The sequence below is a fragment of the Haliotis cracherodii genome, unplaced genomic scaffold (assembly GCF_022045235.1).
Source record: "Haliotis cracherodii isolate W230 unplaced genomic scaffold, xgHalCrac1.p SCAF_7, whole genome shotgun sequence".
Taxonomy (NCBI): domain Eukaryota; kingdom Metazoa; phylum Mollusca; class Gastropoda; order Lepetellida; family Haliotidae; genus Haliotis; species Haliotis cracherodii.
In genome coordinates this window covers 3,933,462-4,005,550 of record NW_027266330.1, presented here as the reverse complement: position 1 = coordinate 4,005,550, position 72,089 = coordinate 3,933,462, and the positions used below count along the sequence as shown (strand labels likewise).

The following is a 72,089-nucleotide window of genomic DNA, read 5'->3' as shown; positions in this document are numbered from 1 at the left end:
GATTGATTGATTGATTGATTGATTGATTGGTTGGTTGGTTGGTTGGTTGGTTGGTTGGTTGGTTGGTTGGTTGATTGGTTGGTTGATTGATTGATGAGGAAAGACCCTTAAGACTTCATGCTTGTCGCAAGAGATGCTTTCAGCCACGATTCTGATCCTCCTCACTCGTGTATTCACACGAACCTTGCTACGTATTGATGGAAAAAGTAGTGACGTTATCTCAAAGGCGTTAACATTTGTTCTGGAGAGTTTAGAGTCATTGTAACAATAAAAACAACACCCATAGTGGATACCTGATAAAATATTAATGTTGACATTGCCCAAGTCTTTATTGAGTTGGTGTTCTGCTGACGTTTAAAATCGGTACGCTCAAGGATTGTTTCTTCGTTATGCCGCGTCAGCAGTTCTGGGATTGTCTATGTTTCAGCAGCTGCTGCGTCACGACTGTTCCAGTGGAAATCACTCGGTGAAATCAAAACACGAATATTGCGCAAAACCGTCTTGTGCTCTGGTCTCCTGTGTAGTCTGTTCGTTGATGGATGTGGTGCGATGTCGTTTGTTTGCGGATGGGTGGAATAAGGAGCATTCAAAAGAATACGAAATCGCTTTGGGAGTAGTATTTTTGCAGCTGTTAAATTTAAGCCAATACTTAAAAAGGCTCCTTTGTTTGTCCTCTTAAAACCAAACACCCACTCACCCCTGTATGTTTGACAGTTAGGGTTCTGTGATCAACAAAACTCACTCTTGTATGTTTGACAGTGTGATTAGGGTTCTGTGATCAACAAAACTCTCTCTTGTATGTTTGACAGTGTGATTAGGGTTCTGTGTTCAACAAAACTCACTCTTGTATGTTTGACAGTGTGATTAGAGTTCTGTGATCAACAAAACTCACTCTTGTATGTTTGACAGTGTGATTAGGGTTCTGTGATCAACAAAACTCACTCTTGTATGTTTGACAGTGTGGTTAGGGTTCTGTGATCAACAAAACTCTCTCTTGTATGTTTGACAGTGTGATTAGGGTTCTGTTTTCAACAAAACTCACTCTTGTATGTTTGACAGTGTGATTAGAGTTCTGTGATCAACAAAACTCACTCTTGTATGTTTGACAGTATGGTTAGGGTTCTGTGATCAACAAAACTCACTCTTGTATGTTTGGCAGTGTGGTTAGGGTTCTGTGATCAACAAAACTCACTCTTGTATGTGTGTCAGTATTTTTAAGGCTCTGTGATCAAATATACTCACTCTTGTATGTTTGACAGTGTGGTTAAGGCTCTGTGATACACAGAGTCTACTCCTAGGCCTGTATGTTTGACAATGTGGTTAGGGGTATGTTTGACAGTGTGGTTATAGCTCCTTGATCAACGCAACTCGCTCACTCAATCTCGAAAGTTTGACAGTATGTTTCGGGGTCTGTGATCAACGCAACTCGCTCACTCACTCTTGTAAGTTTGACAGTATGTTTCGGGGTCTGTGATCAACGCATCTTGCTCACTCACTCTTGTAAGTTTGACAGTATGTTTCGGGGTCTGTGATCAACGCAACTCGCTCACTCACTCTCGAAAGTTTGACAGTATGTTTCGGGGTCTGTGATCAACACAACTCGCTCACTCACTCTTGTAAGTTTGACAGTATGTTGCGGGGTCTGTGATCAACGCAACTCGCTCACAGACTCTTGTAAGTTTGACAGTGTGTATGGAGCTGACACCCTTTTATGTTTGACAGTGTGGATGGAGCTCACACTCTTGTATGTTTGACAGTGTGTATGGAGCTGACACCCTTTTATGTTTGACAGTGTGGATGGAGCTCACACTCTTGTATGTTTGACAGTGTGTATGGAGCTCATACCCTTGTCTGTTTGACAGTGTGAATGGGGCTCACACTCTTGTATGTTTGACAGTGTGGGTGGAGCTCACACTCTTGTATATTTGACAGTGTGGATGGAGCTCACATTCATGTATGTTTGACAGTGTGGGTGGAGCTCACACTCTTGTATGTTTGACAGCGTGGATGGAGCTCACACCCTTGTATGTTTGACAGTGTGGGTGGAGCTCACACTCTTGTATGTTTGACAGTGTGGATGGAGCTCACATTCATGTATGTTTGACAGTGTGGATGGAGCTCACACTCTTGTATGTTTGACAGTGTGGATGGAGCTCACACTCTTGTATGTTTGACAGTGTGGATGGAGCTCACACCCTTGTATGTTTGACAGCGTGGATGGAGCTCACGCTCTTGTATGTTTGACAGTGTGGATAGAGCTCACACCCTTGTATGTTTGACAGTGTGGATGGAGCTCACGCTCTTGTATGTTTGACAGTGTGGATGGAGCTCACACCCTTGTATGTTTGACAGTGGTTATGGAGCTCACATTCATGTATGTTTGACAGTTTGAATGGAGCTCACATTCATGTATGTTTGACAGTTTGGATGGAACTCACATTCATGTATGTTTGACAGTGTGGATGTTAGTAGGGCTCACTTCCTTGTATATTTGACAGTCTCGTTAATACTAACACGCTTGTGTGTTTGACAGTGTCGTTAATACTAACACGCTTGTGTGTTTGACAGTGTCGTTAATACTAACACGCTTGTGTGTTTGACAGTCTCGTTAATACTAACACGCTTGTGTGTTTGACAGTGTCGTTAATACTAACACGCTTGTGTGTTTGACAGTGTCGTTAATACTAACACGCTTGTGTGTTTGACAGTGTCGTTAATACTAACACGCTTGTGTGTTTGACAGTCTCGTTAATACTAACACGCTTGTGTGTTTGACAGTGTCGTTAATACTAACACGCTTGTGTGTTTGACAGTGTCGTTAATACTAACACGCTTATGTGTTTGACAGTGTCGTTAATACTAACACGCTTGTGTGTTTGACAGTCTCGTTAATACTAACACGCTTGTGTGTTTGACAGTGTCGTTAATACTAACACGCTTATGTGTTTACCAGCATGGATAGGGCTCCGTGATCTCCACCACTCCAACAGGTTCCAGTGGGTGGACGGTTCGCCCCTGGCGTACACTGCCTGGGAGGAGGGACAACCGTCGCATTCCTACAAGGGCGGGAGGGAAGACTGTGTCAAGTTCTCCCTACTTCACCAAACCGAGAACCTGTGGAACGATGGAAGGTGCAAATACCCTAGCCCATTCGTGTGCGAGGTCTGCTTGAATGTATTGAAATAACAGCATGAACTGGAAGCGGCATGTTTGTTATATGCCACTATTACATGTATATTACTGACTCACTGACTTACTCTTTGTTCTGACACTATTACATGTATATTACTGACTGACTGACTTACTCTTTGTTATATGCCACTATTACATGTATATTACTGACTCACTGACTTACTCTTTGTTATATGACACTATTACATGTATATTACTGACTCACTGACTTACTCTTGGTTAAATGACACTATTACATGTATATTACTGACTCACTGACTTACTCTTGGTTAAATGACACTATTACATGTATATTACTGACTGACTGACTTACTCTTTGTTATATGCCACTATTACATGTATATTACTGACTCACTGACTTACTCTTTGTTATATGACACTATTACATGTATATTACTGACTCACTGACTTACTCTTTGTTATATGACACTATTACATGTATATTACTGACTCACTGACTTACTCTTGGTTAAATGACACTATTACATGTATATTACTGACTCACTGACTTACTCTTGGTTAAATGACACTATTACATGTATATTACTGACTCACTGACTTACTCTTTGTTATATGACACTATTACATATATATTACTGACTCACTGACTTACTCTTTGTTATATGACACTATTACATGTATATTACTGACTCACTGACTTACTCTTGGTTAAATGACACTATTACATGTATATTACTGACTCACTGACTTACTCTTTGTTATATGACACTATTACATATATATTACTGACTCACTGACTTACTCTTTGTTATATGACACTATTACATGTATATTACTGACTCACTGACTTACTCTTTGTTATATGACACTATTACATGTATATTACTGACTCACTGACTTACTCTTTGTTATATGACACTATTACATGTATATTACTGACTCACTGACTTACTCTTTGTTATATGACACTATTACATGTATATTACTGACTCACTGACTTACTCTTTGTTATATGACACTATTACATATATATTACTGACTCACTGACTTACTCTTGGTTATATGACACTATCACATGTATATTACTGACTCACTGACTTACTCTTTGTTATATGACACTATTACATGTATATTACTGACTCACTGACTTACTCTTTGTTCTGACACTATTACATGTATATTACTGACTCACTGACTTAATCTTTGTTATATGACACTATTACATGTATATTACTGACTCACTGACTTACTCTTTGTTCTGACACTATTACATGTATATTACTGACTCACTGACTTACTCTTTGTTATATGACACTATTACATGTATATTACTGACTCACTGACTTACTCTTTGTTCTGACACTATTACATGTATATTACTGACTCACTGACTTACTCTTTGTTCTGACACTATTACATGTATATTACTGACTCACTGACTTACTCTTTGTTATATGACACTATTACATGTACATTACTGACTCACTGACTTACTCTTTGTTATATGACACTATTACATGTATATTACTGACTCACTGACTTACTCTTTGTTATATGACACTATTACATGTATATTACTGACTCACTGACTTACTCTTAGTTATATGCCACTATTACATGTATATTACTGACTCACTGACTTACTCTTTGTTATATGCCACTATTACATGTATATTACTGACTCACTGACTTACTCTTTGTTATATGCCACTATTACATGTATATTACTGACTCACTGACTTACTCTTTGTTATATGACACTATTACATATATATTACTGACTCACTGACTTACTCTTAGTTATATGCCACTATTACATGTATATTACTGACTCACTGACTTACTCTTTGTTCTGACACTATCACATGTATATTACTGACTTACTGACTTACTCTTGGTTAAATGACACTATTACATGTATATTACTGACTCACTGACTTACTCTTTGTTATATGACACTATCACATGTATATTACTGACTCGCTGACTTACTCTTTGTTATATGACACTATTACATGTATATTACTGACTCAATGACTTACTCTTTGTTATATGCCACTATTACATGTATATTACTGACTCACTGACTTACTCTTTGTTATATGCCACTATTACATGTATATTACTGACTCAATGACTTACTCTTTGTTCTGACACTATTACATGTATATTACTGACTCACTGACTTACTCTTTGTTATATGACACTATTACATGTATATTACTGACTCACTGACTTACTCTTTGTTATATGACACTATTACATATATATTACTGACTCACTGACTTACTCTTTGTTATATGACACTATTACATGTATATTACTGACTCACTGACTTACTCTTTGTTATATGCCACTATTACATGTATATTACTGACTCACTGACTTACTCTTTGTTATATGCCACTATTACATGTATATTACTGACTCACTGACTTACTCTTTGTTATATGCCACTATTACATGTATATTACTGACTCACTGACTTACTCTTTGTTATATGCCACTATTACATGTATATTACTGACTCACTGACTTACTCTTTGTTATATGACACTATCACATGTATATTACTGACTCACTGACTTACTCTTGTTATATGACACTATTACATGTATATTACTGACTCACTGACTTACTCTTTGTTATATGACACTATTACATGTATATTACTGACTCACTGACTTACTCTTTGTTATATGCCACTATTACATGTATATTACTGACTCACTGACTTACTCTTTGTTATATGACACTATTACATGTATATTACTGACTCACTGACTTACTCTTTGTTATATGACACTATTACATGTACAATGTATATGTAATGTATACTGACTTCGCCGGTCAACATGTTTACAACCCTTTTGTGTACATAACAGGCTTCTCCACTCCAGTGTAAGTACATCTGATATCTACTCTCCTGTTTAACACTGACTCCTCTTGTCTGTATACTTGTCAGCCATACTCTGTATACCACTTGCTTGATAACAGTGTTAGAACCTACAATCGGAATAAAGAAGTTGTTCATCCAAATATCTTATCCTTACTTAGTACTCCAACTTCTAAATGGATCTCAAAGAAGCATGGATGTTATGTCTCAACTATATACAATCATTGTATGAGTGTGCGTGACGTTTTGTTTAATTCAAGAAAAAAAGCTTAACATGAGTTTGACAGTATGAGATCATCCACGGCTAGATACTGAAAGAAATGAAATAGTTAATGACAACCGCAAACTCCCTTTTAACATTAATGACATTATTGGAATTAAAGAAGAAAGTAAGCGGTTTTGTCAATCTTTATTAAAATAGAATTTGTTGTAGGTCTCTATGGAAAAAAATAATGGGTAAGGAATATTAAGAAACTGCTTGGGTAAATGTAACTATCATGGAATATAGATGCACCACAAGTGGAAATATGAGATGGTTTTCGTACGAAATAATACAAAATATCATAGCGAATGCGTTTTTATACAAGAAAACATATACTGACTCTCTACTCTCTGCTCCTTTTGTTAAAGAACTGGTGAAACAATTGTACGTTTGTTATGTGCATGCAAATGTGGTGGCAAGATATGGAAAGATGTGTCAGTATGGCTTAATATCATTAATGAAGGAAAAAACACGTTTTACTCAGGAAAGTATAACATATTCAGATAAAAATATTTTTAAAAATAATCCTTTTTAATTGCGAAACATAAAATAGAAATTATACAAAATGTGTAAAAAAAAGAAAACACTCATTTGACAAATTTAACGCGAAATATTTCATTTCTACTTAATACAAATGATTTTTAAATTGCTACCTAGCCAGTTCTTTTTCACATTGGTAATCTTTTTCTACTCTACAAGTACGAAAGATTTTTCTTGTTTGATTTTCCCAGTATTTTGTGTGTAGTATCCCTATGTCTAATAAAAAAAAAAATTAAATGTTTGTACACCTTTTAATTATGTGTACCACTTAGATATGTTCAACTGCCAGTGATAATAAATGTTTGTAAGATCATTCTCAAAATGATACAACCCTGTACATGCATGTAAACACTGTTGGTAAGAACGCTGTGTGACGTGCAATACATTGTAATTAATGTAAGTGTACATGAATACAGAAAAGTCAAGGGGAAACAGTGGATGTTGTGTGTCAGGAGCATAAAGGGAAGTACCGCCTCACTTAGACTGGGATGGAGGTATACGATGGAGAAATGCCCTCACACAAAGCTCGCTGTCAGGTGCGTGGGTGTATCACAGTTATTATTGCAATACTGATGAGGTATATCTCAGTCATTACCAGCACGGACAACTATGATGTCGTTTTGAAAACATAGCATGGAATGTAAAAGTGGGACGTTTCGTTTTATAATCTTTATTTTATTTTGAAAAACAAGCTAAAAACACACACACAAAATATAATGTTTCTTAAACAGGCAATTACAAGGTAACATGATGTATTATGCATTGGCTGAGCAATAAAAGGGCTTCGCCCTTGCAAGAACAGATAAAAAAATGCATATTTAACATGCCTGTGACATCTTGGTACTTCTATTCAGAGAAATCCTAGTATTCTCTCCAAACAACTGGCTGTGGTACAAAAGAATACAGAAAATAAGCTCGTACACATTAACATATTAACAAGATGACAACAAGTCAAGCATGGATATATCATATCTTTTCGGTTTTTGTTTTCTCACTGCTTTAAATGGATGAATGTCGATAGGTTCTTAGGATCTCTTGCATTTTGACTGGACAATAACCTTTCTATGTTTCTTAATATGCGTGTCTAAATATTTCTTTTGTGCTCTAGATTGTTCTCGGGAAAGCGTTCTATTTTCAATAGTGTTAGTATTCTTAAATTTCGTTTTAGCCATGCGGAAGTAGTTCCTTTGTTTTTTAATTTCGTGACCGAACGAAGGTTTTTACTTTCTCTTGGAGGGAGCATCCGCACCGCGCCCGTAGCAAGGTATCACCCCGAATATCGCACGTGCAGCCTCGTTATGTCGGTGTGCGAATTCGTTAGCTTTCTCCTTTATAGTGCTTCGGTCAACGACTCCCCAACGCGATGAGCATGCTAGTTTGACAAGACAGCCAACAAGGTGTCTGTCAATATTATCATAACATATCTGCCTTTTAGTATTCTCAGATCCTTTGGGCTTAAGTTCAATACCTGAGTAATTTTCCCTCGTTTCTGCTGTGCGGGTTTTGATTTGTAAACATTTTGATTGATCTATGGAAAACGTTATTGGGCAGTGTACATTTGAAAACAATGAGCAGAAAATTTTTATTTCAATTTTTTTAAATAAAGGAACACACATTGTCGATGAAATTACATAATCGATAGCACTAGACAGGTATTGTAGTGTTCTTTCACACTATATCTTGCCCAATACGTCCATTGCATAAAAAAAATTCTGATTCTGGTATAGCTCTATCAATTTTGCACCGGAGGTATTAACTCTTGATATATCTTTTGACGACCTTATCCTTGGAAGAGAAAGATCATCGAGTACTGCTTCAAGTTCGATTTCAGATGATCTATGTTTATATCCAACTCTTCAAGTATGGAACAATAGTGACGCGGGTTACTAGTTTAAGCGTTGACATCGCCCATCAATTCAATATATTCACTCCAGGATAGTTTGCCGTTATATGGGTTGTTTATATCTAGGACTCATCCTCTGTAAAATATTTCGAGTTTTCGGGTGGTTGATCTACTAGTACTATTCCTAAAGACAGATCTTGCTCGATATTTAAAAGCTCTTTTGACATTTGAACCAAGTGAATATACTCACACATTTCTTTAATGGGGTGGGCATATCTAGCATAGTTTTCTTTTATTGCAAAGCCGATACCCCCTGATGTTCTCAAAGTTCCTACGTTGAAAACCTCAATAGGGATAGCATCCTATGCATCAACTGTTTGTTTCTTGGAGGCCTTGTACATCACTGTTATCAAGTAGATCGGAGTATTCGCATTGTTTACTGTAGTGCTTGGGGTTGGGACGCGGGTGGGTATGGGCGTGGAGGATGGGTTGCAATGAGTTAATGTCCATAAAAAACATGTTCTAATCGCACCCATTTCACAAAAATGTGTGAACCGGGATTGGTGAATAAGTAAAGACTTATTTTAATGCTGCTCCAGCTGAAACAAGCTCCATGCTATTTGATCTGCATGCCAAAGAAGATGGTTTTAGTATTGTGTCACATAATGAATATTTTACAGGTATTACATTAAAACATTTTTCAAAATAATATACCATATTCAGCCGTGCAGCCTATGAGCAGTGGGATAGCCTAGTGGTAAAAGCGTTCGCTCGTCACGTCAAAGGCCCGTGTTCGATTCCCGACATGGCTACAATAGTGTCCCCCGCCTTGGTATTGCTGGAATATTGCTAAAAGAGACGTAAAACCATGTATCATCCTCACTCACTCACTTGTGCTGCCTACGAGACCGCTTATACACATGTTCGTAAAACAGATACATGTAATGATCTACATAAAACATTCAATACAGAAAATCAGGATTGACCCTTCTTCATCTTGGATAGCAATGACATTTACCAACACTAACATACCCGATTAAGCAAACGGCCTGGTCTAAAGGGGACATAAAAATAATAAGGTTATTTCTACAGGGCAAAATTCCACAACACAAAGGGACACGCTCAATTCGCAAACACCACATCTGTACATAGATGTATGTACAACAGAGAGGGGACGGTAAGATCAAAAATATACACATTCAGTTGTAGCGTTCAAAAAGGTAGTTTTGAGTCCAGACATACACACAGTGAAACAAAGAGAACTTTCGAGGGTGAAGGGGGGGGGGGGGGGGGAGATCTATAGAGAGGCACCGGCATGAGAGAAGGATTCAGCACTGAAGGACTTAAGTCTGTATTTTGGTACAGACAGGAGAAGTTGGTTATTTGGTCGGATATTTCTGGTAGATTTGTGTTATGAAGATACTGGTAGACAAGAGAGAGTTTGTTAAAATCCAGGCAAAATGTGCTTAATACGTGAAAGGTAAAATGAATGAGTATAGTTTTACGCCGCTTTTAGCAATATTCCAGCAATATAACGGCGGAGGACACCAGCAATGGGCTTCACACATTGTACCCATGTCGGGCATCGAACCCGGATCTTCGGTGTGACGAGCGAACGCTTTAACCACTAGGCTACCCGACCGCCCCAAAAAGTAACGTAATTCCCGCATCAAAAAATAAAACATGAAAACAATAATTTTGTTGTTAAGTATGCTAACCACGCGAGTTCCAACGTCAGATCACTTCACAGAACTGAGTGCTGCCATAACCTCTGAATGTGCCTTTGTTCTTCATGTCGAGTAAATTCATGTAAAGTCATCATCGGAACAATAGCATCTCACCATGAATATGATGTTAAGCGCATGACAATCAATCAGTATGCCATGCAGGTCAGTTGCAATAGGTTTAACACAGTGAGTGAGTGAGTTGGGTTTTACGCCGCTTTTAACAGTATTCCAGTTATATCACGGCGTGTCAGCTTAATGTGGGAGGAAAGCCCGAAGTGATGCAGGTCTCAGACGTTTACCACTTCGGTGAAACCAACGAGCACGGGTATGGTGCTGACAAACCTAGAAACTGGGGCGAACCGGGATTCGAACCCACAATCATAGGGTTCTGGCGTGACCAAGGGACGCAACTCTGCATAGCGAATCGCTGCGCCTTAGACGACTGGGCCACCCGTGCCCCCGGTTTAACACAGTGTGTTACCCTCGGTGGCTAAGTGGGTTACATCGCTGACTTTGTATTCTTGCTGTTAGGTGCCCTACCCTGTGAGTGTGGGTTCGAATCCCGAATGGTGCAAGAATTTGAACCTTACTAAGATAATGTAATCCCAAATATAACATGTGTTATGTCAAAGACAGATTATCTTTAAATTGACGTGCAATTACGGGACTAACTGGACAAGAGGCGAAGAGTACTGGCATATCAACAAAGGTTTGTCCTTACTGCAAAGTTGGACTCGCGGGAGCAGTGGTTACGAAAATTAGACCGAAAATTAATACATTTAACACATGTAAAATATGCATTTGGCAGAATAATGAGGACGTGGTGGAACAAAATGCATCAAGACATATTCAAATGTCACAACGCTTTCAAAACATTTACCAATATTTGACCAATATGTAGCTATGAGGTCACGTGTAGCACAAACATGGATTGTCTAGGGGCTTGGCGAGCGACTCCCATCTTCCCGGGGCAAGGGAGCTAACTGACTGTAAATTTAAGTCCAGTTTCCACAGTTAACTCCCTTGCCTCGGGACGATGAGCGACTCGGGATGTGTCTATTATTTTACAGTCTTAAGCTGACATTATACTCCTTTTTTAAAGTTTTAAGCTGACATTATATATTTTTTAACGTCTTAAGCTGACATTAGACTCTTCTTTTTTTTAAATCTGTCATCAGCCTTCTTTTTACAGTCTTAAGCTGCCAATTCTATTTTATTCTAAAAGTCTTTAGCTGACATTGTATTTCCTTTTTTAAAATTCTTAAGCTGACATTAGACTTCTTTTTAAAGTCTTAAGCTGACGTTATACTTCCTTTTTTTAAAGTCTTATGTTGACATTATACTTCTTTTTGTTTAAGTCTTAAACTGACCTTTTATTTTATTATTTTTATTTTTTTTAAATGTAAACTTTTATGCTCAAGTCTTTGCCACGGTTGGTAAGTGTGGGATATCTGCTTTGACCCTTTGCAAGACAAATGATAAAAATAGTCTAGTTATGTTCGACGATATTAGGATTTGAATTAATTTGTACACAGAGTTGTTGTGTATCATCCTAATCACAGCGAAGCTGAGATTCGAACGAGACAATTAAGCGGATCCTGACACGTCCAAGGGACGCAACTTTGCGGATCCTTCGACCAATGGGCCACCATGCAGTACCTTGATTAGGTGTCAACCCTGGTCTGTCATCACTAATCGACTTACAGGGCTATACTATACATCATAAATCATGTGTTTAGATCCTAAGAAGAAACTTAAACACGTTCCTTTCTCCCATAATTTTGACATGGTTGTTGTTTAACAGCTAAACGTGTTTGTGGTCTAAATGTGGGGAAAAACGCGTATACCCTCCTGAAACCTTGATGTGTATACCGTCATTGCTGGTGGGAAATTTATAAAAGGACCCCCTCCGTGGTCTAGTTGAAGAGCAGAAAGACGGGGGTTCGATCCCCGCCTCCATCATACCAGGACATTAAAATATGGTATCTGTTGTTACCCGGCCCGGTGCTCGGGGCTAAAGCAAGGACTAGTCGTCTCGATCTAAACATGTCTTGTACATGTTTACATTCTAGACACATGTTTGGTGTAGCAGGGGCCGTCCCAATCTTGACACCCTTCGATAAGTTTCACTCATCGACATAAAAGAGTGTCCGGTTATGATCTGAAAACCAGTTTTCGACGCGAATGCAATTCGAAATAATTCTATTTTACAGTATAAACATCACACACATGTGTACTTCAACTTTTTTACAGTTTTCAGTATAAATAGCAAGTCAGGGGATACTGCATCCAACTATTCGAAAGCACATTTCTCTGTTGTAAATGGATCGCTCACTAAAGTACTTTATTCCCGCCAATACAATGCTGCGGATGACACAGCTTCAACTCTGTCCGGCCTCGTGCCTTGTCACGGTCAGGCGCCTCTCTGTGTTGAACGTGAAGGTCCAGATCTACATTTGGTTCATATTCTAAAAAAATCACACACTAGTTCTCTACCGGCTCACAGTCTAGTTCTCTACCGCCTCACAGTTTATAGTTCTCTACCGGCTCACAGCTTAGTTCTCTACCGGCTCACAGTCTAGTTCTCTACCGGCTCACAGTCTAGTTCTCTACTGGCTCACAGCTTAGTTCTCTACCGGCTCACAGTCTAGTTCTCTACCGGCTCACAGTCTAGTTCTCTACCGGCTCACAGTTTAGTTCTCTACCGCCTCACAGTCTAGTTCTCTACTGGCTCACAGTCTAGTTCTCTCCCGGCTCACAGTCTAGTTTTCTACCGGCTCACAGTCTATAGTTCTCTACCGGCTCACAGTCTAGTTCTCTACCGGCTCACAGTTTATAGTTCTCTACCGGCTCACAGTTTAGTTCTCTACCGGCTCACAGTCTAGTTCTCTACCAGCTCACAGTTTATAGTTCTCTACCGGCTCACAGTCTAGTTCTCTACCGGCTCACAGTCTAGTTCTCTACCGGCTCACAGTCTAGTTCTCTACCGGCTCACAGTTTATAGTTCTCTACCGGCTCACAGTCTAGTTCTCTACCGGCTCACAGTCTAGTTCTCTACCGGCTCACAGTTTAGTTCTCTACCGGCTCACAGTCTAGTTCTCTACTGGCTCACAGTCTAGTTCTCTACCGGCTCACAGTTTATAGTTCTCCTCCGGCTCACAGTCTAGTTCTCTACCGGCTCACAGTCTAGTTCTCTACTGGCTCACAGTCTAGTTCTCTACTGGCTCACAGTCTAGTTCTCTACTGGCTCACAGTCTATAGTTCTCTACTGGCTCACAGTCGTGTTTCTAACATAATTATTTGACGAAGAGAACGTTGTATATGTACCTGTTTGTTTTGTTTGTTGTTTAACGCCGCACTCAGCAATATTCCAGCTATGTGACGGCGGCCTGTAAATAATCGAGTCTGGATCAGACAGTCCAGTGATTGACATCACGCAAATGGGATACGATGACATGCATCAACAAAGTCAGCGAGCCTGACCACCCGATCCCGTTAGTCGCCTCTTACGACAAGCATAGTCACCTCTTACGGCAAGCATGGGTTGCTGAAGACCTATTGTACCCCGGATCTTCACGGGTCTTATATGTACCTGGTATATGTACCTGTAAAGTCCGCTTATTCCAATCCTTGCCAACCTTGGTTATTGCTGAACGTCTCATTAATATTATTTTTAAATAAGACACTGATCGTGGTAATTCCAGTTAGAATTAAGTCTTCATGCAGCAACCTCTTACATTAGAGAGGATTTAATGGAACCGTTGGTCAGGGTCGCAGATTTGATTGACTGCGCGTCGTCGTTCCCGAAGGTTTGGACCGGTGCTCATTATTGGCTGGAGCTTTGAACTCGTACCACGTACGCGTCTCATCAGGCCATAACTGAATAACGGACATGAAGTAGTAACATATAGTTACGTGTCGTCATATATATATATATATATATATATATATATATATATATATATATATATATATGATAGCTTGTCTAGATCACTAAACATAGAGCTTATTGATTTGAACATTTTATTGACACGTCAGTCTGGATTGGGGAAACGCACATCTTGTTAACTCTCTAGAAATACATCATACCAATATATAATTATCATCATAAACATATAAAATAGAAAATGCATTTGTAAATGTAACATAACATGTGAAAAAATATATTTTGTTAATACAATCGTTTATATCATGAAAATAATGGAATATCTTTCGCTTGCAATAATATTAAATATCTATATATGCCTTTTTTAAAATAAGACGTGTCTTAATAAATACACGTGGTTAACAAACAAAACATATACAATTCACTGCTCTAAAAAAAACTTCCTCTATATTTTCCGAACCATTTTTTACACCACTTTTTGAAAATGAAAACGGAATTTGGTATAGACCTACCTACCTTCCGCACATTCAACAAAAGATAATTCAAAGCATTGTCACTTTCTCAACCACAATCGCATGGCTGTGAGTATGATTGACACGAAACAGATCAGATTTCAGCGAATGTCGTACATGCGTGTAGCTAGTATGAAGTATATCCCTAATTTTAATTCGTTATAACCGTAGTTCGTTATATACAAAATCGATCTATACAGCATTTTTTTAAATGACCGGGACTAAAAATTAAGTTCGTAATATCCGTCAGCTCGTTACAAGCGTGTTCGTCATAAACGTATTTTACTGAGTGTACTTTTCAGTCACTCTGAAATTATAATATTATTGTCGATAGAATCAAATATTTTATCACATCACATTTAACAAAATAACATTCACGGGCTTTTTCGCTGTGTTCTGATATTTGAGTGGAAATAGGTCATCATAAGACGCATGTTGACATGTGTTTATCTTTTGTTATCAGATTCATGCACCTCCATCATGACTGGGCGTTTCCGGGCGGTCACGTGAATCAAAATAAAACCATGTGACAGACAGGCGACAGTTTCCTACAATGATTCCTCCCTGCAGGGATCAGTCATTAGTTTGTTGACAGTCGCGAAGAATGGCGATACCTGACAGGTGGCGTGGATATCTTGTGATTGTGGGCGGGGTGCTCGTGCATCTAACTCTCGGCACAGTGTATACGTTTGGTAAGATTATTTATAGCATGTTTAATATGCTCCGGTAATTGTCGTTAAAATATCTAGACTAAGTGTGTCTGTCACTGGTGAGGTGAAAAACATGTTGCGTGACTTCATACCGCACCAGAGTAGCGGACATAACAGCAATTTCTTTTCTAAACATATGTTTACATCGACAGAAGTATTCCATGTCTTAACGCGGTCGGCAGGCAGATGTGGAGCAATAAATACTATGATATTAAACAGATAGGCCAAGGTCAGGGTTTTCTTATCTGGAAATATCAAACTTTTCCCTTATTGATGAGGCCTAAATCGACAACGGTGTTTTTCTTCCGAGGAATAAGTTGCACAACTATGTTTTGTATCAAGACTAGTATTATTATGCGACTGAAATAATACATTCACATGTGTTTTGAATCAAGAAAAGTAATAAAAATATATTCACTGAATATTAAATAAAAAGTTTCATTTGCCCAAAGTTCCAGACTGTCATTAACACACCAAGAAAAGGGGTATCACTGGGCTTATAAACTCATGAAAAAATAGATGCAGAAAGATAGATATTGTGCAAATTGGTACTTACAGAATATCACAGACACATTCATAACAGTGTGACTAATAAACCTATCAGTTAAAGGGGCACTGATCTGAGCAATTCCCCGGGACTGGTTGTTGCCTTTGTTATTGTTTTTTTCCCGTGAGTACCCAGATGACATAGGTCTAGCAGATATCTAGACTAGGTCACGACCTGTGCTGCACAATTTGTAAGCGCATTTGTCACTTTTTGATAGTATAAGGGCGTATGGTAACATTGATCAACAAAATGAAAAACAGTTTTGGAAATAATAAGGAAGTGTAGGTATCTTTGTGGGTAGTATCGGTAATGGTGACAAAGTTTTGATAAGTCACTTGCTTGGTAATTGTGCGATTTTCGTTTACACTATTTTGACTTGCAACACAAAATAAATATTTCACCTGAGCATTAGGAAATATATTAAACACCAAAATATTCATATATTTTACAAATTGACTGAAAAATATGTCCATTGCCTGAGTGAATCACATTTTAAACACACTCACAAAGGCAAAGACTTGTGAAAACGCGCATCCAAGAACTTCCCAACGAAGATGTCGAGGAACAAGAATAATTCTGTTCAATGCTACAGCAAATGAATGAAAGCAAAGTGCAAATATCATAATTACAACCTACCAAAGTAATGTGTATAATTTTAGGCAGCTTCCTTTTTTGAGAAATGTATCCGTGAATATCCACTTAAAGGAACAGTATCCCACACATCTGCAGCTGTAAAATGAAATTTATTCGATGTCACATGTCTCTGTAACATCATTCGGGATATTACAACCCGTGTTCGTTCCTCAACTGATCACGGAGTTTGTTTCAGGTGTTTCACATAGGTGTCAAATCTCAAAAGTCGGCTGAGAAAGCCCATGTGACAACTATTTTCATAATGTCCACTGTTCTTTAAAAAATCCATTGAGTTAGATAACAATGAGCAATCAATCAACGTATTATCGGTTACCGTATTCAACGTAATAAGCACGCCGCTCTAATTAGCGCCCACAGCGATATTTGCTAATATATTGGCAAGAGAACAATCCCAATTAGCACCTCTTCTGATTGATCAATGTGCACAAGACCTATTTAATTCGTGTATAATACGCACTCGTGTGTTAAGTGCACTCTTAATTATGGGCAATTAAATTCTTGAAAAATTTATCTGTCGTATATAAACAATCAGGCCGTCAGCATAAACCACAAAATTTATCTTTCAACTCTGTTTTTTCCACCAAAATAATATTCTAATAAGTGCCCCCTATTTCTAATTTTTAGAGCGCCCTGGGCGCTTATTACGTCAAATACGGTAATCCAAAGTGTGTTGTTTTTACTTCGGCACTTCACGCCATGATATGAGTGTATTCCCTTTGCTATAGTAAACCTTTACATATAAACAAATACTTTTGACATATCCACTGTGCAAGATAACAGTGATTAATCAATCAATGTTTTTTCGGTTGATCCTTTGATTGCTAGGAATTATCCATTGATTTACAAAAGGTAAATCAACTGATCATTCATCTCTTGCTGGGCTGCCATGTGCATATAACATAACACACATTTCACCTCACTTTAAACCTGGACTTCAATTGAATAATTACCCCAGACACAACAACTGCTGAATGGGAACCTTTATCAGGTTACCTGAGTGGTGCTACCACTAATTATACCTGTAATAGATTCATTATCTGAGCATCAAGTGAATGACGACAAATACACAAGTGTAGGGTTATACCAGAAAATACGAATGACAACAATGGAGTAGTAATCATATTATCCATGTAATCTGAAAAAGCTTTCACTGCATGGATATTTTTTATTATTATTAAACTATAACAATCAGGGGTATTTCCACATATCAACATCCAATGAGCTTCCACCATTCTTTTTGTCAGATTGTTTAGGCTGAAGAAATTAATTAGGGTGCTCCCTTTGTCAAAATCTTCACAGATCACGGGTAACCAATCAGTGTTCAAAAATGAGTAAAAATTATATTGCCTCCAAGTATATTTAGCTGTCCTTGTAGACAGTAGCCCAGTCTCTTACAGTCACGCTCAGTTGAGTTAGCGAGCAAATCGACTCTCGGCGGCTAGTGAGTCTTAGCAGCCAGTTTCAGACAGCTGAGAAAAAGCCAGAGATTAGTGCCCTTTAAAACCTAATAATATGAAAATTTATGTGACAGGACCAGTACATATGTTTCCAATACAAAGCTTTCATGTAAACACAAACGTTAACAATTAAACACATGATGCACGAAATGTGAATGTTTATTATAACTAAAATAGATAGAATTATAAAAATACCTGTATGTTATCAGAAATCTACGAGCCACTGTAACTTGATAGCAGTCTGCTTTCCCCTAATGACAGGCTGCTATCTATTCTTTTGCTATGTGACGTCATGGCGTCACTTCTCTTGTTTCGTCCTATATTATTTTCTATGACGTTACTATTTGTAAAACTGTGTCCTCCATTGTGAGCTTTTATCACAACTTATTTTTTAATAAAGTCACAAACATGGTTTCTTTAGAATTAATGGCCTTGTACATCACAATTAATGGCAATGAAATTTGTTTAATAACAAATTTCTGTACTAGAATTTTCAAGTGAAATATGTGAGAATGGTGTTGGAACATCCAAGATGGCTGTTACTCACGGTATACGGTCTCATATCAGGTCAGTAACAACCATCTTGGATTTTTACTGACGGTATACAGGCTCATTTGGGGTTAGTAGTTCTGCTCTCTGATTGGTCAATCTCACTTTGAGGCATAATAAATAAATATATGTTTTTTTTCAGACAAATGTAATCAAATAGCCTACATTTCATAAGAAGTTGTTTGAAGTAGGAGATTGGTACATGTATGGTGATGCATATGTAGGTAGTACAGAGCTCCAGATAAGCTGAGTATCTGCGTGAAATACGCATCAGAAATGCAGAAATACACAGTAAAATATAATCCAAGCGTATCAAATACGCAACGAACATTACAGATACGCTACAAAAATAAAACTTGTGCATATCATCAAAATATTGTGAAGTAACCCTGCGTATTCGATTAGCAAATCAGCAACTTATTTTGAAATTATAAAGGGGCATTCCGTCAACCTTGCCAAACTCAACGATGACAGTTACATCATGATCATTTGCCATCACACTTTCTTGTGGAAGTATCGTGGTATTTTCGAGTCCTATAAAGCTCTCGAACCCACACGACACCAGTTTGCAGGGACTAGATGAATAGTTTTTTTAAATATTTAACTTAAATACCCACATGTGTAAAAACTAGTGGGTAACAGAAATTTTAATACGCAGGTAGAATTACTGATACCCAATGATTTTAAAATGCATGGGTAAAATACGCACAACACCAAAAGCTTATCTGGAGCTCTGGTAGTCGATGCTTTTAATGATATGATAAACAAACTATCATACATTCATTAGATAATATTCATAAAGTAATGTATTGTATATCTCATCTGCTGACTCTGTACTTAACGGATGACATTTTTGTAATGTGCAAATCTGCAGCTGCACAATGTTGTGATGAATTATCTGGTACACGTGACATTTTGTTAGCTGCTGCTTGATGTATAGATATATATATGTGTGTGACGTCCGTGATGTGAGGGAGCAGATGTTGTGAGCTCCAGGACTTCGGTGTTCCCCATCAGTATCAGCACGTGTCTGTATTTCCAGTAGGGATATTGGAAGTATTATGTAGGCCTGTGTAATAACTCCTCAAATTATTTTTAAATAGAGTTTGCCAACTCTATTATATATTTTTTACTGTTCATGAAAAACAAATACCACACAGGAAACTACAGCTCCTCAATAGTTTGAGGAATTAAAATTATAATTGCTTACCATATTTCCTGGATTAAATGCCCTGGCGTATATTTCTTTCAGACTATCTGTACCCCTGGCGTTTAATCGAGGCCTGGCGTTAATAATTTCAATATCCAACTAATGATTCGCTAAAACCCATCTTCGTTACTGTTGTTTTAGTAGTTCTCTAAAATGCTTCTGTTTAGCAGGGCAATGTGTTGTATGCATGCAGTAGTTGAAATGAATTACGGAATGCATTGGGGAACTCCCACTGTTCCTCATATGAAGAAGATAGGTGGAAACTCAGACTGTCATTGAGAGAGGATCAGGTCTGATACAGGTCCGTTCACTCTGAACTTAAACTACATGTAGTATGGAAACTAGCACTAACTTATCCTTATCTTAGGTATTGTATCCAATATTCCCTTAAGATAGCTTCCCGACCCATTACATCACGGGAATGTTCTAAATGTGGCAGACATGCCTGTGATAATGACAGACATGTACTTCTACACTGTGGATATTTTATAAATGATCGAAATGAATTCTTCTCCACCCTCATTGACAAACTGGATGTCGAAAGTTATGTTCAAATTGAATTTCAGGAAGAGAATGAGATGCTCACACTCTTCTGGGGCTCAGTAAACATACCATCTGGAATTATGAACCAATGTTAATGAGAAAACATATCATTTGTATTCTGTGAATATGTCTTAAATTTCAGAAATGTATTACCTGGTAGATTACGCCTAATTTAATCTGTTGTAAGAGGCAAGAGAGTTAACTGACTTTAAAAGTCCAGTTTCCACCCTTGCCGAACTAGGCTGGTATTATGGAGTTACATTTTGGCTTGGCTAACGGGTCTATGCATAGTCCAATCAAAATCGTAAATTATTGATCAGATCGTCCTGACTGGGTGCCACCATTTTGTGTGAAGCAAACACAATTGATATGAGAGGGGAAATCTGATTGGTCCATAGGAGAGGTTTAGAAGGGCCATAACTGGTAATAGCCACTGGTGGCGCTACGATCGAGCCCAGTAATTCCAGCCTAGTTCGGGAAGGGTGGAAACTGGACTTTTAAAGTCAGTTAACTCTCTCGCCTCGTGAAGATGCCCCAGAACAGCTGTCTTTGGAAACTACATGCACAGTGTGGTTTGAGCGTACTTTCAGAGGTGCATCTTGTATTCATAAATACATAGGTTATCTCCACATTTGTGTTGCTTATTTTTGTGTAAGGAGTACACAGTTCATGAATTTAACCACTAGTCCCTAGCCTGAGTCTAGTAAGACGTATTGTGGCCTTGTAAGCTTTACAATAAAGTCCAAGCATTAACACTAATATCTACTGAAAATGATGTCCGGTGTCAAGTAGACTCAAAAGTTTATGGCAAAGACTGACAGAACATTAGTCCGTCATACAGTCCCTGAAACGAATGTATCCAATACAGCCCATGCAAGTCTGTAATGTTTGGCAAGTCTAGAATCTAAAAGTAAAAATGAAGAGAGTCCCTTGGCTCCTTCTTATTATATTTTCATTAAGATAATTTAACGACTGTTTCTGTAAGATATATTCAATGTTAGTCTAACAGTTCATGTACAACACAAGCATATGTTCTCCAACATCTAACAGTACATGTACAACACAAGCATACGTTTTCCAACATCTAACAGTTCATGTACAACACAAGCATACGTTTTCCAACATCTAACAGAACATGTACAACACAAGCTTAGTTCTCCAACATCTAACAGTACATGTATAACGCAAGCATACATTCTCCAACATCTAACAGTACATGTACAACACAAGCATACGTTCTCCAACATCTAACAGTATATGTACAACACAAGCATACGTTCTCCAACATCTAACAGTACATGTACAACACAAGCATACGTTCTCCAACATCTAACAGTTCATGTACAACACAAGCATACGTTCTCCAACATCTAACAGTACATGTACAACACAAGCATACGTTCTCCAACATCTAACAGTACATGTACAACACAAGCATACGTTCTCCAACATCTAACAGTTCATGTACAACACAAGCATACGTTCTCCAACATCTAACAGTTCATGTACAACACAAGCATACGTTCTCCAACATCTAACAGTACATGTACAACACAAGCATACGTTCTCCAACATCTAACAGTACATGTACAACACAAGCATACGTTCTCCAACATCTAACAGTTCATGTACAACACAAGCATACGTTCTCCAACATCTATCAGTACATGTACAACACAAGCATACGTTCTCCAACATATTTGCAGGCTTTTGAAAAATATGATGTGTATTAGGATTGTATGGCTGGTTGGTGGATGTTTATTGCCAATTACTTTTCAAATAGATCCAATAACAAATAGGCAGATGTGAGCAGCTGATATCACAGTGGCTGCCCTTTGTCATTGGAAATTCATCTACACACCATTTAATATTTGTACATGAATGCTTTTTGATAAGCTTTAATGCTTCCATTATAATTTATATAATTATTTAAGATCCAACAGTCAAATGAAAAAGTGGTCATATTGCTTGTGAGTTTTGGGATGGTAAATATCCTGTATTAGGAATATACATTACATTATACGAGTCTTGACAAGCTAAATACATAATGTTTATCCTAATACAGAATATTAATCATCCTAAAATACTCAAAAGCATGATAACCTCTTTATCATATGGTGTCATTTAAAATTCTCTCACAAACAGAGCCTAAACATTGCAAGTTTTCCTATAATGTGAACTTTAATATATTATGTCACAAGCTCAGAGTCAGTCAGACAGTGGACCTGTTATGAAACAGACACATATACCTACAACTTATTTTCTCAAAGTATGTGCTAGTATTTTTCGTTGTCAAGTGCACCCTCCTTTTCCCAGAAGCTGTGCACCCTCCCTGTTCCGAATGTCTGCTCCTGTGTTACTGCCAGTTAACACACACAGGGATTTAAAGATTTCTATTATACTCCCAACTTTCAAGTAAGACAAATAAAACCTGGTCATAGAAATGGTATAGATGAAAATCACCAAGAAGACATGTCCAGACTCTATCCATTGCAAAGTAAGGCCACACTTTTTTAATTTCATGTTTCATAGATTTATTCCAGCTTTTCCACACAAGGTTGGTTGAAATTAAAAAGTATATAGCTATTTATTTATTTGTATGAAAGTCATTTTGCCGTTGAGTTGAAACTGCAGCTGACTTCTTGAATCACTGATGGTAATCTATCTATGTGTTGAAAACAAGCTATATTGCACCATGATCTAATGAATAAGTAGAGAATACTACACTCATTCTCATTGGTAGAAATAGGCACAAGTCCTGCAGTCCTCGCCAAATTGTCCAGTAGTTTAGGTATCATTAAAGGACTAGTAGAAATTTGCCATTTTTAAGTTTTTGCTATACGTTTTCATTATAAGGAACAGTGAACTTAAATGTTAGTTTCTATCGCTGTTAGATACGATTTTCATGAAACGAGAGGACTTTCTGTGGTATCTGACCAGTAAAAGGAGAGGTCAGATGCCATAAAAAGTTTGCAGGTTTCGTAAAATTGGTATCGAACGAGAATGAGTGTGGTATTCTTTTTAATTAGTACCCATTTAATTAGTAAATATGTAATTAAGTGTAAATACACTACAATGTTCTTTCATTAACCCTGATCTCCCCACAGATGATCGCGAAGAAGATGTTAACATGTTGGTAATTTAGGATGTATATTCTTACACAGAATGGCTGATGTGATGTGATGACTGTTGTAGGCAACCTGAACCCGTACCTGACGTCCTACATTCGGAAGTACAGCAGCCCAAGTGACCTGCAGTATGCCGAGAGTGTGTGGATCTTCTCAATGTCAGCCATGGGCCAGGGGCTGTCCATGTTCCTGGGGGGCGTCATCAACCGATTCATCGGACCCCGACTCACCACGCTTCTCGGCTCATTGCTAATGAGGTGCCACTTTTTGTTGTCTTGTATCTGTTTAGAATGGTTAGACAAGGACACTACCAGAAGTTATGAGATCCGACTTTTATAGTCACCTCAAGGGAATTAACTGACTATAAAAGTGGAACTAGGCTGGGATTTCAGAGTTCTGGTTTGGCTGGACTAACTAGTTTATGCATAGTCCAATCAAAATTGGACCTGTGAAGATCCGGGGTAGAATAGGTCTTCAGCAACCCATGCTTCCCGTAAAAGGCGACCATATGCTTGTCATATGAGGCAACTAACGGGATCGGGTGGTCAGGCTTACTGACTTGGTTGATGCATGTCATCGATCCCAATTGCGTAGATCGATGCTCATGATATTTATCATTGGATTGTCTGGTCCAGACTCGTTTATTTACAGACCGCCGTCATACAGCTGGAATATAGCTGAGTACGGTGTTAAACAGCAAACCAACCAACCAATCAAAATTGCGTAATAAAATCAACATCCTGTTCGTAAGCTGCCGTTGCAAGTTTCTTTGATTGCAAGATTTGCAAAGCATGTGTACCGTCAACTGGGCATAGATAGATGTTTTCCAAATCTTTTCATGTTTTTAATCAAGGCGCTCAAGTAATTTCATGCACTTTGTGAGGTAAGACCAGTTTTTTAACAATATAGGTCTTGATTATCGATCAGATTGTTTTGTTTGAAGCAAATGCAAGTATAATAATAAGTGGAATCTGAATGATTAATAGGTGGGACATAGAAGGGACATAACACGTAATAGTCAATGGTGGCCTATTTTGGCAAGGGTGGAAACTGGACTTTTATAGTCAGTTAATTCCCTTGCCTCAGGAAGATGCTTTAAGTTGTCTTGTATCTGTTTAGAATAGTTAGACATGGACAGTACCAGAAGTACATGAAGGTTAACTTTACTTCACTGTCTTACTCACTCTTTGTGTCTGGTATTCATGTTTTTATGGGTGACCACATTCACCGTATTAAGCTCCTGTCTAGTGATCTCCCCTGACCAGGTTCTAGACCTATAAGCAAGTAATCTTTAAAAGCACCCCTTACTAGCTGATCCTGAGTGTTAACATGATGACAGTCTGTATTTTTTTGTGAAAAAAATTGTATAAATAACTTGTATAAATGTTGTCAGGGATTATTTGATGAAAGGAAAAGGTGAATGTAAAACTCATGACCTAAGAATGCAGGAGGTTATTATGAGAATATATTTTGGTGTTCCAGTGCCGGAGTCCTGTTGACATTCATAGCAGTCCAGCACTCCTTCATTGCAGTTGTTTTCACTTACGGACTGATGTTTGGACTGGGCGTCGGTATAGCTTATGCAATACCCATAGCCTGTGCCATGAAGGTAGGTCCCCTGCAATACCCATAGCCTGTGCCATGAATGTAGGTTTCTTGCAATACCCATAGCCTGTGCCATAAAGGTAGGTCCCCTGCAATACCCATAGCCTGTGCCATGAAGGTTATGTCCCCTGCGATACCAATAGCCTGTGCCATGAAGGTAGGTCCCCTGCGATACCAATAGCCTGTGCCATGAAGGTAGGTCCACTGCGATACCCATAGCCTGTGCCATGAAGGTAGGTCCCCTGCAGTACCCATAGCCTGTGCCATGAAGGTAGGTCTCCTGCAATACCCATAGCCTGTGCCATGAAGGTAGGTCCCCTGCAATACCCATAGCCTGTGCCATCAGTGAGTATGGTTTTACACCGCTTTTAGCAATATTCAAGCAATATCACAGCGGGCTGCACACATTGCTCCCATGTGTGGAATCGAACTAGGGCCTTCGGTGTGACGAGCAAACACTTCAACCTCTAGGCTACCCCAACGCCCCGCCTGTGCAAAAAAGCTAGGTGCCCTACACTTCCCACAGTCTGTGCCATTGAGGTAGGTTCCCCACACCTTGCACTGTTATCAAGCTTGTTGGAGATTTTCATGCATGTATTACTAGAAGTGAAATATGTCCCATGTACCTTTGCCTTTGAAACTAGAACTAGATGTGGAAATGTGGGGGTATGATTTTTCATCAAACCGTTGATGTATGCGATGTTTACAAGTGTGGACTATGTATGTGTTCATTGAAGTTCATAAAATAGATAAATTAGGAATAATCAACACCTTTACTGTCATTGTTGTTGCAAATGGTGTGACCTCTTAAAAGTACATAGCTGTCTTTAAATACAACAAACATCCCTATTTAATTTTGACGAGTATATAAAAGTTATGTTATGTTTGTTTGATGTTAAACACCACACTCAGCAACATTCCAGCACTGTGACGATGGTCTGCAGATACTTGTCATGGGATTCACAATTGCTAGACACACACGTGTATGTTGACCTTGGTGCTTCCAGTGGTTACCCCAGAAGAAGGGGCTGGTCAGTGGCTGTGTGGTGGCCGGCTTCGGGGGCGGCGCCTTCATCTTTGACCAGGTTCAGACAGCGTACATCAACCACAACAACTTGAAACCGCAAGCAGAAGAAGTTGGTGGAGAAAGGTACTGTGAGTTTAGTCCTTTGTAAGCTTTCATCTCCCTGGGGGATAAGAATTGAACCGGGGCAGATTTCTCAAAACGATTAGCTTTGCAAGGCTGTGCAGACTCTTCGACTGTAAGACATCAGGCCATGTGGGTATGCGCATCCTCTGACACTTTTCCTTTTTCTTGACAGTTATTTCACTCAGCCTGAGGTGTTGGACAAAGTGCCCAAGATGTTCCTGATACTGGGAGCGTGCTATATTGTGATGCAGATCATCGGCATCCTCTTCATCTCAGACCCGCCTCCTGTTGAGGTGAGACACATCTCTGTGGCCCGAGAGAATATTATCAGTATTAGTGTCATATGTTTGTTTGCTTGTTTGTTCTTTAACAACGTTTGTTCTTTAGCAATATTCCAGATATATGATGGCGGTATGTAAATAATCAAGTCTTGACCAGACAATCCAGTGATTGACATCACGCAATTGGGATACGATGACATGCATTAACTAACTCAGCGAGCCTGACCACCAGATCCCTTTAGTCATCTCTTGCAACATGGATAGTCGCCTGTGATGGCAAGCATGGGTTGCTGGAGACCTATTCTCTACCCGGATCTTAACATATGTAATGAGTGTGTCTGTCTTGCTGATTTTTACAAAATGAGTTTCAGAATACATGTATTTTGTGAGGGCACGGAAGATACATGGAGTTTCACACTAGTTTCATAAGTCAGTAGGATTTACACTCATGTTAGTTTTGCTTATGTTTGTACTGCCTCTGTCTTCATCTCCTGAGAAAATAAGTTTGGTTAATGTTCAAATACTTCCTGAAAATCTTTCAAATCAGCCTTGTTTATACATTTAGTGTTGTTGCAGTTCAAGTTTTTGAAATGAACATGTCAAGTCATTTGTAGAAAACATTCATAATAATTTCTGAAAGTTAAGCGTGTACAATGTCTATAATAAATTACGGTATACAGATTCACTGGAACAGATACGGACCATGTCATACCTTGCCCTTGGAGCCATTTTTTAAACCCATTTAAGTTTAGGAGAAGTGTCTGTGTGAACAGGTGAATGCAGAATACTTTAATGATAATAATAATAATATTTAGAAGAAGAAGAAAATCCGTAATTTAAGTTTCCAGTGGGTGAAAAATAACTCTAGTGTCATGATCACACCTCATCCTCAGCCCAGTCGTCTAAGGCCCCGCGATTCGCTGTGCAGAGTTGCGTCCCTTGGGCACGCCAGAAACCTATGATTGTGGGTTCGAATCACGGTTCGCCCCGATTATGTTTCTAGGTTTGTCAGCACCATACCCGTGCTCGTGGGTTTCACCGAAGTGGTAAACGTCTGAGACCTGCATCACTTCGGGCTTTCCTCCCACATTAAGCTGACACGCCGTGATATAACTGTAATACTGTTAAAAGCGGCGTTAAACCCAACTCACTCACTCACACTCTTCCTCAGCTATACAGAATTGTTAGTTTATTATAAACCTGAGTCATCAGCATTGAAGTCTGCTGGTGAAGTAGCATTCACACTTCTATGGTTTCACCAGGACAGTGGAGGTGATACAGCCATCACCATGGCCAAGGTAGGATTGTAGGAGGTGATGGAAGTTTTGTGGAATGAGAGTAGCTTAGTGGTACATGTGCTCCTCTGTTAACCTGGTTCTCTTACTTTTCAAGCTGTTCTGCTGACGGGGCTCAGGCTGAGGTAATCCACTCACTTGTGAGGCTGCTGTAGCAGCAAGTCTTGCATGGTGTGCATGTCTGTGTTGTTACTAGATAGAACTGAATGAGTGTCTGCCTTCAAAATGTGTAGCAAAATGTTCTCTTTAAATTTAAAACCTGTGTTTGACCCCCTAACATTTCGAAATGAAAATGAGGCAATCCTTGCAAATTATAAAACAACACACAGTTATTGTGAGATCACATCCATCAAATGTGTATATATTAAAGAAGCCATATGTTTCCTGTGGTAAAACCCTGTGTGAGGTCAGTGATCATGAGGAAGAGTGCTGACACAGCATGGGTGGTCATCTGGCTGAACTAGGATTTTAACCCACAACAATCTTATGCACTCAGTATGATTGTCATACAATGTTTGAAAAACTTGAGATGATGGGTTGTGAGTTGAGGTCCCGATGAGCTACAGAGCCTTCCGTCATGATTGAGCTGACTGCGCCTGACATATTGCAACTTTGTTTCACACTTTTCTATTTAAATTTTCCCAATAGGTAAGGACAACATATGTGCCACAGCCTAAGGGAAATGGATCAGAAGAGCCAGAAGATGTAACATTTCCAGCTTTGTTTTTCACTTATATTCTGACCTGACTAACAATGCCCTGATATCGTGTTCTAACATCGATCATAGCAGCTTCTGCCTGGGTCTCTGTTGCATCCTCTTGTGTGTGGCGGTGGCCGTGATGGCAGATGATGAACAGACAGGATTGATTGGGTCATCAATGGATGGATGGTTGACAGGATGGATGGCATGAATGGAAGGATGGTTGACAGGAGGGATGGCATGCATGGAAGGATGGTTGACAGGAGGGATGGCATGAATGGAAGGATGGTTGACAGAAGGGATGGCATGCACGGAAGGATGGTTGACAGGATGGATGGCATGAATGGAAGGATTGTTGACAGGATAGATGTCATGAATGGAAGGATGGTTGAGTGAAGGGATGGCATGCATGGAAGGATGGTTGACAGGAGGGATGGCATGCATGGAAGGATGGTTGACAGGATGGATGGCATGAATGGAAGGATGGTTGACAGGATGGATGGCATGCATGGAAGGATGGTTGACAGGAGGGATGGCATGCATGGAATGATGGTTGACAGATGGATGGCATGAATGGAAGGATGGTTGACAGGAGGGATGGCATGCATGGAAGGATGGTTGACAGGCGGGATGGCATGCATGGAAGGATGGTTGACAGGATGGATGGCATGAATGGAAGGATGGTTGACAGGATGGATGGCATGAATGGAAGGATGGTTGAAAGGAGGGATGGCATGCATGGAAGGATGGTTGACAGGAGGGATGGAAGGATGGTTGACAGGATGGATGGCATGAATGGAAGGATGGTTGACAGGCGGGATGGCATGAATGGAAGGATGGTTGACAGGATGGATGGCATGAATGGAAGGATGGTTGACAGGAGGGATGGCATGAATGGAAGGATGGTTGACAGGATGGATGGCATGCATGGAAGGATGGTTGACAGGAGGGATGGCATGAATGGAAGGATGGTTGACAGAAGGGATGGCATGAATGGAAGGATGGTTGACAGGATGGATGGCATGCATGGAAGGATGGTTGACAGGATGGATGTCATGAATGGAAGGATGGTTGACAGGATAGATGTCATGAATGGAAGGATGGTTGACAGAAGGGATGGCATGCATGGAAGGATGGTTGACAGGAGGGATGGCATGCATGGAAGGATGGTTGACAGGCGGGATGGCATGAATGGAAGGATGGTTGACAGGATGGATGGCATGCATGGAAGGATGGTTGACAGGATGGATGTCATGAATGGAAGGATGGTTGACAGGATAGATGTCATGAATGGAAGGATGGTTGACAGAAGGGATGGCATGCATGGAAGGATGGTTGACAGGAGGGATGGCATGCATGGAAGGATGGTTGACAGGATAGATGTCATGAATGGAGGATGGTTGACAGGATTGATGGCGTGCATGGAAGGATGGTTGACAGGAGGGATGGCATGCATGGAAGGATGGTTGACAGAAGGGATGGCATGCATGGAAGGATGGTTGACAGAAGGGATGGCATGAATGGAAGGATGGTTGACAGAAGGGATGGCATGCATGGAAGGATGGTTGACAGTCAGTACTCTGTGTCTGAGTGGGGTATTCATGTTAAACTGCAGCATGGTACCCTATAAAATCGGCATTAGTTTGTACAAGTACAAGCAGCCACAGGCACATACACTTCGCTATTTCACATCACCCCATCGCACCACAACTAAGGTGGGGAACTCTCTCAACAGAGGTGTAGGCCTTAAGTGTGATTGTATGTTCAAATCACAGATTCGCCCTGATTGTCCGTATTTTTTGTCAGCACAATCCTCATGATCATGGGTTTCACCAACGTGGTATAGAGCTAAGACCTGTATCACTTCAGGCTTTCCTCCACATTTAGGTAATATATGCCTGAAATATTGTTCAAAGCCGCAATGATCTAGTCACTCACTCACAATAACTAAAACTCTCTGAAATGGCTTCACCTAACTCACTATCGGCTTTAATTGATTCACATGTAATGTTTATTGTAGTAATTCTATATGACTAACACTTTTGATCATTTGATCTATGTGAAAGTTCTTAACTTCTAAGTAGGGCTTCAAAGAGTACTCGAGTACTCAGGCACGGGCCGAGTTTAATGGGACTCGAGTCCAGTTTGAAGGACCTCGAGTACTCGACCAAGGGAGATAACTCTAATTTGTCCGACTTTCAATAAGTTAATAGAAACGTGTCTTTATGTAACTTTCTTTTTCATGAGTAATCAGTTAAATCAAATAAAAGTGTAAATAGCTTTTCGTTTAGTTATTTTTCGAAACAATACTTATTTACAACCATTTCATAAGGATATTTCCCAGTTTAAAAACATACTTTATTTCTTGTTTAAAAGTGATGTTTTAAGAAACTATTAAACTGTTGCAAGCAGTGGACCTATTCATTCTAATTTAGCGTTGTAACGTTAATCATTATTGATTTAATATTTTCATAAGTTATTCATAACTGGACATCACTTTATTGAATATTAACATTGTTTGACTGTATCCCATTCTAATTAACTCTTCAAATGTCGGAAAAACGTCTTATAGAAGTCAACTATAAAATTTACAAGCCTAGTAATTGTTTCATGTTTTGTTTTCAATTAAGAATAAGTTAAATACTGACTGGTGAATTTGTGATAACATTGTAAATGTTACTTTTAACTTATTATCTATATTTTGTCATTTATTGACAATTTCCTTCAGTGCTAGCATCAAATGATCTTATTTTTCATATAAGGTATACCTAAGAAGCCATTCCGCCTATCACCAATCTCAACATACATCACGTGACGATCACGTGTGCAATATTTTTTTTCACCCTGAACATGGCGTGTGTTACATTGAGATGTAAACAATTTCTTTTCCCAAGTTGACAATTCTTTTTTCAATGAAGCTTCAGCGAATCAGCATACAAATTTCAAAGGTATTTTATTTGATACATGATCACATTGGTTTTCTAAGTGATCTACGATGTCATTGTGACTCTTTCATTTTGTATAGGATAGGATAATTGCCAGTTTTATTGAACTGATGTGTAATTGCGGGTACTGGGGTCTTAATCCTCGGGTACTAGAGTCCATATTTTTGGACCCATTGAAGCCCTACTTCTAAGGACACAGATTCCATCTGTCGGAACTTTTTTGTAATATTGATAAGTCATTATATATCTCTCTCTGTCTGTAGGGGTTGAGCAGTGCTCTCTGCCTGTAGGGGTTGTGCAGTGTGTTGTGCCTGAGTGGACTATGCAGTGCCCTCTGGGGGGGGTTGTGATGTGCCTGGTTGGGCTGTGCAGTGCCCTCTGGGTGGTTGTGCAGTGTGCTGTGCCTGGTTGGGTTGTGCAGTGCCCTCTGGGTGGTTGTGCAGTGTGCTGTGCCTTAATAGGCTGTGCAGTGCCCTCTGGGGGGCATTGCTTGTTGGCTTCACAAATGTCTTGTCTGCCTGTTGTTATGACTCTTGGGCAAAAGGGGATCCCTCTACTTGTCGTCAAAGTTGCTGAATATGAGGATTTGGTGGTCACAGTTCTTGTTCTGGCATGTAGAGAATCTCAGCCACGTCTTCCGAGATCATACATTGATAAAAGAGTTGATAAAAGTTTCAATTATATAATTGATACATTTAACCTTGGAAGAGAAGAGGGTGGGATTCTATTTAACATCCAAAATCATTCTTCCAACTTTCGCAATTTGTAAACAGTAACAATGTTCAGTATCTTCAGTGTAAATAGTACAGATTCAGAGAAAGAGATTAGTCATGTCTTTTGATTGTAACATCTTGGTAACTGATGAAGTCCCATTGGTCTATAAAATCAGGGTTGGATGATAACTTGTCAGCGATCATGGACATTGTTGCTCATGCTATCAACCACTGTTTGCCTGACCAAACTTCAAGGTTATTGGCTGCTGTTATGCTGCTTATATTATTGATCACTTTGGCTTTCCACTGCATTGTCACTGGCTGCTCTCTGACTGCATGTGACAGGTATTGGTACTTTATATGGCAAAGAAAGCCTGTATTCTGTTACGGAAGAGGGACAAACTTTTTTCTCTGACTTTGAGCCTACTTTACAGTTTTCAGTTTTGTGTATTATATAATCATAAGTATGTGAATGCTGTAGTTGTCAGTTATACCACCTGCATATTATGGCTCATACTGACTACATGTTCTGTTTTACCAGAAGAATAACATGCTGTTCATCTATGTATTTTTGTAATCTGAAGTGATAAAGTGTAGATGAAATCGTATTGTCCCATGTGATATTGCAGCATTGGAAGTTGATGTTGCAGGTGATGGATGTGACATTGAACCCTGACAGGGAGGACAGCGAGACCAAAGCCTTGATCCCTGCAACCAGCTCAGATGAAGAGGGAAGGCTAGATCAAAGGGAGACACCCAAGATATTGGAGCAGGCAGTTTTGAAGTACTGAGTTCATTCTGGGGATATTTCTTGTTGTAGAGCCTATTTTTCTTAACTCAATGACAAGGTTTTTATAGCTGGAATGTTGCTGGATCGGAATATTCATGGAAATGACCAGTTTCCAATATATGTGCACCTGTAAAGTATTCTAAGAAAGTCTGAAAGTCAAGTAATACAAAATATGAGATAGCTAAGTGATAAATCACAAAGAACAACGAAGAATGGTTTATTTTACAATAAAACTTTGTTTTATCATGCCATCATTTCTGAAGATTTGAATATGCGCTGGCAACTTGACCACGTCATATATTAAAGTAAATTTTGAGAGGGAAGTGTCTACTAAGTTGTTACTGATAGATTTAGCTGGGCTAAGCAGATAAATGCAGTGGCCGAATGATTGCTTCCAAAAGTGGGAGAGATATGACAATCGGTTTTAGGAGAAAAGGTACAGATAATCGACGTGAGGATTGTGAGAATAAGTGGGAAAAACCAAACTTAACCCACCATGTCCGACATTTCCGAGGTCGGATTCTACTTTGGGAGTCATCATTATTCAAATTGGGGTAAATGTTTTTAAAACTTGTACATTTCATCAACATCCTTAAGGAAGCTGTACATAATATTGATATCTCCTATAAGAAGTAAATGACTTGTGGTGGTTGTTTATCTTGAGATAAAACACTGCAGGGATCGTACAATAAAACACTGCAGGGATCGTACAATAAAACACTGCTGGGATCGTACATTAAAACACTGCAGGGATTGCACAACATAACACTGCAGGGATCGTACAACAAAACACTGCAGGGATCGTACATTAAAACACTGCAGGGATCGTACATTAAAACACTGCAGGGATCGTACAATAAAACACTGCATGGATCGTACAATAAAACACTGCAGGGATCATACAATAAAACACTGCAGGGATTGTACAACAAAACACTGCAGGGATCGTACAATAAAACACTGCATGGATCGTACAATAAAACACTGCAGGGAGAACAAATCATGAGGGGCTTCAGTGATTTTTTTGTACAATAAACAACTACCACTCGTTTATTTCTCAGGTAAAAGGCAACGACATGGTTTGTATGAGTAACTGTTTACCGACTGTTCGGTCATGATAGTAACGGGCAATGTTTCAGGGATGATGAGCATGCTGTCCTGAACCCGAAGCAAGTGCTGAAACACCGAGCATTCTACATCCTGTGGTTCATCTTCCTCTTCAATGGACAGGGTGTGGTGTTCTTCTCCTCACTGTATAAGGTCAGTCCGGGAAATACCTCACCTCCTTCTTCCAAGGAAATACTGGTTCCTGATTCTAGGTACAGTAAACTACGGTTATAACCAACTCAAAGGGATCACCAATTTAAGTTTGTTATAACCGTAGTTCGATATGTGTATAAGCACAGCATATATACAGCAAACGGACCGAACCAAAAAGCAGTTTGTTATATCCGTCAGTTTGTTATATATGCATGTTCGTTATAAAGCACCTACACTGGTCCTAAGAGGTGATGTAATGGAATGTGCCTGAGGGGGATCATCCATGAAGTCTCCTGTTACAACCAGCATGGGTTGCGTGGAACCAATTCTAACATGAAACCCCAACGGGTCTAAGACAAATGGTGTGTGTCTGATTACTTAAGATTTGAACTTTTATGCTTCATGAAGAATGCTTGATTCTGACTGATCAAAATACCTTTAAAATCTCAAAATTAGGCTTTTCACACAAAACTTGCGTGTGAATACATTTATTGATAACCTTCATGTCAATGGATATATACACAAAGATAAAAGTTAAGCACACCCTAATATATTTCATTATTGTTTGGTCCCAATATTTGTAACAGTCATGAAAGATATAATTACGGGAAGAATTATGTCTTCTTGAGATGATGTAATCAGTCACGCGTCATGGCATGCCCGTTCAGCATGCTACCCTCGAGTACCTCTAAAAGCAGTTTATCCAAACGTTAAAATTGCTTTCTTAAGTTCGGTTTTAGACAGTTATTCCATGCCATTGTGTCATGATATAAGATGACAAAAAATCGGCATGCATAACGCAGGAATATCTTCCATTGGTCGGAATTTGGGGTATCATCACACTGTCGCAAGCCACTTATAATGAAAGCCACACTCTGGCAGTGTGGGTTCAAATCCCGGACGGGACTCACCCCAAAAAGGTATGAGAATCTGTACTTTACATGGAAAGTGCTTTCCCAAACCTAACATTTGACAACTTTCTAAATAGCATTGTATATTCATAGCTTTTGGCCATGGGAGCTGTGCCAATTTACACTTGTCAGAGGGGTACACAAAGTACGTGATCTAGACTACCAGCTGTCGTAGTTTCTTTTTAGTGGAAGCCTCGGTGGCTGAGTGGGTTAGATCGCTGACATTGTGTGCTATCGATTAGGTGCCTCACTCTGACAGTGTGGGTTCGAATCCCTGACAGGACTCAACCCCCAAAAGTACGAGAATCTGTACCTTACTCAGAAAGTGTTTTCCCAAATATAACATTTGTAACAAGAAGGTGTCTATTGCCTGATGTCACACAGCAGTACTACCACATTAAACCCACCTGTAAACAATCAAGTCATTACCAGACAGAATGGACCAGACAATCTAGTAACATGATAGCACATTTTCTGATTTTCTGGGACTAAAAACAATATTTTAATTCAGAACAACTTCAAAATAATTAATATCCTGTCATTTAATAAAGTTTGTGGAGAAATAAATTTGTTCAGCATTTTTTTTTATCGCTACAACCTGTCACAGTAGCAGTAAAAGATGTCATATTGATTTCCGCGAAATAAATTGTTTGAGTCCATGTAGTGCATTATATGCAACAGGTTGCAATGAAATTTAATAGATATCTATTATTATTAGTAGTAAGGTTATTTCATCAATTCTCTTTGAAAATCATATATTTTGTAAGCATAATTTTGAAATAGTAAAGAATGAAAGTATTTGATCTTGAGCATGAGTATATGTTGAGTTTATCACTACCTGTGACCAGCTTTTGAAATAAAAAAAAACACTGCCAGGATGTCATCAGGACCCACAGACTTTAGAAGCTACAGGCCCTGACTGAATTCTTTTGACCCTCATTAAAAAAAAACCCTGCAGCTTATTGTGACAGATAAATCGACACTTAAATTTATTGCAGGCCATAAGGACCCATATGAATTTGAAACTACAGCCCTACACGAAATGTACCTGCCACAGTCCTTCGGGCAGATGCTTATTTCAATCACTGTCTGTGACCTTTTTGGGGGCATGTTCTAAGGAAGCAGACCTTTTTACCCATGTGCAAAATGAGTACCATTTTCAAAGCGTTATTGTCGTCAAGGTAGAATAGAGATAAGCCGACTAAAGTGATTGGTTCCAAATTATGAGAAGAAGTATCTAATCTACACTGAGACAACATCCGCTTTAAAAAATAAAGTAAGTTTATCACCTAAATGCAGATGTGTGGTTATGGAACCTGTCCTCTCTTTCTACAATGTAAAGCAACTCTGGCAGACATGGGTGGTGGGATAGCCTGGTGGTTAAAGTGTTGCTCGTCAAGCTGAAGATCAGGTTCAATTCCCCACATGGGTACAATTTGTGAAGCCTATTTCTAGTGTCCCTGGCCCTGACATTGCTGGAATATTGCTAAAAGCGACATAAAACAATACTCACTCACAAGTTTAACTAAACTAAAGTTGGTGTGGTAAATGTTAAACTATAAACATTGACACACTTCCACGTTTCACTGCGTTACCAAAGTCAAATGGTTTACATCAGTTCACGTCTTCTTCATATCCAGGCTTATGGACAGACGTTTATACAGGACGACGTCTTCCTGGCCACAGTTGGAGCATTCGCTGCCGTCTTTAATGCTGGTGGACGAATTGCATGGGGACACTTAGCTGATAGGTTTTCATTCAAGGTACAGTATGGAGAGATTCACCTCCTTGTAGTGCACATTCTTATCCCCACGCCAGCACAGCTTACACTTACGCTTACACTTAGGCCTCCTTCACAGCAGCTTTTCCTGCTGTGAGAATAATAAAATATTCATAAGACCCAAGTATTACAGTCAGCAGAGTAACAGTAAAGAGTGAAGCGATATATCAAACAATATCAATTGTTGGCCCTGAAATAGGAAGATAACTGGAGGAATTTAAAAATGCTGATCGTATCGTCGAGAGTATGCATACGCGTACGAATCGATAGTTTCAGCAGTTGCAATTCATTATAGTCTGTCAGCCATCCTCTTAGCACTCGTATGTCAACAAATATATTCCATTAAACACACACTCACGCAAAGAAAGTTGGCTATTATCGAATAATAATCATTGACCTAACTACAAATAGTTTTGTAATATTTGATGACTGAATAAAACCATTTTCTTCATTGTTATCCTGTAATGTTGTGACTGTTGCCATGACCATGTAGTAGGGGGTAGGAACACACCAACTAAAGTCATGCAACAATGTCATCAGACTCATTAATGTTCGAATGGGTAATTTCAACAGTCCTGCATCATATTGCCATCTATAATTACCGTCAATCATGACATTAGAATCATGAGTCTGAAGTTGCAAGTGTCCCTTGCTTACATTAGTCAGGAGACACTTTTCACTGGACACACTGAGTTTCTTGTCATGCCAGGGTCACTGGCGGAAACAATGACATAGGACAAAGCTCACACCAAACACCAAACACCAAACACTAGATCAACGCTAGATTAGTGCTTCTCACAAAGTTCAGGGTCAAGTTCATCAAGCAGTATGGACTGTGGGTATCTATGTAAAATAGCCCAGGGGTCGACACTTGCATTTATTTCGTGATGCATTAATATCAGGATTTACAGTATGTTAAGACAGAATTGAGGAATCCCCACTATGTAAGTGGGAATTCTATGTTTAACTATTAATATGCAATTTGCAGGATTAAGATTTGTTGATATCTGAGGACTGACAGTTTATTTTCCAAAATGTCCTAAAGATTCTGTACAAAAGCTGTCATATAGAGAGAATGTCCAAATGCCATTTGACAGGTTAGAACTTAAGACTAGCCCGCCAGCCCAGGGCTAATACAAATTCCTGTTGGCTTGTGCAAATGTTCTAATTTTCCCATTGTTTTAACATTACAAGGGTGTTTTATCTTTATCCGGGCTAGTAAAGCTTTTGAGTTTAGTTCTATCCATGTGTATGTCTCATCCAAATCACTCCATGTTTGTGACAGTTGACATGATGTCCTTGTGTTTCCAGATCAGCATGATGTGCCTGTGTGCTCTGTTCACGGCCCTGTTACTGACCATAGGGCTGACCAGCATGGCAGGGAAGTGGCTGTTCTTCATCTACGTGTGTCTCATATTTGGCACATTCTCCGGCAACTTCTCCCTGTTCCCCGTCGCTACAGCTCGCTCATTTGGTCAGCTTCACTACCCTCTCAACTACGGGCTGCTGTTTACATCACAGGTAACGTGTGTGATGGTGTGTGATGGTGTGTATCGGTTGATGTCACCGATTGTGTGCCTGCAGTGTGTTAACATGACCGATTGTGTGCCTGCAGTGTGTTAACATGACCGATTGTGTGCCTGCAGTGTTAACGTGACCGATTGTGTGCCTGCAGTGTGTTAACTTGACCGATTGTGTGCCTGCAGTGTGTTAACGTGACCGATTGTGTGGCTACAGTGTGTTAACGTGACCGATTGTGTGGCTGCAGTGTGTTAACTTGACCGATTGTGTGGCTGCAGTGTTAACGTGACCGATTGTGTGCCTGCAGTGTGTTAACTTGACCGATTGTGTGCCTGCAGTGTTAACGTGACCGATTGTGTGCCTGCAGTGTGTTAACGTGACCGATTGTGTGGCTGCAGTGTGTTAACGTGACCGATTGTGTGGCTGCAGTGTGTTAACATGACCGATTGTGTGCCTGCAGTGTGTTAACGTGACCGATTGTGTGCCTGCAGTGTGTTAACGTGACCGATTGTGTGGCTGCAGTGTGTTAACGTGACCGATTGTGTGCCTGCAGTGTGTTAACGTGACCGATTGTGTGCCTGCAGTGTGTTAACGTGACCGATTGTGTGCCTGCAGTGTGTTAACGTGACCGATTGTGTGGCTGCAGTGTGTTAACGTGACCGATTGTGTGGCTGCAGTGTGTTAACGTGACCGATTGTGTGCCTGCGGTGTGTTAACGTGACTGATTGTGTGCCTGCAGTGTGTTAACGTTACCGATTGTGTGCCTGCAGTGTGTTAACGTGACCGATTGTGTGGCTGCAGTGTGTTAACGTGACCGATTGTGTGGCTGCAGTGTGTTAACATGACCGATTGTGTGCCTGCGGTGTGTTAACGTGACCGATTGTGTGGCTGCATTGTTGTAACGTGACCGATTGTGTGGCTGCAGTGTGTTAACATGACCTATTGTGTGCCTGCAGTGTGTTAACGTGACCGATTGTGTGCCTGCAGTGTGTTAACGTGACCGATTGTGTGGCTGCAGTGTGTTAACGTGACCGATTGTGTGCCTGCAGAGAATGTTAACGTGACCAATTGTTTGGCTGCAGTGTGTTAACGTGACAGATTGTGTGGCTGCAGTGTGTTAACATGACCGATTGTGTGCCTGCAGAGAATGTTAACGTGACCGATTGTGTGCCTGCAGTTTGTTAACGTGACCGATTGTGTGGCTGCATTGTTGTAACGTGACCGATTGTGTGGCTGCAGTGTGTTAACATGACCTATTGTGTGACTGCAGTGTGTTAAAGTGACTGATTGGATGGGTGCAGTTTGTTAACGTGACCGATTGTGTGCCTGCAGTGTTAACGTGACTGATTGGATGGGTGCAGTGTGTTAACGTGACCGATTGTGTGCCTGCAGTGTGTTAACGTGACCGATTTGATGGGTGCAGGGTGTAATGACAGTGGTAGAAACATTTTTGGTCCACTAGTCCTTATGATGATAATATATAGCAAAACCCTTAAAAATGGCAAATATCTACAAGTCCTTATGATACCTTAACTATTGGGCAGATTGGCAAGGACTATAGGACTAGTGCCAATTTCTAACCCTGACTGACATGACTGAACGTGTGCTTTCTGAGTAGTTTAGTGTGACCAAAGTGTGCTTTGAATGGCCACAGAATACTTGTACTCTGACTAACCACACCAGTTTTTCTTCAGGTGATCACAGCCCCTGTGGGTGCCATACTTACCTCCCAGCTGAAGAGCATCATAGGCTGGTACGGGATGTTCTTTGTGGTGTCAGGATTCTCATTTAGCAGTAAGTCAGCCAAGGGTTCCACCCTCTTATAATCTGGGGACGGTCGGGTAGCCTAGTGGTTAAAGCGTTCGCTTGTCACGCCGAAGACCCGGGTTCGATTCCCGACATGGGTACATTGTGTGAAGCCTATTTCTGGTGTCCCCCGCCATGATATTGCTGGAATATTGCTAAAAGCGGCGTAAAACAATACTCACTCACTCACTTATAATCTGGGAAAATGCTGTGAAAAAATATTTTGTTATGGTGTTTTTACACACACATCGTTCACTGAACACATTTTATGTTCTGAAGCGCTGACTGAAAAAATGCTCAGTCTCAGTCCCAGAACTAATATCTGCAGAAAATTAACTTTGATTTTAATTTCCAATCCAGCCCTTCATTTTGTGAGGATGGTGGACTGATGCTATTTTCTCCAGATAGTATATAGTGTAGTATGTTCTGGAACAGTAATCAGGCTCCCTGAGACATGTTGTAGTCAAGGAGCTGTTGGTTTGGTTTGTTGTTTAACGCCGCACTCAGCAATATTCCAGCTGTGTGACCGCGGTCTGTAAATAATCGAGTCTGGACCAGACAATCCAGTGATCGATATCATGAGCATCAATCCACGCAATTGGGATCGATGACATGCATCAACCAAGTCAGCAAGCCTGACCACTCGATCCCGTTAGTCGCCTTTTACGACAAGCATAGTCTCCTTTTACGGCAAGCATGGGTTGCTGTAGACCTATTCTACCCTGGATCTTCACGGGTCCCAAAGGAGCTGTAGTGTATGTGTTCCACCTTAATGAATATGAATGGCAAACGTTCTTTTGTTTATAGGCCTCCATAGAATTGCTTGAATTTTGTTGCCAATGACATAAAACAACAATCAGATTCCTCAAAAACAACGCTAAATAATTAAATTTTCCTTGTGTTCATTGAAATTCCTGTATTTTGATTAGCATTTGGATGAAAACAATTACGCCACGCCCACTGAAGCGGACTACTTTTATCAATACGGAATGTCGGGGAATCCTAATATTACAGTCAAGGGAATTCCCTTTCTTTTCACATGTATCGTCATGCACAGGGCACTCAGCAAAAACATTTGTAAGAATTTGCAATGCGGATTCATACAGTTTGGACAATATTTTTTTTGATTTATACCTCAATGAACCAAAAAAAACACACAGTCAATCCTTAAGTATAGCTACAGAAACTAGATGTTCGGTTTAGACCAAAGATGACCATTTCAGGTCAGGAAACGTTTGTAGTTGACTCTAGGACATGTCTTCACATAGATATAAACCTGAAACTAAATTCAGTTGGTATTTTGTGTGAAGGAGTCTCTTTTAATGATGTTGTTTGGTTTTATTTCAGGTTTTATACTGATGTTTGTTTTCAAAGTTAAAAATTCCAAAGGAAAAGACATATAAAGCAGACTTACTGTGAACAGCCAGAAGGGAGAAGGCATGGGCAATTAGCCACAGGGACTCAGCAGACAGACACATTTCATTACTGGATGTATGTCTGGGTACATGGACATCTACTTGTGTGTGCAATATTCCCTATACCTGTTGTCTATCTAGGTATATGGACATTGTATTGTGCGTGCAATATTCCCTATACTGCCTAGGTATATGGACATCTATGCATGTATGTTTGATACGAGGGTGATATTCCCCAGATGACCCACCTGGGTACGTGGACATCTACTTGTGTGTGCAATGTTCCCTATACTAGTCGTCTGCCTGGGTATATGGACATCTAGTTGTGTGTGATATCAACTGATGCCCCCTATAGTAGTCGTCTGCCTGGGTATATGGACATCTAGTTGTGTGTGATATCAGGTGATGCCCCCTATACTAGTCGTCTGCCTGGGTATATGGACATCTAGTTGTGTGTGATATCAGGTGATGCCCCCTATACTAGTCGTCTGCCTGGGTATATGGACATCTAGCTGTGTGTGATATCAGGTGATGCCCCCTATACTAGTTGTCTGCCTGGGTATATGGACATCTAGTTGTGTGTGATATCAGGTGATGCCCCCTATACTAGTTGTCTGCCTGGGTATATGGACATCTAGTTGTGTGATATAGGGAGATATTGCCTATTTTGATGTTTGCCCGGGTATATGGACATATCCTCCTCCATCTTCTTGTGTGTGATATAGGTGATTCATCCACAAAAGTTTGAATATTGACATTGACACATCTCTATTTTGAAATCAGCAACTGCGATATGCTGATGTAATGACAAATATTGTGATATAATGCTATCAATAATGCAGTCAGAGCTTGCATTGGTGCAAATGGTGAAACTAAAAGCGTGTAATAATAAGGTAACATCTGCTTGTCAGAAATCTGCAGTTGTGTGAATCTATATAAACTGTAAGTGTCAGGCAGCTGATCCTCGCAACATCTGCTGTCAATATGCTCTCTGATGTAGTGTGCTGTATTGTAAAGCTGAGTGGATATATCTGTACATAATGACCCAGTTGAATGTTAGGCGTTAACAACTGCAGTACAGTGGAACCTCAGTGGAACGAACATGCTTGTAATGAACTGATGGATATAATGAATATATTTTTGGATCCCGGCCATTTGCTGTATTTCATCTTCCCGCGGCAAGAGAGTTTACTGACTGAAGCCCAGTTTTCACCCTTGTCGTACTAAGCTGGAATTACTGGGCACAATCGTAGCGCCACCAGTGGCTACTACAGTTATGTCTCTTCTGGATTGTGATAACATGGGTCTTTCATCGCAAAATGCATCAAATCTCGTGAGCACCTTGATTACAACAAGAAATGATTTGGAAAATATCTGCTGCCAACTATTTGGCAGTGCACATGCTTTGCAAATCCTGCAATCGACCGTAATCTGCACGACAGTTTACGAACTAAATTAGTGATCCCTTTGGCCTCATTAAAAAACATAGTTTACTGTATAATTGATAGGAGTTTGACCAGGTTTTTCCGGCCATGAAATATTGCTTCCAAATTCATTGAAATTAAGAATGGACACAAATAATAAATACTGCAAGTCCCTGTGGACACAAATAATAAATACTGCAAGTTCCTGTGGACACAAATAATAAATACTTCAAGTCCCGTTGGACCTAAAGGAGAAATGGATGTTAGAATAATGATTTTGAACTAATTCACTTGAAGCATGTACAGTGTTCAAAATTAAGCATGAAAGTTGAGGGGTCCTTGTCACTGCCCTAATGCTAAACTGTCAAGATTCAGGGGTTCGCTGGATTCAAACAGGCGTAAATCTCAAGGACCTCAGGAGCCTGAGATTTCTGTTCTCATAAGAACTACAACCCATGTTCAGACAGTCCTTGTCAGATTTTCTTCACTTAGTTTTGATACAAACAAGGACATCCTCATCTATAATTAGCTTCAGGCATCATGCATACTTTGTATCACGTTTTGTTTGGTGAGTGAGTGAGTGTGGTTTTACGTCGTTTTTTAGCAATATTCCAGCAATATCACGGCGGGGGACACTAGAAGTAGGCTTCACACATTGTACCCTTGTCTGGAATTGAACCCGGGTCTTCGGCGTGACGAGCGAATGCTTTAATCACTAGGCTACCCCACCGCCCCCATTTTGTTTGGTATAGTGAGTGGTCCCACTGGGACCCCCATTTTAATGCCAATGATCCACTATAGTTTATTACTGAGAGTCCCAAGGATTTTCACTGTCTGAAATATATATACTACATGCCACGGTATATCCATGGTTGGTTTAGAATTTGTACATGCAAAAATGTTTGTAAATTTGGAAAGTATTTAATTCTCACATTTGAGCTCATTGTTTGGTATGACAATATGTTCACTGATTGACTGATTGATTACCAGGGTAAAAGTCTGGTTTCTGTTAAAATGTCACTTTTAATTGTGGTAGTATATTGCCAGCCTCCCGAGGCAAGAGTCAACTGACTTTAAAAGTCCAGTTTCCACCCTTGCCGAACTAGGCTGGAATTCCTGGCTTCGATCGTAGCGCCACGAGTGGCTATTACGAGTTATGCCCTGCCTCTTCTATTGACCAATCAGATTCAACCTCTCGTACCACTTGCATTTGTTTCAAACAAAACGGTGGCGACAAGTCAAGACAATCTGATCGATAATCAAGATCTATATTGTGATAAAACAAGTCTTACATCGTGAAGTGCATCAATTCACGTGAGCACCTTGATTAAAAACATGAAAAGATTTAGAAAATATCTGTTGACAACGAGTTAGCGGTGCACATGCTTTGCAAATCCTGCAGTCGACCGAAATCTGCATTATACTCTACGAACCGGATTTCGATTTAGGTGCACGATTTTGATTGGACTATGCATAGACTCGTTAGTCCAGCCAAAATGTAACTCCATAATACAAGCCAAGTTCGGCAAGGATGAGAACTGGATTTTTATAGTCAAATAACTCACTTGCCTCGGGAAGATGCAGTACTGGTTGCCCCAGCCCACATATTGTCATGTCATGTCATCATGTCCCCAAGTACCTACAGATGAAGAAACTATCTGAGTGTGTAGCTTTTCATTACTTCATGAAAGACGCCATATGTTTGGCTCTTAAATACCATATACAGCCCTTAAACACCGAAAAATAGTCTTATATGGTATACAGTCGAAAAACACCATATTGAACAGTCCTAAAATGCCACATCAGCATTCTAGGTGTAAATTACCATTCTACGACCAATGTTTATTGCTTTGTTGCCATTTTGCTTCCATTAACAAAATTAGCTTGGCGGCTAGTTTACATATAGTTTACATATTGAAACAAACTGGAGTACATTGTCACTGACTTTTCTGTAGATATCCACATGACTTCCGTCACTTGGCTTTATTGCAGTAAGTTTTCAATGTCACTTTTGTCTTGTCTTATCATATAATTTCAAAATATTACTGGACATAATTTTACAACGTTTAGAATTGGTACCTAAAGTCACACACTGAATAATTATCAACAAGAAGTCTACTTGTTTTTTTTGTACAGATTTGGTATCTTACTCATCTAAATTCTGTCAACTAATGTTTGACACACTTGACCAGACCAGTTAATTTCTTGTTTAAAGATTTGTATCTGAAAAATACCTAAAGACAGAACTTTTGAAAAAAAGCATTCACTTGTCTAAAGATGTTATTGCGTTAAACCATATTATTGTAGGACCTTTGCTGATGTAAGTTTTTGGATGCTAATCTTTCACATTTCAGTAGTCTTCTGGAGCAGAGCAAGCAGGAACATAGATTGATCTAGTCAAAATGTCAACTGTATTTTTTGTATAAACTGTCATGATTTTTTGTTGAAAATGACTAAAAGTATGCATAACAAGTAGGCCAGCTTTAGGCATGCTTGCACGAACTAGGTATTTTCATGCACAGGGCCATGTAACTAATAATAATAACAAACTCGCAGACGAGGAATTCGGCCTTGTTTACAATATGTACAAGTTTGTTAATCATTTTCATTAGTTACATGGTGTTGTGTTTCATGTTGTCTAAATATGACTCGCTCTGGTATTTGTGAACGAACAGTTGTTGTTTCTTCTCTGTTAAAGCTAAGAAATGAAGCTGAACACATTCATTTTATATTAACGAGCTAAATGCATAGAATCATGTTACCCTGAGGACCAAGCTTGTGTCTTCCTTGCGTCGTCTGCTCAAAGAAAGGTACACGAATTGCAGCGCCCTCTATGAGTAGCTGTTAGGTAAGAGTAGCTTCCCCTGAACAGAACTTCGACACGTCACCCAGCATTGTAAAAACATTGTTAAAACACTGTGCGTTTGTTTGTTGTTTTACGCCATATTCAGTAACATTCGAGGTATATGACTACAGTGCAGTTTTATGAGCCTTAATGTAAAAGTTACTCTTAAAAAGAATTACAAAAAACATAATGGCACCAGTACCAATCTCGAGAACTACGATTCGCCTTTGAACTAGTCAGTTTGATAGAAATCATGTCACTTGAACAATTGATGTTAAAATGTGTTGCACATAGAGTATTTTTACATCAACATTTGTGACACAAATAACCCCACAACCCGTAAGCTAAACCATTTTTACATAAAAAATACTTTTTTCATGAAAGGTTGTAACAGATCAGTGACTGACCAACTTGAAAGATTGCGAACGACTAAACAGCGTATTACCCTCGACATAATCTTAAATCAATAGTGTCAATAACATTTCCACAATGAGCCATTTCCCATTTTTGCGAAATAAGTGCGTTTAGAGGGACGCCCTTTGGTAAAACCACGTGACCGCGAACAAACCATCAAAACAAACGGCAGTCAAACTTTTCAACTTTTGACAACAATAAGAAATTCTACAATTCCAACATTTACAACGTGCCACTGGTTTGTCTCTGTTGTCGCCTTTTTTGTAGCTGTAAAACTCATTAATGCGGTATAAGGGGCGGACGGGTAGCCTATAGAGTGGTTAAAGCGTTCGTTCGTGACGCCGAAGAACCGGGTTCGATTCCAGACATGGGTGGTGGGGTACAATGTGTGAAGCTCATTTCTGGTGTCCCTCGCCGTGATATTGCTGGAATATTGCTAAAGGCGGCGTAAAACCATACTCACTCACTCACACACTAGTGCGGTATAAACAAGAATTATCATCACATTCAATGTTAAGCAAGCAGCACAAATCATTTAAACCTACAATGTAGTTTAAAGGGTTCCATACGATTAGCTGACATTCTGACAGAAAACTGAGAGGGGTACTAGTGAAGCTAAAGGTCTTCCAAGGCCCACTTGCACAAATCGATCTTAGCGCTAAGATGATCATAACTCCCATACTTTATCATGGGCTTACCATAGTCTTAGTGCTAAGATAACTTTGTGCAAGTGGGCCCTGGTCTTGTTGTCGTGTTCTCCAGACAGATTTCCATGAAACAAAGGTAAACTTACTTTTTTGTTATTCTGTTGTAATTAAAGTTTGTTATGTCATCCAAATAAATCATGTTTTAACTTATGCGTTTAGGTTCTGTGAATTTCAGAGCGATCTGCACACTAGAGGCTAGGTGAGATGAGTTGAAATTGGGTTTAGGTCGCTTTCAAGATTATTGGACTTATCTAGTGACTTGACCAGGCAGGGCAACAACAAGTACCATCTTTTGACATATTTTGGCATGACACCCTCTGTCCACTACCACGAAGGCAGTCTGCATATGTCTTCTCACACTGTGGATGGCAGGGTTGGTGTGTTGGTGTGTATATGGAGGGTGGAGGAGGGTTGGTGTGTTGGTGTGCATATGGAGGGTGGAGGAGGGTTGGTGTGTTGTTGTGTATATGGAGGGTGGAGGAGGGTTGTTGTGTATATGGAGGGTGGAGGAGGGTTGTTTTCTATATGGAGGGTGGAGGAGGGTTGTTTTCTATATGGAGGGTTGTTTTCTATATGGAGGGTGGAGGAGGGTTGTTTTGTTGGTGTGTATATGGAGGGGTGGAGGAGGGTTGTTGTGTATATGGAGGGTGGAGGAGGGTTGTTGTGTTGTGTATATGGAGGGTGGAGGAGGGTTGTTGTGTATATGGAGGGTGGAGGAGGGTTGTTGTGTTGTGTATATGGAGGGGTGGAGGAGGGTTGTTGTGTATATGGAGGGTGGAGGAGGGTTGTTGTGTTGTTGTGTATATGGAGGGTGGAGGAGGGTTGTTTTCTATATGGAGGGTGGAGGAGGGTTGTTTTCTATATGGAGGGTGGAGGAGGGTTGTTTTCTATATGGAGGGTGGAGGAGGGTTGTTGTGTTGTTGTGTATATGGAGGGGTGGAGGAGGGTTGTTGTGTATATGGAGGGTGGAGGAGGGTTGTTGTGTTGTGTATATGGAGGGTGGAGGAGGGTTGTTGTGTATATGGAGGGTGGAGGAGGGTTGTTGTGTATATGGAGGTGGAGGAGGGTTGTTGTGTTGTGTATATGGAGGGTGGAGGAGGGTTGTTGTGTTGTGTATATGGAGGCGTGGAGGAGGGTTGTTGTGTTGTGTATATGGAGGCGTGGAGGAGGGTTGTTGTGTATATGGAGGGTGGAGGAGGGTTGTTGTGTTGTTGTGTATATGGAGGGTGGAGGAGGGTTGTTTTCTATATGGAGGGTGGAGGAGGGTTGTTTTCTATATGGAGGGTGGAGGAGGGTTGTTTTCTATATGGAGGGTGGAGGAGGGTTGTTTTCTATATGGAGGGTGGAGGAGGGTTGTTGTGTTGTTGTGTATATGGAGGGTGGAGGAGGGTTGGTGTGTATATGGAGGGGTGGAGGAGGGTTGTTGTGTATATGGAGGGTGGAGGAGGGTTGTTGTGTATATGGAGGGTGGAGGAGGGTTGTTGTGTATATGGAGGGTGGAGGAGGGTTGTTGTGTATATGGAGGGTGGAGGAGGGTTGTTGTGTTGTGTATATGGAGGGTGGAGGAGGGTTGTTGTGTATATGGAGGGTGGAGGAGGGTTGTTGTGTTGTGTATATGGAGGGGTGGAGGAGGGTTGTTGTGTATATGGAGGGTGGAGGAGGGTTGTTGTGTTGTTGTGTATATGGAGGGTGGAGGAGGGTTGTTTTCTATATGGAGGGTGGAGGAGGGTTGTTTTCTATATGGAGGGTGGAGGAGGGTTGTTTTCTATATGGAGGGTGGAGGAGGGTTGTTGTGTTGTTGTGTATATGGAGAGTGGAGGAGGGTTGGTGTGTATATGGAGGGGTGGAGAAGGGTTGTTGTGTATATGGAGGGTGGAGGAGGGTTGTTGTGTTGTGTATATGGAGGGTGGAGGAGGGTTGTTGTGTATATGGAGGGTGGAGGAGGGTTGTTGTGTATATGGAGGTGGAGGAGGGTTGTTTTCTATATGGAGGGTGGAGGAGGGTTGTTTTGTTGGTGTGTATATGGAGGGATGGAGGAGGGTTGTTGTGTATATGGAGGGTGGAGGAGGGTTGTTGTGTTGTGTACATGGAGGGTGGAGGAGGGTTGTTTTCTATATGGAGGGTGGAGGAGGGTTGTTGTGTATATGGAGGGTGGAGGAGGGTTGTTTTCTATATGGAGGGTGGAGGAGGGTTGTTTTCTATATGGAGGGTGGAGGAGGGTTGTTTTGTTGGTGTGTATATGGAGGGATGGAGGAGGGTTGTTGTGTATATGGAGGGTGGAGGAGGGTTGTTGTGTTGTTGTGTATATGGAGGGTGGAGGAGGGTTGTTTTCTATATGGAGGGTGGAGGAGGGTTGTTGTGTATATGGAGGGTGGAGGAGGGTTGTTTTCTATATGGAGGGTGGAGGAGGGTTGTTGTGTATATGGAGGGTGGAGGAGGGTTGTTGTGTATATGGAGGGTGGAGGAGGGTTGGTGTATATATGGAGGGGTGGAGGAGGGTTGGTGTGTATATGGAGGGTGGAGGAGGGTTGTTGTGTATATGGAGGGTTGTTGTGTATATGGAGGGTGGAGGAGGGTTGGTGTGTATATGGAGGGTGGAGGAGGGTTGGTGTTTATATGGAGGGGTGGAGGAGGGTTGTTGTGTATATGGAGGGTGGAGGAGGGTTGTTGTGTTGTTGTGTATATGGAGGGTGGAGGAGGGTTGTTTTCTATATGGAGGGTGGAGGAGGGTTGTTGTGTATATGGAGGGTGGAGGAGGGTTGTTTTCTATATGGAGGGTGGAGGAGGGTTGTTGTGTATATGGAGGGTGGAGGAGGGTTGTTGTGTATATGGAGGGTGGAGGAGGGTTGGTGTATATATGGAGGGGTGGAGGAGGGTTGGTGTGTATATGGAGGGTGGAGGAGGGTTGTTGTGTATATGGAGGGTTGTTGTGTATATGGAGGGTGGAGGAGGGTTGGTGTGTATATGGAGGGTGGAGGAGGGTTGGTGTTTATATGGAGGGGTGGAGGAGGGTTGTTGTGTATATGGAGGGTGGATGAGGGTTGGTGTGTATATGGAGGGTGGAGGAGGGTTGGTGTGTATATGGAGGGGTGGAGGAGGGTTGGTGTGTATATGGAGGGGTGGAGGAGGGTTGTTGTGTTGGTGTGTATATGGAGGGGTTGAGGGTTGCTGTGTTGGTGTGTATGTGGAGGGGTGGTGGAGAGTCGTTGTGTTGGTGTGTGTGTGGAAAGTGAGAGTAAACGTGGTTGTTGTTCAGACAAAGTGATCCACTGTACACTGTCAGTTTTTTCAGGGGAGTTTGCTGGTCAAGATAAGATTTGTTTTGTCTTGTACCTTTTGCAAGACTTGTCTTGTTACTCATTCTCATACGCATGTGGACTAAGGATCAAAAGCCTCTTAACTGATATGTGGACCGCCTCCGTGGTCTAGTGGTAGAGCGTCTGCCTGGAGAGCGGAAGGTCCGGGGAACGATACGCGCCCGCTTCATACAAACGGACAATAAAAGATTATACTTCTTGTTACCCTGTCTGGCGCTCGGCATTAAGGGGCTAAAACAAGGCCTGATCGGTTCGTAGTCAGTATATTGTGCCTGAGTTGGGTATTCATGTTAAACTGAGGCATGGTATCTCAGTGGGCAAGCACTATAAATCGGCATCAGTCCGGACACACACGTGCTATATACATGACATAATCTTGGGACGCCACGTTAAACCCCACTTCACCTTCCCCTCTTATAATGTGTGCCCGGAACAAAACTAAAAGTGCGGTCGGGTAGCCTAACGGTTGACGCGTTCGCTCGTCACGCCGAAGACCCGGGCTCGATTCCCGACATGGGTACAATGTCTGAAGCCCATTTCTGGTGTCAACCGCCGTGATATCTATTTAATATTGCTCAAAGCGGTGTAAAACCATACTCACTCACTCACAAAGCTAAACGTTTGGTTTACACAAACTGCTGTGATTTGAGCTCTGTAATATTTGGAAATAACCTTGAGAATTCAGTACCATTGCCACTCTAGGACGATCTCTGCCGTTGGTCACATGACACTAAGACAAGCAACCATTATTTTTTAGAATCTGCCCTATAGCCAACCAACTGAATGCTACGTCCATACTGTTACGCTGAGTGCACATGTACCTAGAGGTTAAGGGAGTGAGCTGAAAGGGTTCAGTAGGTGACGGTTTACGGGCAGGCATGGTGTCTCGTAACTTTGGGGGCACGGGTGGCCCAGTCGTCTAAGGCGCCGCGATTCGCTGTGCAGAGTTGCGTCCCTTGGGCACGCCAGAAACCTATGATTGTGGGTTCGAATCCCGGTTCGCCCCGATTATGTTTCTAGGTTTGTCAGCACCATACCCGTGCTCGTGGGTTTCACCGAAGTGGTAAACGTCTAAGACCTGCATCACTTTGGGCTTTCCTCCCACATTAAGCTGACACGCCGTGATATAACTGGAATACTGTTAAAAGCGGCGTTAAACCCAACTCACTCACTCACTCTCGTAACTTTAGTCTACGGTCACTTGCTAATGATTCCGATTCAATTAGGGACACTCTTCCCGTTCGTTATCTTCAAATAGCAAATGGTAAGGAATGGGCCGATATCGCGCGAACACCATCAAGATAACTTGGTTCATAGTAGGAGTGAGTGAGTATGTTTTACGCCGCTTTTAGCAGTATTCTAGCAATATCACGGCGGGGGGCACCAGAAATTGGCTTCACACATTGTACCTATGTCGGGAATCGAAACCGGGTCTTCGGCCTGACGAGCGAACGCTTTAACCGCCAGGCTACCAGACCGCCCCTGTTCATGGTAGGAACGAGGAAGGCAAATGCATGGATCCTGATGCCACGATGGGGACTCGCTGTTCGTGGTAGGAACGAGGAAGGCAAATGCATGGATCCTGATGCCACGATGGGGACTGGCTGTTCGTGGTACGAACGAGGAAGGCAAAGGCATGGATCCTGATGCCACGTTTGGGACTGGCTGTTCGTGGTAGGAACGAGGAAGGCAAATGCATGGATCCTGATGCCACGTTTGGGACTCGCTGTTCGTGGTACGAACGAGGAAGGCAAATGCATGGATCCTGATGCCACGTTTGGGACTGGCTGTTCGTGGTAGGAACGAGGAAGGCAAAGGCATGGATCCTGATGCCACGTTTGGGACTGGCTGTTCGTGGTAGGAACGAGGAAGGCAAATGCATGGATCCTGATGCCACGATGGGGACTGGCTGTTCGTGGTACGAACGAGGAAGGCAAAGGCATGGATCCTGATGCCACGTTTGGGACTGGCTGTTCGTGGTAGGAACGAGGAAGGCAAATGCATGGATCCTGATGCCACGTTTGGGACTGGCTGTTCGTGGTAGGAACGAGGAAGGCAAAGGCATGGATCCTGATGCCACGTTTGGGACTGGCTGTTCGTGGTAGGAACGAGGAAGGCAAAGGCATGGATCCTGATGCCACGATGGGGACTCGGCTTAAATCATCACTAAACATATGCAGTGAGGGAAAGTGGCTTGGGTGGAAATGTCATGACAGTTTCCTGCCGCCAAAATATTCGATACTAAATCATTTCATCCTCCTCCCTCGAAGTTTTTTTGTGTGTGTGAAGTTGTTTCGTTTTTTAACGCCACGCTCAGCATTATTCTAGCTATATGACGGCGGTCTGTAAGTAATCAGGGGCGGTCGGGTAGCCTAGTGGTTATAACGTTCGCTCGTCACGCCGAAAACCCGGGTTCGATTCCTAGCATGGGTACAATGTGTGAAGACCATTTCTGGTGTTTCCCGCCGTGATATTGCTGGAATATTGCTAAAAGCGGCGTAAAACCATACTCACTCACTCACTGTAAGTAATCGAGTCTCGACCAGAAAATCCACTGATTGACAACATGAGCATCGATCCACGTATTTGGGATCGATGACATGCTTCAACCAAATCAGCGAGCCTGACCACCCGATCCCGACCAGTCGTCCAAGGCGCCGCTATTCGCTGTGCAGAGTTGCGTCCCTTGGGCACGCCAGAAACCAATGATTGTGGGTTCGAATTCCGGTTCGCCCTTATTATGTTTCTAGGTTTGTCAGCACCATACCCGTGCTCGTGGGTTTCTGGAGTAATGTTAAAAGCGGCGTTTAACCCAACTCACTCACTCACTCACTATAAGGCTTTGGGTGTTGTGCACTTGATCAAACAACGTTTGAGTAAGTGTATATGACGCTGTGTAATCGTCGTAAACAGAGCATGCTTGACTGTACCCCAAAAGCTGTAACATGTGACACTAAAGGCTTGGGATGGTGGAATATTGCTCGCATGAAGAGAAAGTTGACTAATAAAATTGATGAGGATGCCTACGTCTTTCCCAAAGGTCTTACCCCCAACTATTACACAGATAGGAAAGTCCATTTCGATGTACACCGTTCTCAAGCTGGAGTTTCACAAACCAGGTGATGAGAGGTATATATACATGATGAGTTGTTATAAAAAAAAACAGATTGACATTGACAACAGCTAATAGATAACAAGTAGCACACAGATAATTAGATGAAGCAAAGTGTACAGTAAGAATAACAAACATCACACGGGTAATTAATGAATATAACAGCTTATGAAGCAAGACATACAAAAAAATAAAAATGTTGAAAAATGTTTTGACAAGCTCATTGGATAATATTAATAATCGGTGTTGTTTCATTACGTCATCAAAGGCAGACGAATGATAGATAGATTTTCTTTATTTCCTCTGTAATATGACAATTACAGGATATATATGTATAGTTATTACACCACAACAGCTAAACTATAGCCAGTGGTAGTGGAAATCAACAGTAACAGTATATATATACACATTGTTATAACAGAAACGCCCACTCTCTTATTGCGCGACATATGGTGAGGACCATCTGCTGCGATACATGGGAATCTAAACTTGTTTCACATTAAGCAGGTATACCCCCAACCAACAGAGATACAAATACGTCATCTTCATTTAAAAGGATGTCTCCTTCGTTGAGATCGATTTGACATAAAAACGTGTTCAACAATATCATTAGCAAATGTGCCACATTGACATTATTTAGGCTGAACAGAGGATGACCCTGTGCCAGCAAGCCTAGCAATGTCAGCAAAGTTATCTGAGTGGAAGTTAGCAAGTTTTCATAACCTCTGTGCACTACCGGATCTGATGACGATATATCTAGACAGTGGTAATCTGGTCTGATTTTTGGTTGGTTGGTTTGTTGTTTAACACCGCACTCGGCAATATTCCAGCTATATGACGGCGGTCTGTAAATAATCGAGTCTGGACCAGACAATCCAGTGATTTATATCATGAGCATCGATCCACGTAATTGGGGTCGATGACATGTATCAACCAAGTCAGCGAGCCTGACCACCCGATCCCGTTAGTCGCCTCTTACAAGCATAGTCACCTTTTATGGCAAGCATGGGTTGCTGAAGACCTATTCTACCCCGGAATCTTCACGGGTCTAATCTGGTCTGAAGTTCCCTTTCTATTGCTAATGTATCATGGTGGCGTACGCTTCGCTTAACTAATTGGGTCCAACATTTCTCCTGAATAAGACAAGAATTATATACAAAGTTGTCTATTTCATCACCCAGTTTATATTTTTGTGGCAAGCGTAACATGTTAAAAATTGGCGACTTCATATCCCGTTCCGCTTTTCAACGACTGTTATTTTGCATTTATACTGTGCTGGCCTGGCCATGAATAGATGTTTAAAGATAAACATTGATTTTGGTATTAAGAAGTTTCCCCAAAAGAAGAGGTACACACTGATTTATCTAAATATATTTGAAGGGATATGTTTGTTTTGGAAACCCTTGCATTTTCTTGCAGAAGAATCATTGTCTTATTACTAAAATTTCATAGTCTTTCAGCGAGAGCCTTGTCCACGCATTGCAGCCACATAGACCACATGGTAAAACAACTCTTTCCCATATACGAACAGCAGCTTAGTTTAAGATCACCAAAGTACAAACCAAAGTTGTGATCAATATTACTCATGTTTCTCAGTTTCTCACAAGCTACGGTCGGACGCTGAAGGAATGATCTGCCTGTACAGATAAATACACCTGCAAATTTAACAGAATCCTTTCCTGGGTTTTTTTGACAAGACTTTTCCGCAACTGAGTCCCATTGCACTTTTGTAGGCTGCGTTTGGGCAAAGCACTCCACTTTAAACTCAATTGATAATTGGACTTTAAGGCAACAACAAGAAGCAGTAGAACGTTAAATGAATTTATTGACCACAGAACATGTAACTGCCAGTGTCTGTTAATCTTTATCAGTATTTTCTTTTGCCTTTCAGTGTATATGTTTCTTCTCAGAGATATCAACAGCAGAAGATTCGGGTATCATGAGGTTGTTCAGTGAATGACTGCACGACTATGGTTTTACACCGCTTTTAGTAATCCATCAATATCACGGAGGGGACACCAGGAATGGGCTTCACACATTGTACCCAATCAAACCCTGCACTTAGGCGTGACGAACGAACGCACCGCCCCCATGAGGATGTTGCTCGAGGCTCCTGAGTTGGTATGATAGGGTCACAGGAGGTGGGAGGGTGGATGTCATACGTTGGCTGGGAGGGTCTCCAGAGATTGAGGGACGTTTCCCCTGCATTACCGTTATCATTCTCAACTCCCTGGGGAGTATACGGTTACTAGAGTGTTTTAACATACACCTTACACATCGGGTACCCATTCCCTCGGGGTGAACAGAATCACATTTGAACTAAGTCACTTTCCCAGGTGACACCACAGGTTTTGACACTCGTGTTTCGGTTGAATGAACCTATTCGTGTTTCTACCATCTGACTGAGTGGGCTCTTTTGACTGCAAATGGTGAATACACTGTACACAAGGGGTAGTGACAACACTGTAAAAAACCTGTAAACATTCTTGGTCCCAAGGCTAAATAACAACCTGGTCACAAGCGGGATACGGTCTCAGCTCTTGGCGCTTGCTGGCATGACCTTTTTGACCGCTTGTCCACTCCGCACCAACAATATCAAAGTCACTGGTTTATCTGATCTAGATGCCATTACATATAGTCTGGCATGAAACAACAAAGGACCACCTTCGTGGTCTGTAAGGGGTATAGAGCATTTGCCAGAGAGCCCAGAAGCATTGTTTTTTCGTTTGTTGTTTAACGTCGCAGTTAGCAATATTCAATCTATATGACGGCGGTTTGTAAATAATCGAGTAGGGAAAAGACAGTCCAGTGATTGACATCATGAGCATAGATTCAGATCATTGGGATACGATGACATGCATCAACCAAGTCAGCGAGCCTGACCACCCGATCCCGTTAGTCACCTCTTGATAAGCGTAGTCACCTTTTATGGCAAGCATGGGTTGCTGAAGACTTATTCTACCCCAGATCTTCACTGGTCTTCAGAAGCATTGTGTTATGGCGTTGTTGTTATGGTTAACATCGAACATCATTGCAGCATTGACTGGCCTGAATATTTGTCAGAGTACATTCAAGGGAACAGCAACCTGAATGTCTATTTGTAATAGCATGTCTCGCAATTTAAGTGTTGTAACAGTTTGACAACCTGGTACCAGTGAGAGCCGCTTTCTACAATATTCCCGTTATAACCCTTGTCAGTTTGATGTGGGACGAAAACCCCAATTGGGCATGTCTTTGACATTTACCACTTGTGTAAAACGCTCGAGCACGGGCATGTGGTACTGACACCAAGAAAAACGTGTATTTATGTAACCACATATTGTTCTCATTGCATGAAATTCAATCTGATGTACCCAGACAGTGAAATCTTCTGACAGACTACAGACTCATTACAACTCATGTGAAGCATGACATGCTGCTTGTTACCGTGACTGTCAAGACATTGGATTGACGAACTTGTCAATTACAAATTCATCAACATTTTGACACAAATACTTAACTCTCAGAACTACCAGCGATGTTTCCCATGATCATGCAGTTCTAATACCAGTACCGTTAAGTACTTCTTGAGTCTACCTAAATTTCAGACACATCTTACATTTAAACAATTAAGTATGCTTTTCAAAGCAGCGCTGGCGTCATACATTTTTCAAACACAGTAGGTTGGTCTCCCTTCTACCATGACCAGGGAGAAATCTGGAATGGAACGAGATGGTAATTGAACTTGTCTGGGAAAGGGGGGGGGGGGGGCTTGGTTTCTTTGGTACGTTTTCCAAACGTGACGTGAAAGAAATATTCCTCGAAAGACGGCAAACAATTATTTTCTTGAAGCAACAATTCATTACGTTGTAAATAAAAAACAGATTGCTTTTTTAAACAACAACAACACATAACAGAAACCAGCTTAACTGGTGTGCTGAGGTACAGAACAAGATTTTCTGCAAGATTGAGATTGAAACTTGAAGTGACAGTGACAGACACTTGACTGAGTGTCGAATACAGAACAAAAGAAAAATATCTGTTATCAGCCAACGTGTCAATATCGTAACTCGTCAATATGATTTTGATGTCATGTTTGTCCTGATGCAATGATTTGTGTAAATGCGACTGACTTGGGATTCTGTGGAATTCTTTGTCATCATCTGTGACAAAGGATTGTGGCTGATCAGTTTTAAAGTGTATGTACGTCGATGGACAGCAGTGAGAGTTTTGCAGGGAAGTTGACAGAAAGCTTAATTCTGATGGTTTAATTTTAACTTATATTTTGGAATGGTACAACAGGGAGAAGATAGACAAACATTTTCCTTGCGACCAAAGCCCAAAGTTATACTATACCAAACGTATATTTGCAGATTTACTGCTGTGTCAACAGGGAGATTATTTCTAATTTTAGAAAGATCAGCTTAAGAAATGTTTGTCTTGGATATTGTCACGACAAAGTTCTTTTTATTTTTCTAAGCATTCACAGGAAAACATTAATGGTGTTATGGAACTCAATATCCTGCAACATATTGATATTTGACTCAAATGGAGGAGATCTCAGATACCCACGGCTCGCCGATCGGATGGAGACAAAGCATGACTTGGAGTAGAATTGAAGAGACTCATCTAATAAATACTGATTGAAGATCCTGGTACACATAACCTTAATGATGAACGACGTGCAGTTATGGGTACGATGTGCACAAGATGCTTGAAAACTTGTTTAAATGTATTGTGACAGAATCGGTGCACATCATTACCAGACACGTGCTACTGAGGACTGCAACAGCTGAATGCACGTGTGTTCCCTGAGCGTCGACCGCGTCGTTTGAATAAGGCAGATGCATAGGTATGCATGGCACCTGGTCAAAACAATGTCACGAAGCAAGCGTCTTTGATGCATGTCATGCAAAGTGTGATCAGTAGGGCAGAGAATCAATAACAGACACGAGGATAAGCTACGCAGTGACATACAAGTGGTTGACAGGTGGTTTCTCCTCAAGACATGATCTATTAATTGAAACAGGCAGATATGTAGGTACTGCAAGAGAACATAGACTTTGTAGGATTTGTAAAACTGATTGTTTTGAAGATGAATATTTGTTGCGCAGTGGAACTGAATATTTGAGCGTGGTTTAACTTAAATGAAAACTAATGTAAAATTTGTATGACTTACCTTTTTTGTGGTATCCAGGAACTAAACGTGATAACCTGTTATAAAACTATGAAGACCTATAAGGAACTAAACGTGATTACCTGTTATAAAACTATGAAGATCTATGAGGAACTAAACGTGATTACCTGTTATTATATGAAGGAAAGATGAATCAACCTCAAATGAAAGAAACTAAATGCTAATTCTAACAGTTACTCCTAAGGGAGTCTTAACACTGTCTAACGCCATGTCTAACCAACGAACTCTCTAACGAACTCTGGCCAACTGTCTAACCATCTAACCATCTAACTAACCATCTAGCGAACTCTAACCAGCTCTCTAGCGAACTCTAACCAACTAACTAACTGATGCGCGCTACCGCCTTATATTTGCTTACATCCTCACATTTCACGTGCAGTCACAGCCATACGTTGGTGTGTTCAGGCGATGCGATCGTTATGCATCGGGTGTGTTTTGAAGAACATATTCTTTATTTAAAACTAACACGAGTGCACGTGAAGCGCGATCTATAGGCTCCGGGTGCGTTTTGGAGCACATTTTTAATGAACAGACATGTCTTCAGAACATGCCCCCCTCCATGATAGATCCATGTCTATCATGAAAACCGACTAAACTTAGAAGAAACTGAAAAAAGGAATATGAATCTATGAGTATGTACAATTGTTGCTGTTATCCAATTTGACAATTTCAGAACTCAACTCCATTCAAGAGGGCAGACCTTCGTGATAGGTCTTTTCAAGACTGTTTTGCCAACTTGAACATCAAGGACGCGCACGTGATCATCCTTTCCAGGATACGTTTTGAGAACTCTCCCAAGAGGCCAAACTCCACGAGGAGTATCTGGAGATACCACAATGACAACGTCATCAACCTGTATGTCTCTGGATGGTGTAAACCATTTCTTTCTAATGTTGAGAGTCGGGAGCCACTCCCTCATCCATCGTTTCCACACATGTCTGATGAGTTCTTGAACTCTCCTCCATCGCTTCTTTGGGCTGAACGAGGTAGAGTCTAACTCTGGTGCAAAATCTCCACCCACCTGACCATGTAGGAAATGGTTGGGCGTAAGAGGCACATCATCCTGTGGATGTGCACTTTGATAGGTCAAAGGCCTAGAATTCAGAAGAGCTTCAGCTCCTGTAAAGGCTGTCATCAGCTCTTCATCACTGACGTCACCTGAACTCAGTATAGCATAGATAGCCCGTTTTGCTGACTTCACTAAAGACTCGAAAACACCTCCAAAATATGGTGCGTGTGGAGGATTAAACAACCACTTCACACTTTTGTTTGCCAAGGTTGACTTAATCACATCCGAGTTTAGTCCAGAAATGAGCTGCTTCAGCTCCTTTGCAGCACCAACAAAGTTGGTTCCATTATCCGAGATTACCTCCTTTGGCATACCTCGTCTGTGGGCCATACGAAACAGGGCATTCAGAAAGGAATCCGTGTCTAAACCGAATGCCATTTCTAAATGAACCGCTCGGGTTGACAAACATGTGAAAAGGCAGAGATAACGTTTCTGTCGACTCTTGCCTCGACCCTGTACAGTGAAAAAGGGACCTGCATAGTCCACACCTGTTGTCACAAATGCTTTCATTGTACACCTCACTCTGATCTTCGGTAGGTCTGCCATTATCTGATGCGCTGGTTTGGCTTTTTGTCGTCTACACCAAGAACATTCTCTTTCCCACTGACGAATTTCCTCTCTTGCTGAAATAATCCAAAACCTAGATGAAACTGCTGATAACGTACTGTTCGTACCTGTGTGATTGACCTGCTCATGGTAAAACTTGACAATCAGTTTGGTGACCCAACTATGTCTAGGGAGTATAACTGGAAATCTGGCACTGAATGACAATACGTCAGCAAATCTGAGTCTCCCTCCTGTCCTCATCAACCCATTTTTATCAACGTAAGGCTGTAAGCCAAACAACTTGCTGTTTGAAGGCAAGTTTGATTTCCTCATCAGTGACGAGTAGTCATCAGAAAATTCTTCTCTTTGAGTCCTGACCATAATTGTAGTTTCGGCGTCCTCAATTTCTTCAGGATCAAGTTCACCCTTTTTCCTTAGTGAATATGGAACCCTAGCGTTGTTCAGAAATCGAAAGATCCATGCCGACACTCTACACAATCTCTTCCAACTAGAAAATCTAGCTGGCGCTAATCTCCAAGAGATTGGATCAGACTTAGTAAACATGGCGATGTTTACTTGAGAAGAAGGCTTCTTCAGTTCTGATGTCTCAGTATTGTCCATGAGAATAGTTTGCTTCGGCCATTCAGTTTCATCATGTGTCATAAATTCAGGTCCATTCAGCCATTTCTCTGTCAAAAGTGCTTCAGCGTCTTCACCTCTACTAAGAATGTCTGCAGCATTCAGTTTGGATGGTACGTATTTCCACTGACTGATGTTTGTATGCTCCTGTATGTATCCAATCCTATTTGCTACAAATGGCTTAAAACATCGACTCTGTCTTTTGATCCACCACAGTACGTTCTGGCTGTCCGACCATAGCGTTGCACGCTGCAAAGGTAATTCTAATGCCTTTGTTATAGCCAGTAACAGTCGTACACCCAGAACTGCCGCAAGCAGCTCCAATCGAGGCATACTAACTGCCTTGAGGGGAGCAACATGGCACTTGGAAGCAACTAGATCACTCGACTTTGTGTCATCTTCACGAGTGGTTACTAAATATACCACCGCTCCAAATGCTGCCTCTGAAGCATCTACAAATGTGTGCAACTTCATCTTTGAAGTATCTAAACTAACCTCAAGCCCCCTTGGAATTTTAACAGAACACAACTTTTCAATTTCAAGGTACCAAGACCATGCTTTTTGTTCCAGATCTTGACTGAGGGTTTCATCCCAGTTAACACCGGATATCCACATTTCTTGCAGAAGAACCCTTGCCCTAATGATGAATGGACCTAAGAACCCAAGAGGATCAAACAGCTTAGCAGTTTCTTTCAAGAAGTTCCTCTTAGTCATCTTGATATCCTGCTTTAAGGACATGAAAGAAAATCTAAACTCATCTGATTCTGCATTCCATAGTAAGCCAAGTGCTTTTACAGATGGCAATTCACTCATTTGAATATTAATCTCTTTCAATCTATCCTCTTCTGGTATTTCTTGGAGGACTTGCACGGAATTGGAAACCCACTTACGAGCGTGCATACCTGCTGTACTCCACAGCTGTTGCAGCTGTTTGTAAAGCTCTATAGCTTTGCTATTTGTGTCAACGGAATCCATATTGTCATCCATATATGTTGACTTTTCCACGGTTGCTGCAGCCAATGGAAGTTCTTTCTCCATGGACTTAGCATGTTTTTGAGTGATATACTGAGCTAAAAAGGGGGAACAATTTAGTCCAAACACAACCTTTGAGAACTCAAACACATCTGGCTTTTTGTTCAGATCCATAGACCTCCAAAGAAACCTTAGATATGGACGGTCATCCTGAGCGACTTCAATTTGAAGGTACATTTCAGCAATATCGCAAATGATTGCAACAGGATGTTTGCGAAAACGAAGCAAGATCTCAAATAGATCATTCTGGAGTTTTGGTCCTTGATGAATGACATCATTTAAAGATATGCCTTTATTCTTTGCAGATGCGTCAAATACGATTCTTACCTTTGTTGTACTTCTGTCTGGTTTAATGACTGGAAAATGTGGTAAGTACCATTTACTTTGATCTATTTCTGTTTCAGGTACCTTTCTGATGTAACCTTTTTTCAGGTATTGTTCTATGACTTCATTGTAGGCTCCCGAAATCGTTTGATCCTTTGACAACTTCCTTTCTAAATTAAGAAGACGATTGTATGCCATGTCATAGTTGTTTTTCAGATTCTCATGACCCTCCTTCCATGGAATGCCAACCTGATATTTGTCTGCTTTGTAAACAAGGGACTGTTCTACAGCCTTAACTGCATCATTCTCATCAATGCTTCTAATCGATGTCAAACCTGAAATGCTTTCAGACTCCCAAAATGAGTGAATCAAAGATTCAATATCTGTATCTGCGATTGCTTCTATTTCTGTATTTCTGATGAAGAAGGAACCTGCTACATGTGTTTTGTCTGAACCTGATACAGCACCAACACAGGTCCAACCTAAGGGTGTCAACCGAGCCACAGGCTCTCCTTGAGCTCCACGGACCTCTTTAAGAGAGGAATGCAGCTCTAATTAATCCATACCTAACAGGATGTCAACTCTTGGACGAGAACTTACCTTTGGAAATTTTATTTTCATCAAATGTGGCCATTCCTTGGCATGTTTTCGCCAATCAATGACTTCCATTCTACCTGTTACTTTGGTAGTTGTCAAAGCTGTGATGTTCATGTCAACGGAACCATCAGTACTTTCTAAGCCAATATCAATCAGCATACTATCAAATATTTCCTGTTTGTCATTGAGGACATTGACTGACACTTGCTGTGTCTGACCTTGAACACCAAGTTCTGCTGCTACATCCTCGTTGATGTAAGTATGCGTGCTGGCATCATCCAGCAAGGCATTAACCATCATTCTGTGCTGACCATTTTTCAGGATAACAGGAACTGTCCTGAGTGAAAGGTAATGACCTTCCTGCTTAGAAGTTGCCATGGTGATTGTTTCTGACCTACCTGCTTGTGGTGTTCTTGTTGTATGGTTCATCTCTACATTACCACTGACGGCCCTAGCACTGCTTGTAACTTTGGTTTGATCATGAAGTAACCTGTTATGATTTGCTTTACAACCATCAATCCCACACTTCAAAACTCTGCTACACGATCTTCCCAGATGACCGATATCAAGGCAACGAAAGCATAAACCTAACTGTTTTGCCCTTTCCCAGCGTTTAGGTAGGCCAATAGATTTAAACTCTATGCAATCTGAAGTGTCATGATCTGCTTCATGACATTGCCTTGCCCTAGTTTTATTGTGTGTGGTTGCATATGTTCCTTTCTTAGAACTATCTCTCTTGTCTGTTGTCTTTGACCTATCAGCTATTCCATGTTTTACCTCTGAAGCTATCGTTTGGAACTCTGCTTCTTGCAGAATCCATTCCCTAAGCGTCTCAACAGACTCTTGTCTTTGGTGCTCAAATAACCATCTGTGGAACTGAGTAATCATAGGCTCATTCATTTTCTTAACCAGTAGTGAATACAAACATCCACTACCAAGTTCCTCTATTTTATCAGATTCCCTCAGACTGACTACAGTTACATCAAGCATGTCTGCAAATCTGTCCATATCCTTAGCATTCCCTAATCGTATTGGCTTGAAATTGTATATTTCTTCCAATTGCAATGCTACCTGGCGTCTCCTGCCGCCATATTTTCTGTCCAATCTCTCCAAGGCTACATCATAGACCGAAGCACTGTGACCTAGCCTTGCAACTATGTGTGCTGCTTCTCCAGAAAGGTACTGCTTCAATTGCAGAAGTTTATATTCATTGGTGGCTGGAGCTTTATCAACACATGCCATAAAAGCAGACTTCCAGCCTTCATATTCTCTGACATCGCCAGAAAATACTGGAATGGAAACTCTCCTCAATTGTTTCCACATGTCTTCACCTAAATTGTGTTGCCTAGATGTCTTACCTGAAGTTGTATAACACCCTTTTGTGTTATCTGGGACTGGTGTCCGTTTCATATCCATATTTGACCTTTGTTGAAAATGGCCTAAATTGAACGCAGCATGTTTGTAACCTTGGTTACTGATTTGTCCAGTGCCACCACTGTCCAAGTCATGCGACCGATCCGCATCGAATTGACGAGATCTTGACATTTCTGACTGAATGCTTTTTGCGTCCGAACTAACATGTGATCTATTTTTAAGAAATGTTTCAGCCTTATCAAGTGCAAGTTCATTTTCATCTTCAACAGTTTCTATCTCTTTACTAGTTTTCTGAACTTTCTCTAGGTCACCAGCCCAGTTGTAAGCTTCTAGTAACTCAACTATGAGACCTATAGCCTTGCAGAAAACTTACCTGATCAATTAGACTCCTAATTGTCTTACGATCTGGTGACTCAAGTTCAACTAAATTCAACAATTTGTTTTTTGATTTTGTCAAAGCTGACTTTGTAATAGTTTTCTGATGCTTAAGTTTAGCTATTTTTAGCTCAAGCTCAGAAGTGTTCTGTTTTAGTCCAACGTCTGAAGAAGTGTACCGTTTCAGCGCTACGTCTGAAGAAGTATCCTTTTCTATTTCCGCCTTACTCGCAGACCCTAACTGCGACATACTGCTTGCATGTAACAATCAGCTATACCTAATGCTAAACTAACGAAAGCCTAATACAAAACTAAAATATTCTAACCAGAGAAACCACGCTCTGCTACCAAATGTTGCGCAGTGGAACTGAATATTTGAGCGTGGTTTAACTTAAATGAAAACTAATGTAAAATTTGTATGACTTACCTTTTTTGTGGTATCCAGGAACTAACCGTGATAACCTGTTATAAAACTATGAAGACCTATAAGGAACTAAACGTGATTACCTGTTATAAAACTATGAAGATCTATGAGGAACTAAACGTGATTACCTGTTATTATATGAAGGAAAGATGAATCAACCTCAAATGAAAGAAACTAAATGCTAATTCTAACAGTTACTCCTAAGGGAGTCTTAACACTGTCTAACGCCATGTCTAACCAACGAACTCTCTAACGAACTCTGGCCAACTGTCTAACCATCTAACCATCTAACTAACCATCTAGCGAACTCTAACCAGCTCTCTAGCGAACTCTAACCAACTAACTAACTGATGCGCGCTACCGCCTTATATTTGCTTACATCCTCACATTTCACGTGCAGTCACAGCCATACGTTGGTGTGTTCAGGCGATGCGATCGTTATGCATCGGGTGTGTTTTGAAGAACATATTCTTTATTTAAAACTAACACGAGTGCACGTGAAGCGCGATCTATAGGCTCCGGGTGCGTTTTGGAGCACATTTTTAATGAACAGACATGTCTTCAGAACAATATTTTTTTATGTGTATGTCCAGTGTATAATGATCTACGAGCAAAATAACTTAAGAACTATTTCTACCACAACCCAAATTGTAACAGATTTTCTAAATGATTTACATGTGAATGTACAGGAACAATGAGAAATTATTCCATATTCATTGATCATGGTATGAAACTAAGAAAATGTATGAATTTATAACACGCCCCAGACAGTGTACTATAGCCGTTGGCCTCATCAGCACCATGAATAGAGATTGATTGATTGCAGCCAGACGTCATTACTTCGTGACTGCCAGCACACACACAAATGACCTGAGGAATGACAGTGTTGTCAACGTAGACAGTGTGTAGTCTACTTCACGAGGCTGGTCTAAGGGTACGGGGGAGCATGCATTCGCATCCCACTGACCCGTCAACACAGGTATTGTTTTGGATTGTGCTGAAGATCAGGTTGGATCAGTAGAGTTGGAAGAACAGACCTCCATGTCCTACAACAGGGCGTGATGATATGTGTGCGCTACAGAGATGACATTCAGGGACATGTGGATGTGAGACCCTATACTGATGCAATCAGATCAGACCCAACGGGCGATAACACAGGACCTCGTTGTCCAAGCGTCCAGTGTATTATGTAACGAATTTCTATCCCCAAATGATAATGATTTCATGATATGTCATTTGCCTATAACGAAGTTACATTGTAGTGTTAAATGTCATGTAAAGAAGACTCAAGTTCTACATTTAAAGCTTTCGCTTGGACACTGTAAATATGGAAAAGGTCTTACAGCGGAAAAGGTCTTTGCGGTCATAAGTAGAAGATGCGCAAGACATACAGTTGGACGTGTAAAATTAAAGCTTTTACAAGTTTACAGGTATGATTTCTAAAGGCGAAAATAAAGTCACACATTAGATACAACAAAGTCACTCAGGGAAAAGCCCAATTGGGCAATATCCCGGTATGTATTCAAGGTTAACAACCTACGTGTATGGTGTTCGTAACTGCATTCAGTTATGTTGCGTTGGTCCCACGACTGCAAGGTGCATTCAGTTATGTTGCATTGGTCCCGAGACTGCTAGGTGCATTCAGTTATGTTACATTGGTCCCACGACTGCTAGGTGCATTCAGTTATGTTACATTGGTCCCACGACTGCTAGGTGCATTCAGTTATGTTGCATTGGTCCCGAGAGTGCTAGGTGCATTCAGTTTTGTTGCATTGATCCCACGACTGCTAGGTGCATTCAGTTATGTTGCATTGATCCAACGACTGCTAGGTGCATTCAGTTATGTTGCATCGCTCCCATCGCTTGCTGGGATTTGTTGTGTAGCACCACGGTGTGTCCACTGGGTCAGGAAGTACAACACGGCAGTAGTTTGCTACTTCATCCATAGTTTCTCCAGTCCCGAAATGGCCAGGGGAGACGCCACGATCGTAATGTTTGTGGGGAGTGTGTGCAGCCCACATCTGACATTCTCTGCCTGAAAGGGTGACATTTGACGTGCCATTGTAGAAGGCTCTTGTCTTGACAACAGTCCCGTTTTGAAGCAGCTGTTCTGTGCCCGGTATGTAACACTCTTCCCCTGAGCAAAAGCATGACATATACAAAACAAAAGTCAAGGCATGTACACAGAGGTATGTATTTTCACGGTATTAAATCAATCGAATTAACAATTAATATTTAGCCGAAAGCCATGTCGGAATTTACCTTATTCATCCAAAGAACGATAAGGTATATTTATTTGTTTTCCGAAATCAACTTGAAATTAAATTCCGATGATATGTCAGTCTGATCATGGCAGTCTTTCTGTACAAAAACATGGACACAAAGTCAGTCTGCTGTGGAATTCTATGCAGAGTGGTAATAGTTCTCTTGGAAAAAGGAGGCATATATGGCCGTGATCTCTTAGACGCCGTTATTAACCCTTAATATGGTCCGAGTTTTGTCGGCATCATGCCTGTCCCTTTACTCTGACGTCAAACTGACAAGCAGTGATATAACTGAAATACTGTTTGAAGCAGCGTTAAAACCAAAATTCACTCAGTCACCCACATTTGGAAACATACCTGGCGTCAATACTGGAGTAACCGTCACTCGATCTTTTGTGTAGTTCTGCAAGAAGATAAATATAAAGTGAGCATTTTGAATATGCATAATAACGAAAACAAAAGGCAATCTCTGTCACGGTTTTGTACATGATAACGTAAGCAGGGTGTTTAATTATTCTTTTCTCCAGTCTCCCTTATTAAAGTTTCTGTCACGGACCGTTGCGCTGGGACTTGTGGGTTCTGTAGACACATTCTGGACAGAGGCTAAAATTTGTGGTCTGCGTGTTTGTATGTCAATTATCATTGTTTGTTCACATGATTTGGAATATATATTTTTTTCAGTTTTGGGGTCATATATACAATAAAGGCAACTTTAAACAGCTGGAGAAAACGAGACATCAAAAGGTGACATGTGAATGATAGTGGTAGTTTCACGTTCTGGAGTCATGTCAGAGGACGTTGAGTTGAAGGTCGCAGAATCCAATGTCAGTGCTACATGATTTAGATGCACTGTATGCACTCAATAAAAGGATTGTATAAATAAAGTATCATTTTCTAAATGCATGTGGTCAAGTTGTTCTATGGAACAGCCATTTGACGTCATGAGTGAGCGAGGAAATGAGTGAATGAGTTGGGTTTAACGCCGCTTTTAACAGTATTCCAGTTATATCACAGTGTGTCAGCTTAATGTTGGTGGAAAGCCCGAAGTGATGCAGGTCTCAGACGTTTACAACTTCGGTGAAACCCACGAGCATGGGTATGGTTCTGACAAACATTGAAACATTATAGGGGCGAACCGGAACTCGAACCCACTATCATAGGTTTCTGGCGTGTCTGAGATGATTGGGGCACCCGTGCACCAGGCTGACAGGACTCTAATGGCAGCGGGGCAGAACCAGTATTGTTCGTGGCTCTGCTGTCGAAAATGCCGCTACACCAAAATCTTATGATTATGGTCTTTCAGACGCTTTTGTTTTGGCTTTATAAGCACTACGTCAGTACTGAGGTTTCACCAATCATGCCCACCTGCATCGTGTGGGGCTGTCAAACTGTCCATGGTATGATTCCGACAATCTTAACACAAATCTGCTTGTTAAGTACAATTGTGGCCAAAACATTCCAGAAGAAAGATTGCTTTGGTAAATAGATGTATTCACAGAAAGGCAATTCTGGCAAAGAAGTATGCCGTTAGCAGGATAACATCGACAGGAAACATACTTTGGCAGAGAAACTGTGACATCAGCATGATATCTTGAGTCGCAGCAAAAACGATGTCGACCAAATGAATACACCAGCGAAAGGTATCTCAAATAACGATTATATCGAGAGGAGGACTTTATCAACTGAACAACTTCAAGTATTATGACATGAGTACGCATCAGAGATTGAAGCATCAATATTAACAAATTCACAATTCTAATGAGAAACACACAATTGGCCACTTCCTGTCACTCAAATCATTACCTTTGTTTAAGGAATAGTTAAGAAAACAGGACAATTTGAGGTTCCGGACAACATCTTATTGAATTGACAAACAAGTTATCTTAACATGACATACCTGCACAGTGTTCCAGTCGCTGATAATTGAGGTTACAACATCAATGACGTCAACTTTGTTTGGTGAAGAAAACTCAAACTGGGCGTACATACTGCAATTCCTTGTGTTCTTGTAAGTGAAGGCTTTGCATGAGGCCATCATTTGACATTCTCGCACACAGCCCAACATGCCTCCCACAGTAATAGTCTCTACAGGCAGACCGACCACCGTGTAATTGTTGTTCAGTTTGGGGAATCTGTTCACATCTGTGCAAACGTTTTGTCTTGACAGGCACAAGCAAGAGCATAACACGCACACAATTGTAAATAACATTCTGTTTGTAAACACCGTGGTTCGCAATGAATTAACCTGTCCAATCAGTGTTTAAAAAACATTGAATACCAAAACAATCGATACATATTTCAGTTGTCCATCTAATCGTGCCACAATTATGGTATTAACACCATATGAGTACAGCCCGAATGGTTTTGTATATAATTGTGTATCTCTTTGGCGTCATGGCAATATGTTAATACCTACAATGAATTGCAAAGAATGACTCTACAACACGAACGAGTCAAGTCGTCCAGAGAGTAGGGTAATGTGTCTGTTTACCCTCTGCAAATTGTATTATTGTTAGATGAATCAATAAAAACATCTGAATGAACACTGGTAAAACAAACAAGCTCATCACTATAACATGAACGTACAGCCCAAGGTTTGTGTGCCATTTGTTGCCACCACTTACAACCACCCTTTGTTCCCCTGTTTGGATGCCGGGACGGAATTGAACGCGAACAACCTGTGATAGTTGTTCAACACGCCACAATGGAACTGGTGTTCAGGCTCGATGTCACGGTTGATAGCTTCATTTAAACCCCAGGAGAACAGAAACTGATTGTGGTACATTGCTTTGTTAATGTTAACATCAATATTGATGTATCAAGAACTAGCACACCAGATTTAATTAATGTTTCATGTCAGACCATCAAGTATAAAGTCTTTATCCAGCATACGACCTACCTGACGAACTGCTGAATAAGCTGTCGAAGTTATGAAAGCAACTATTTTGAATGAGCGGGCTTGTAAAAGAAAAGCTCATTGACTCATTAACATTTGGTGCTCAACATGCATATGGCTATCACATACACATAAGCTTCGAAACTTTTTCAATAATCATAAAGGGAATATAGGCTAAAAGTAAAATCCATTGTATGATTCTGACTATATCAAAAGCATGTGTTTATTAATCACTATCAAGTGGTGATTACACCAGGTGTTCCCGAAAACGTCAGTATATCCTGCCTCGTCAGTGGCATTCATTACAAACACATGCAAAGGCAAGTCAATTTTCCACCTAAAATAGTATGGTGACATAAAGTACAGGTCAAAATAAGGAATCAGACATTTTGTTGTGTCTGATACGTTACGTTGCAAAATGTTCCCCACATGCCTATCACGAAAACATGCTACTAAAACAACAAGGTAACATATAGTACAAGTCAAAGCTGGGAATCAGACATTTTGCTGTGCCACATGCCTATCATAAAACATGTCACTGAGGCCTTCAGTGCTGTAACCCCGATGAAACAATTTGAGCAATCGTCGTATGACACTCTGCATGTTTCATGTTTGTACTGCAAACATTTTGAAATGTAGACAACGGAGTCTGGAGTCGATGGAATATTACTCGAGCAAAAGCGAAAATTTAAATAATGCCTTCTTCTGTGGGCATGTTTCTGTCACTCACGGGTCTAAATATGAAACACTTAAGGCACTTCCACTGGTCACTGTTATTTCTACCTCACATGCATACATCAGTTGCAGGAAAGTGGCTAGTTGGCCATTATTGAACGATAGCAAAGCATCCATTTATCTAAAGCTTAAGATAGACTTTTTGGCCATTGTTTTTCAATTTTGCTGGTCTGGAAAGACTCATATGCTTGGTTTGTTTGTTTGTTTATTTGTTGTTTACCGCCGCAGTCGGTAATATATATTCGAGTTATATGACGGTGGTCTGTAAATAATCGAGCCTGGACCCCACATCCAGTGATTGGCATCATGAGCATTGATCCACTGAACTGAGATGTGATGACATGCATCAACCAAGTCAGCAAGCCTAACCACCCGATCCCGTTAGTTGCCTCTTACGACCAGCATTGTGGATTTATATCAGCATTGGTTGCTGAAGACCTTTTGTAACCCATATGTTCACGGATCTGATAAATGTCAAATATTGATTTCATGATTTCACAGATAAATTACAATTCTAAAGGTCATGATAACTGCATGGGTAGTTGCTTGATGGTGTATATAAATACTAGTTATGGTTAGGTTTCTCGGCAGGATAAAGCCAACGGATGAAAACTATATCCGTTTTGGTCATATGCGGAAAGAGATGCAAATATCAAAGGTCATGTTTGGACCTACTTTTGCGTTTACAAACAAGCATGGCGTCGCCCTTATCATTCAGCGATCGAGTCAGAATTAACCATAGGTCATTTGGAGAAACGACTGTGAAAGGCAAGTAGAAACAATTTGTGAAGCAGTGTTGTTCTGCCTATATGTAGTTATTCCGCTGTAAAAGAAACAGGTTTCAGTTGGAACTATATTGACTGTTGTCACTGCCCGAATGACACATCACTTACCTTCCGAACCGCCTATACTGAACCGCAAAAGAAGGTTACTCCAAGTTACACTGCATGAAAAGTTGTCATTTATATTTCTAGATCATTTTTGTCAAAGTTTCGAAAATCTAACATTCCCGTGTCCGTAAAAATGAAAT

General features: G+C 40.7%; 3 protein-coding genes across 4 annotated transcripts; 1 reads left to right on the top strand and 2 right to left on the bottom strand.

Annotated features, from left to right (window-relative positions):
- The first annotated feature begins 15,395 nt into the window (after nucleotides 1–15,395).
- Nucleotides 15,396–45,101, top strand: LOC139448240 (apicoplast pyruvate carrier 1-like). Of its 2 annotated transcripts, XM_071229761.1 has the most exons (12): nucleotides 15,396–15,511; nucleotides 23,685–23,874; nucleotides 25,100–25,226; nucleotides 26,230–26,372; nucleotides 26,545–26,665; nucleotides 28,597–28,653; nucleotides 32,957–33,090; nucleotides 34,236–34,356; nucleotides 36,908–37,030; nucleotides 38,359–38,568; nucleotides 40,263–40,362; nucleotides 41,722–45,101. In XM_071229761.1, exons 1-12 carry the CDS (start codon nucleotides 15,424–15,426, stop codon nucleotides 41,775–41,777), a joined length of 1,470 nt encoding a protein of 489 aa, XP_071085862.1. In that variant the 5' UTR covers nucleotides 15,396–15,423; the 3' UTR covers nucleotides 41,778–45,101. The 2 variants fall into 2 exon arrangements, with proteins under 2 accessions (XP_071085862.1, XP_071085863.1); XM_071229762.1 differs by lacking the exon at nucleotides 28,597–28,653.
- A 14,359-nt stretch (nucleotides 45,102–59,460) lies between these two features.
- LOC139447970 (uncharacterized) lies at nucleotides 59,461–60,231 on the bottom strand. The gene has a single exon (XM_071229471.1). The coding sequence runs from the start codon at nucleotides 60,229–60,231 to the stop codon at nucleotides 59,461–59,463; it is 771 nt and encodes a 256-aa protein (XP_071085572.1).
- Nucleotides 60,232–66,990: 6,759 nt separating this feature from the next.
- Nucleotides 66,991–69,637, bottom strand: LOC139448251 (uncharacterized). The gene is made up of 3 exons (XM_071229777.1): nucleotides 69,326–69,637; nucleotides 67,786–67,831; nucleotides 66,991–67,301 (listed from the first exon to the last, which is right to left on the bottom strand). The coding sequence occupies exons 1-3, from the start codon at nucleotides 69,635–69,637 to the stop codon at nucleotides 66,991–66,993; spliced, it is 669 nt and encodes a 222-aa protein (XP_071085878.1).
- Nucleotides 69,638–72,089: the final 2,452 nt, after the last annotated feature.

What these genes read in the sequence shown, in the direction of transcription:
- LOC139448240 (XM_071229761.1), top strand. Translation starts at nt 15,424, where the DNA reads ATGGCGATACCTGACAGGTGGCGTGGATATCTTGTGATTGTGGGCGGG. An exon ending in CCATAGCCTGTGCCATGAAG is followed by an intron (nt 25,227 to 26,229) that starts GTAGGTCCCCTG and finishes TGGTGCTTCCAG; the next exon opens with TGGTTACCCCAGAAGAAGGG. An exon ending in GTCAGGATTCTCATTTAGCA is followed by an intron (nt 40,363 to 41,721) that starts GTAAGTCAGCCA and finishes GTTTTATTTCAG; the next exon opens with GTTTTATACTGATGTTTGTT.
- LOC139447970 (XM_071229471.1), bottom strand. Translation starts at nt 60,231, where the DNA reads ATGGCATTCGGTTTAGACACGGATTCCTTTCTGAATGCCCTGTTTCGT.
- LOC139448251 (XM_071229777.1), bottom strand. Translation starts at nt 69,637, where the DNA reads ATGTTATTTACAATTGTGTGCGTGTTATGCTCTTGCTTGTGCCTGTCA. An exon ending in GCGACTGGAACACTGTGCAG is followed by an intron (nt 67,832 to 69,325) that starts GTATGTCATGTT and finishes ATCTTCTTGCAG; the next exon opens with AACTACACAAAAGATCGAGT. An exon ending in TACTCCAGTATTGACGCCAG is followed by an intron (nt 67,302 to 67,785) that starts GTATGTTTCCAA and finishes GCTTTTGCTCAG; the next exon opens with GGGAAGAGTGTTACATACCG.